The sequence below is a fragment of the Symphalangus syndactylus genome, chromosome 7 (genome assembly GCF_028878055.3).
Source record: "Symphalangus syndactylus isolate Jambi chromosome 7, NHGRI_mSymSyn1-v2.1_pri, whole genome shotgun sequence".
Classification (NCBI taxonomy): domain Eukaryota; kingdom Metazoa; phylum Chordata; class Mammalia; order Primates; family Hylobatidae; genus Symphalangus; species Symphalangus syndactylus.
In genome coordinates, this window is record NC_072429.2 from 79,832,599 (window position 1) to 79,904,687 (window position 72,089).

Consider the following 72,089-nt stretch of genomic DNA (forward strand, 5'->3'; position numbering starts at 1 on the left):
AGCTACTAGTAAGAAATGAACATAAACCCTGTTCAGAGAAAGAAGATGATGTCACCCAAGGTCTACATTTATTTATATAATTTTTATATACATTGCTAATCAAAAATAAATAGAAAAAAATATATACTTAAAAGGTAAAAGGAACAATGGACAATATGAATAGATAATTCATAGAGCAGATAATAAAAACAAAAATGATAGAAAATATCAACAAACGCAAAAGCATTTTAATGACTAGTAAGATTGATAAACTTTTAGGAAGATGGATTAAAAATAGAGAGGACAAAATTATTGAATGTAGGAATGGAAAAAAGCATATTAATATATCCTACAGATATTGAAAAGATCATAACAATATTATAAACTACTTTATGTCAATAAATTACATTTTTTAAATAAAAAAATTTAAAAGAGACAGGTTTCTTAGAAAACACAGTTTATCAAAAATGATGCAAGAAAAAGTAAAAATCCTGAATACTCCCAAATCTATTAGCATTAAATCCATATTTAAAATCCATCTCACGAAGATACCCTATGCCCCAATAGCCTTCACCAATGAATTCTTACAAATATTTGAGGAAAAAATAATACCAATGTTACACAAACTCTTCTAGAGAATAAAAAAGGTAGTAATTTCCAGCTTGCCTCCACCAAGATCTCTGCCCATGTCGTTCTCCTTTCCGGCAATACCTCCCTTCGTCTCTTTCCCTGTAATACATAATCACTCCCATATGTTTAATCCTTAATTCTCAGCTCAATCATCCTTTTGGACCTTTAGAGCAACATTCTCTTGATATTAACTCAACCATCTTTCCTAAAATTTTCTTTACCATGTATATCATCATTTAACAGTTACTGCAATGGCAATGTTTATAAATTTTGAATATAACTTGATAAATAGCTTAACTGATGTCTTGATTCCATGTGATCAGGGACAATGTGTGATTTTGCTCATGTAGTATCCCAAGTGCAAAACACCATGCATACATATGGTAGGTAATGAATAAACATTTGTTGACTGACTGAATGAAGAAAATAGAAAATTTTCTACTTACAAGGGTTTTTGTTTGCATCAAATCAGATAATAAATGTTATGAAAGCATCAAAAACTAGTGCTTATGATCAGTAGTATTATTCTTCTAAACTTCTTTCTCCCCTCTCCCGCCCATGCCTTCTCTTTTTCTTTTTCTGGAGACACAGAAAGAGCAAGACTTGGGAGATAACTAAGTGACACTCATTCCTTCATTTGGTCTTTCCTCTAGTCAGCAGTAAAAGCAGGCAATTGTTTCCATGTTCAGTATGACATAATCTTATTATGATACTAGGAAAGTGCGTGTAAGATGATTCTAAGATTCATTGTACATTATCTCACAAGCATAAATGCAGACAATTATTCAACATATATTTCTTGAACTGTGATAGTACTAGAGATAATATGATGAGTGAAATAGCAACAGCTCCTTCCCTCATGAGCCTTATACTCTAGTTAGGAAGACAGACATTAAGAAAATAATCAAGACACATGATATCCAATTATTACTTTTTGTCATTTGCAGATGGATACTGTGAAAATGACATTAAGAGCCCACTGACCCTTACAATCTAGGAAGATACCCTATGAAATTTCTTAGACACCATCATGAGACTAATGACCTGATTTATCTTCAGGAGTCAGCTACTAGAGCAGCCAGTACTTTTTCCAGACAGCTATTTAGCATAAGGTGACAATGGAACTTCAGGACTGATAATCTCCTCTTCCATGTTTCAAATAAGTGTTTTGCTCTAAGTTTAACAATGTCAAATTAAAATTGCTTTCTCAATGCAAACCATTTCATGCAACTTTCTCAGCTACCAGTGGATATTTGGTCTTTTGGTTACTATGGTGACAATTGCATTTATGCAGCCCCAAAGGTAGTTAATAGTTTTTTGTTGAATGGCAATAAAGAGACGAAAGAAGTAGTTTGTGATTCCTCTAAGCAATTCAATTAGTGGTTTTTGTTTGTTTGTTTGTTTGTTGCTAGAATCTAACACACTGCGTCCTCTTTTCCAAAGGCTAGTCTAAGACTTCACATCATTATTGCTAATAGAACACCTGAGAATTGGAGTTACTCACTCACTGGGAAGTAAACAGAAGACAAGATTTCTGCATCTGAGTTTCTTTCTCTGGTCATGATAACATAAACTGAGCTTTCCCCATTTTTCTACTCATTTGCATTTTGTCTTAGAGAAAAGGTGATATTAACATTTTCCAGATACAGGACATCCAAGTAGATTGTACTTCAGGTATTAGCACAAAGAGCTGTGGGAGACACTTTTTAGGATTTAGCCATTTGCTCCATATTGCTATAAAAAAAAGAATCCCTTAAAAATAATTCACTTGCAAAACGTAGTGAACAATGTGTGTGTATGTGCCTAGCTTGATTTCATCAGGAGAAAATACAAACTCAAAAATTCAGGGGATTTTCTAATCATGTGGTATCCAGGTAGCCTACTTTGTGTTCTGCTTTATTTCTTTGATTGTGTCTTACATTTTTTTTAAACAATTAAGATGGTATGATGGCTTGAAAGTATAACTGACATATGAACTTTTTACATCTATATATATATTTCAGACTAAGTAAAGTTAGATCAGAGAATCAATTAAATTCATGTTTAAACAGTGGTGTTTTTTTTTTTAATTCATGCCAATCCATTCTTTATTTCCTCAAATAACTGAAAACTAGTTTTTATTTTATTTTATTTTTTTAGTTAAATTCCAGCTTATAACATGTTCGTGACTGGAGATAAACTGTAAAAATGAAATCTCTTAAATTTCACACTTATTCGGAGCAATATTAGCTGCTGTAATACACTCCAGGATTTCAGTGGCTTATCCTGGAAGTTTATTTTTTGCTTGATGTCCTGTCCAGTATAAGTGCTCCTGGCCTATGGGTAGCTTTTCTCCATAAGGCAACTCAGAGGCCTTGGATCCATTTATCTTGTGCCTACACCATGACCTCAGGTTTCAGAGTCCTCTCCTACAAGCAGGCAGGCACAGATTTCCTTGACCCAGAAGTGGCACATATTACTTCTACTCATTTTCTAATGAAAAATTGTCATAAGGCCCCAGGGAGACAGGGGAGGGACTGGGCAATGCAGTGCCTGGCTGGCAGACTCTTTCTAGCAACAATGCCATAATATGAAAGCGTAACCCCAGATTCCTACTGGGTAATTAGCCATCTCTGTCACAGTGGTTTTCGAATTGTGGTACATCATGTTCTGACACTATTTCTTAATTTAGGAAGATAGAATGTGATAGTGAATGTGAATTGTGAATGTGAAATGTGAATTGGGAGTAAGTTCTCATTTAGCTTTATCACTTACTATAATAAATGGATTTCATTTGGGCTGAAGTTTTATTATCTGTAAAATATTGATTATTTTGAGGATCAAGAAAGATAACTTTTGGGAAATTGTTTTGTAACTTATGTCTTGAAAGATATTGTTTTTAATAAGCATCTACTCGTATTCAAACTCTGTTTTACAAAGTAAACTAGAATCCACATTCCCTGCTCATTTTTCTCAATTAGTTGCTCTAAGCTTACCTCTGCTGAGACCCTCTGGATCTCTGCTCGCTGTTTTAGTGCACATGCTCAACAATTACATTGTTCCTACTCTTTGCATTCTAATTTCCTTATAACCTCAGAAGGGGATCTGGAAAAAATGAGAAGACCTGAGGGATTCTCTGTGTCAGTCCTTTTTATAAGGCTTCATTTACTCTCACAACCCTGAGAAGTAGATAAGTCTCCATTTTGCAAAGGAGAAAATTTAAGTGATTAAGCAGCTCATGCTTACTCATGTAGCTGCCAATGGCAGAAGCAGTATTCCAGTCCAGGTCTGACTGGTCCTCCAACCCCATTCCATTCACTGCGTGCCTCTCTGGGTCAACAGGTGAGTTCCATTCTATGAGCAGGGCTGGTAGTTAGATGGTCAATCCCCACCTTCCTGGAAAAAGGGACACAAGGGCCTGGATACCAAACTCCAAAATGAATAGACTATATTTTTGGCCTAAATGTTCAGGATAGAAATCATAAGAGTGTATGTTTGGGGACTAGACTATGTCCTGATACTTCATCCTAATGTTTCATCTACTTTTGGTTACTATCTTTGGGATAGTCCATTCTCTTTTTATAGCCAGTGAAGAAAAGCATGTCCATTATGTTCATTGCATTTTTATGCAAAAAGTATAAAAATTAAATACTACTAAAAATGTTTAAAACAAATTAATTTTAATTTTAATAATAAATTATATTAATGACTTATTATATTAATAATACGTAACATAATATAATATATAATTAACAATATAAATGTTTATTATATTAACATATAATATAATATAATGTATAATTGTCTCTATATTATATATTAGTGTAATCATTTAATTTTTACTTAATTAAATTAATTTCTTTAATTAATTAATTTTAATAATTATTATTCAGTAATTTATTAATAGTGTTAAATAGCAAGGAAAATCTGGTGAATGATTCTTGACTCATATATTAATAATGGCATCAGTATGATTGATCTTTAAATAATTCTTTCCTACAAACTTCAGTGTGGATTTGACATACAATAATATAAATATTCAGAATAAAATATATTTATAAATTAGAGATTATAAAAATATATATAAATATTCTTAATATTATATTCTGAATTGTATTATTTTGCACACATTGAAGTCCTTTAGGAAGGAGGAGGACATGGCATGCTGGGATGACCATCATTGCCCACATCCAGCAGCTGCGTAGCCAGCACCAAGCCCATTACTTCTGGTCACAGCTGAAACCTCAGACATCTTCAGGGTTTAATGTGACAACCCTAGTTTCTTTCCTTGGCCAGGGATTCAGTTCATGTCTCAACCCCATGTTGTAGTCCTTTTGTTCATTACCCTTCAATTTCACCCTTACTAAGGTGCCAGTAACCCCCAGTTTGCCTCGAGCAGTCCCGGGTTATGCCTACTCTCCAAGTGTAATTGTTAATAGTGCCCCTTTTCAATTTTAATTTCTCGTCCAATTTGGATGACAAATTACATGGACATTCTGCTCTAGTGAATAGACATGACTCCAAGACTTAACATTTGACCAAATACTATCTATGTTTCAGTTTAAGGCACAAAATGATTATTTACAAAATTCCCCCTTTCTTTCTCCTTTTCCCACTGCTATAGGTACCCACCACATTTTAGGCTTTGTCCTTTAATTTTATCTCCATTAGGCTGTTTTACCCTAAGCCTGAGAACATCAATTTCTACCAACAGCCTTTGGTGAAACTATTAAGGGACTGTGTGCAGCTCTAACAATCACATTCTTGCTAGACATTTAGAAATTCAGGACTGGCATTTAATAAAATGTTATACGGCAAAGGCTAAGTTGTAAACAGTTGTGACAGATGCACCTGCCTGATTACTTTAAATGGATTTATGGAGAAATGAGATGACTGTTTTAAATGCTCTTTTATAGCAACTATCCATAGCGTATGACATCCAGTCTCTATTTAGTGCTATCTATCTGTCTATATCATCATCATTTAATCTATGTATCTGCTTTAAGTGGGCCACACTTCTGAAAAAATAAAAAATCAGCAATGTTGGTTTTTAGAATCTGTGCTGCCTAGGAGATCACCTGAATTTCCACATGGCTTTGATAGAATGCCTTAACCTAAACAGAGTGGGTCCTTCAGTGAGAGCTCAAGGACTGTGGAAGTCAGGTGGGCAGAGGACAGACAGGACTTTGGTGCGGTTACAATCACACCACAGGCAAGTAGCTTCTTGCCTCATCAATTCATTGGTCTGTTCCTAATCCTCATTATCAAATAGCTTCAAAACTGCACTTAATTTGATGCTTTTATTGAGCAAATTTATATTGAGACATTTTTAAAAAATCACTAGCCCTGAGGCATATCTTCTTCGAGTATCGGTTCCCTGTCAGTGAACAAATTTTCGTTGCTGTGGACCTTTCTTCACACCTTTTCGTAGATTCTGGTGCTGACAATATTATTCATTTTACATTCCTAAAAGCAAAGAGGAATCTATTAGAGTTGGTAGATAACAGGCTAAACTTGCCCTGCCCCTTTCTCCTCAGACCAAACCCTTAATACAGGATGCAAAAACGATTGAGTAACTTGAAAGGCATGTATCAAATAGCAACATATAAAGACTTCAATTTAAAGAAAACTTACCACTACCATTTTTTCATCCACAATTTTTCTTTTGATTGTTGTCTCTTTGCCGAGCCATTTTTGGACATGAATCATTGAGCCATTCTCTAATGTTATGGTGCTCTATAAATGCATAAAGAAATCAGAAGTAGCAACTCACTACCTTCTAACCTACATGAGACCACATATCTACTTTTTAATTTCTATTTTGAAATTCTTTTCTTAAAATCCTCACTTTGGTTTGTCATGATTTAGTACTATCAAACTAGAAGAAGTCTCAAGAGATGATTCAATTAATGCTCTTTCCTAGGCAAACAATGCATAAATTATTTGTGTTTAATTGTTTCTTTCTATGTGCTCTTTCATATAATGACAAAGAGATAAGAAAAAATGAAATGAAAACAATTTGAATTTTTTAGCCCAATTGTTAACCATCAAAATAATTAGCAAAAGGATTAACTTTAGAGATGTGAGACTATTAACAGAACAAGCCCAGACAGACTTGGTGATAAATCAAATTACAAAGTAAACCATGCCTAACCACCTTCTAACTTTTTCCTGATTGTTGAACACCAGGAAGAATTAGTTCTGACCTTTACTTTCCGGTTGTCAGCTGTGGTTTCATCAAATTCTTCCCCCAGCTTGAAGGAGATCTTAGTGTTCTGGAAAGAACTTTCCGTTCTTATGGTCATCATTTTCCCATCAACATTAATAGTTACTGTCGGCTTCACTAACCCTGCCATGTTCCGGGCTGCAAAATTCACTCCTATAAGACAGAGATAGCCTTGGACCTTATTAAGACATTGTTAACAATCACCTTGGAAGTCGATTTTCAAAGAATGCTTACTTTACCTATTTTGAAATTGTGGATAATGCACAGTAACTTATTTTATGTTTTCTGTGATATCTGGGTTGAGCTACATCCTCCCAGTCATAAAGTATACATGTGACATTTTGAAAAGCTAAATTCACTCTCTGAGACTATTACACTTCCTCTAAAATGTAAATTTGTATGGTGCCTTTCAAGAGATCAAATGCTTGTACTTCACCTTGTGGAATGTTACAACAACCAAGTGGGTGCGGGAGGAGTTTGACTTAGAGCCTGGCCCTGTTGTTCTGGATGGGAATTTCCCATTGTCAAACTTGACTCCTGTAGTTGGTGGGCAGAAGAGCTGACTCCTCTGTCCTGATATCAAACTCCATTTCACATTTAGATTGTGGAACTGATATGACACATCTCACTGTAGAGAAGCAGTGTTAGACATTTGCATCACAAAGAAGAGTGAGATGGTTAAAACCCAGGCTCTAACTTGGCCGCTTGCTAGCTTGGCCATATTGTTTACCTCTCCTAACCTTCAGTTTTCTCAATAGTAAAGTGTGGATAACTGTGCACTTAACCTCGCAGGTTTTTTGTTTGTTTGTTTGTTTTTTGTTTTGAGACAGTCTCACTCTGTTGCCCAGGCTGGAGTGCAGTGGCACAATCTCAGCTCACTGCAACCTCTGCCTCCCAAGTTCAAGCGATTCTCCTGCCTCAGCCCCCTGAGTAGCTGGGATTACAGGCACATGCCACCATGCCCAGCTAATTTTTGTATTTTTAGTAGAGACAGGGTTTCACCATGTTGGCCAGGCTGATCTCGAACTCCTGACCTCAGGTGATCTGCCTGCCTTGGCCTCCCAAAGTGCTGGGATTACAGGCATGAGCCACTGTATCCAGCCAGCAGATGTTTTAAAAGCCTAAATGAAAGGGATTAGCATGGTACTGGCACACAGAAACTGCTCAGCTGTTATTCTTGATTGTATTATGCCTAAACCCAGCTCCCAGTCAACACAAGTGCTATTCTGGCCATAAGGCCCAAGTTTTTTATATAACCCCCCAATTTTTATTCAAAACAAGTGAGTCTATAAATCTGTGAAGAGATAGAAAAACTTGTTTCTTATGACCCTCTGAGGAAGTTAACACTGACTACATCAGAGGAACAAATATTACATTTATAAGCACATTGACTTATTATGGGGATAAGGCATTGTTATTTTATTGTCTAGAATGAGTAAACATAATTAATAATTGTAAGCATCCATTGAGCATTTTATGCAAGTTAAAAAAAAGTAAAGATAAGAAAGTCCTTGGCTTTGTATACAGTTTACTATTGCAAGGGAGGTTTCTCTTAATTAAATATGGAAAATATGAAATAATTGCTTTTCTTCTATTAGTAAAGAACAGTTTAGCTATTATACACCCAAGTCATTATAATTAATGTGTAACTATATGACTTGAGTTAGAGATTAAAGGATAGGTAGGGTTTATAATTCTGAGGAATATCCAGTGGTGAGACATTCAATGGGTAAAAATGTTCTGTTTCTTCAGATTTGTAATTCTTCAAAATCATGTTTGTAAAATATCTCTCACATGTATGAGAACTCTAAAAATTAACCAACTAGAAATTTTGTTGGTTGATACTGCTGTTTTAAAGCTATAACTTAAAGCAAACCTTGAAACAAATTTAATTGATCAATTTAATTGTAGGTAGCAATTACTGTCTATAAATTTGAAGCTGGGAAAAATGTTATTAAATGAAATGACCAAGCTAAAATGAAATTCTATCTAGAAGTTAGGTGAAGTATTTTCAAAAAGGATAAATGGGCTTAAATATATGGATTATGACTGGACAGAGGTGTCTGTGAGCCTAGTCTTCCAAAAAGAGACAATCCTTACTAGTAATTTAAAAAAGCAAAAGTAGAAGCATAAATTATGTTAGTCTATAGGAATATACCCTAGGATCACAAAAGGAAGATAATTGTAGGAAAATTCATGGTAAAGTACAAACTCAATCACATCACAAAATGCTTTGCCAATTTCCAAATTTGTAATGGTATTTCTCACCCAGTTCTTTCATGTAATCCTCAAAGTTTTCACTGGAAACCAGCTTCCAGGTTCCCAAGAAGGGCTCAACCATCATGGAACACTTGCTGAGAAGAGCCACTCGTAATTGAAAACCAAAGAAATACAAGCATTACGGTGCTGCCAGTAGTTTAATTTAAACAGCATCTTCATCACGTGACTCTTCTGAAATGGCCAATGGGCAATGGCAGCAAGACTAAAGATTCTAGGCACCAGCATTTGACTCATTTTATTTACCTCCAAATTAAGAGACAGAAAATTAGCATGTAAAATTAAATACTGGTCAATGATTTTAGCTTCTAGCAAAAAGATTTACACCCAAGTCACCTGACAATTATTACTTGTGGAACAGAGACAATTTTCAATAGACATCAGGTTTTTGAACACTGAATACTGAGTCAACCCTGAAGGAATATCCTGACAAATTGATAAACACCTGGCTGAGATGTTTTCCTACCTAAGACAAGAAATCCTTCCTTGGTCCACCTCAGCTGTTTTTTGTTTGGGTAAGTCACAATGCTCAAACATCCTCTTCATTATAATAATATCTTCCCTTCCCTTCCTTACAGGGTTGATGGGTTGATATTAGTTAATGTAACTGAAATGCCTATAATTGCTTGGAGGGAAGTGGAGGGTATTATTAATATATTATCATTGTTGTTAATCAAATGTAATTGAGGACAGAAAAGAAAGGTGACAATTATCATTGAATAATAGTATATGATTTAAGCTCTAAAAAGGAAGCAGAGCTAATGCCTAGAAAATTCATCTTTCAGGCTTACAAAGTAAACTCTACATTAAAAGATATTTTAAAGTATAAGAAAAAATTTTGGCAAGTCTCATGTAGAAAAAGATGTTTGGAATCTGCATTCTAAAAGAAAGACAAAAGCAGCAAATAGTTTCAATCTCTGTGCAATTACTTCTGAAACCATCTTCTGCAACCCCAATAATGGAAGTGGACTTTGCAGGTACTGAGTTTAGTAAGAAGGAGTAGATTCAGTAGCTGTCGATTTACATTACGGTTTTGAACTCCAGCTAACTTTAGAAGATGTTGGAAAGTTAGTGTCAGGGACCAGAAGAAGAATATTTACATTTTTACCTGCTTTGTATGTATTTATATTTTTACCTGCTTTGTATGTATTTATATTTTTACCTGCTTTGTATGAATTATTTATTTAATTCAGAAAATATTGTTTGTGAACAAAATAAACAAGAGGTTGATATTTTGGTACTGTAAAACAGTAACTTAAGTGGAATAAAGGATTGTTTTTGATGAAAACATATAAAGAAGAAACATATAATGTGGTATCTTTATAGGTGGAACAATTATTAAATTATCTATAGTGCAAAACAGGGTAAGTGAAAATCCTGGAGTTAATTTCAGGAAACTAAGACCCAAGCTCAAAATAAGTGCCTCAGCAGTTGCAAGTGCATTCAGAGGTGATGTTCAAATACAGAGCAAGTTGTTAAACGTTTGCTTAACTGGTTCGAGATGTGTATGCACTGTCTGCTTTAAAGAAAGCAAGCATACATTGCTATGCCTGTTGGCCAGCTGGGTAGTGTAGCAAAGGTCTCCCATGAGCATAATCTTCCTTGTTGTTTTGATTCTCCTGTCACAGAATGATATTCCTGTGGTCCGTTTAGAACTCAGTTGGCCCATGAGACAAAAGCTAACATCAGATTTCTGGTTTCAATTATCCTCAGCAAACTAATGCAGGAAGAGAGAAACACCTCATGTTCTCACTTATAAGTGGGAGCTGAACAATAAGAGCACATGGACACAGGAGGAGAACAATGCACACTGGAGCCTGTTGGGGCCAGGGCTATGGGGGGAGGGAGAGCATCAGGATAAATAGCTAATGTATGTGGGGCTTAATACCTAGGTGATGGGTTGATAGGTGCAGCAAACCACCATGGCACACATTTACTTATACAACAAACCTGTACGTTCTGCACATGTATCCCAGAACTTAAAATAAAATAAAAATTCTGGCTTCTGTAAAATTCCCCACCCCTAGGAGAGAACCAAAGGGAGAGACAGTCTCTCTTTTGCCTCTACACATTTTTCTATCTCACATGATATTTACAACTGCTGCATCCATTGTGTTACCTCCTCAAAGATGGGGCCAGAACTGAGGATAGCAGAGCAGAAACATGGAAGGAACTGAAGGCCACTTTATTTCAAAAATTTATATTATGTTAGTTAATAAATTCCATTTTTACTTAAACAGTTTTGTCTCTGAGCTTTTGTTACTTGCAGAAGAAGTCCTCATAATTACTATGCCTTTGTGAGTAGCTTCACCAAATTGTGAATTTGGACCTTCACAACAACCAGTTGCGTGAATCACATAGAGCTGGCCTCATGACAGCACATACCCATCTTCCCAAACCAACTCAAACATCTCTTTCTCTGTGAGTCTGGTTCAGAGCTAGATAATCCCCATGGCGTGAAGATAGAAATAAACATTTAAGAGAAGTATATTAGACAGCTTATTTCATAGTACTGCAAATAGCTATTTCCCAGCTGTCTCCTGAGCTATTCTATATCAAAAAAAGAAAAGATTTTCCACTCACTTCTGTATCCTTAAGACAGTATCTGGCATATCATAAGTGTTCAATAAATATTTTATGGATGAGTGACCAAAGAAATAAATAGTATTTTTTTAACTGGTAATTCTCATTAGTGTTCTTTATCTCTCTAACAGTGACTAAAGACAGAGTTTTAGTATGTTATCTTCTCCTGACTTGGTCCTGTGACAGGCCTTTTATTCTGGTCATTATCAGATGGTGGAGGGATGCTCAGACTCTCTTCATCTTTCTCAGTTACATAGCACAAGTCTCCCTTCTCAACTAAGAAAGTTCTCTGCTATTTCTGTTGCTACCACCGCTAGCCTTTGGCACTTTGGTTTGATTACAAAAAAAAAAGTGAGCACCATTTCCTCAAGTAGAAAAAAAATTTTAAATTAGATTGTTCCTAATGTGAATCCTAGTAAAGGAACTAGAATACTGTAGTCTGTTATAGAATAGTCACATGTCTTGTTTTTATGACAGTTTCAAGGCTTATTTCTCCAATATGTCATTTTTCTATGATCTTTCAACATCTCATTTTCTGTATTGATTTTCTTGTGACATTTTAAGACATCAAGTAGTTTTTAATAATTTTAAATTTTGAGATGCTATGGTCACCACTGACGATGGATACTGGTAAAGTTGAACATATACTGGAAGCTACACAAGTATTCAGAAATATGTCTGATAATTTATTGCTGCACATATAGTACTTTAGCTGGATTTGATAAAGCATCTAAGATTCTTATTTCCACGTGCAGTGACACTTCTAAGTATCACATTCCTTACTGTGTTCATCATCCAATTTCAATTTTATAGACGCAATAATATAATAACTTTTCAAAGTGTACATTTAATCTAGGACTCTGAAAAGTAATTATTTAAAATTTTTCTTTTTAAGATGATATTATATTATCCAATAAGGAAAACAAGTATTTTGAAATTAACTTTGGTTAATAAATAGTCTGAATGTGATATTTATCACTGAAATAGTTCTCCATTTGCTAGTATTTTCTACACTAGAGAAATTGATGTTACAGTTTCAAGAGACTTTGCTTAACATAAATGATATATTTTTTTAAAACATCACTTTTTCCAATAATTTTTTATATATGGGGCTTTTAAGAGAATTTTTACATTGTTTTTACTCCTGGATCACTTCACTTATAATAAAAATTTTACTTAAAACAACCACACCAAATTAACTCTGAGCAAATAATTTTTTTAATATGACAACTTCCAGTTCATTTTTACTAGTTATGAAATAAGTCCATCTCTTATCTATTATTTACTGCTTAATACGTATACATAAAAACAGCAATTTCTTTTGTTTTGGTGAAGGTTATTTATTTGAAGTGCTCACTATTTAAGGGCACATGGAGGCGGCTGACCACCTTGAAAATTCACCTGTAGTAGGACTGTTCTTTTTTTTTTTTATTTTTAATTTTATGTTAAGTTCTGGGATACATGTGCAGAATGTGCAGGTTTGTTACATATGTATACATGTGCCATGGTGGTTTGCTGCACCTATCAACTGTCATCTAGGTTTTAAGCCCCTCATGCATTAGGGATTTGTCCTGATGCTATCCCTCCCCTTGGCCCCCACCCCCTGACAGGCCCCAGTGTCTGATGTTCCCCTCCCTGTGACCATGTGTTCTCATTGTTCAACTCCCACTTATGAGTGAGAACATGTGGTGTGAGGTTTTCTGTTCCTGTGTTAGTTTGCTGAGAATGATGGCTTCCAGCTTCATCCATGTCCTTGTAAAGGACATGAACTCATTCTTTTTTAAGGCTACGTAGTATTCCGTGGTGTATATGTGCCACATTGTTTTATCCAGTCTATGATTGATTGGTATTTGGGTTAGTTCCAAGTCTTCGCTAAAAAATAGCAATTTCTTTCTAAGGAGTTATGCATATCATATTTATTAACATGTAAAGAATTTTTAGGCAAATTCATTTTTTGGCAATTGGTACTTTCTCTTGTTTTATGCCACCTCCTTCCCCTAACTTTATTCTATTTGGTTGGGTTTTTTTTTTTTTTTGGTTACCTTTTAATTTTGAAATAATTACAAAAACACTTCCCTAACAACACAGAAAACTCCCATGTATACTCTTTGCCCAGATCCCACAATTGTCAACATTCCAACACTTTTGTCCCTACCTCTATCTCTCTCTCTCCCTCACTCCCTCTCTCTCTTCATAAGAAGCAAGCTGTTTGTTGCTCAGTCATTGAGAGTAAGTTGAGAAATGTTGCCCCACTCCTCTCCAAACAAGGATCTCAATCAGGAAATCAACACTGATGACAATACTGCTATCTAATCCACAGACCCCACTCAAACCTTACCAATTGTCCTGACAGTTTTTCCTTTTCCTACTAAAAACAAGGGAAAAAACCCAGCCTTTGTGACCCAGAATCCTATCCATGATCATGCGTTGCTTTCAGCCATCATGTCTCTTTAGTCTCCTTCAATCAGGAACAGATCTTTAGTCATGCCTCGTCTTTTAGTACTGGAGACACTGGGAAAAAAATCACTGTTCTAAGCAAGAGGCTGGGTCATCTGCTAAAACTGACAAGTAATTTTTACATGAAAACTGAGGTCAGTAATGCTTCAGACTTTGAAAGGAGTATATCTAAATCAGAAATTGTAGCCCTTTGATGGCTAGAGTGGGAATTAGGGAAGAGAGGATAGCTAGCTCATTACTTAACCTGATCCTGTGTTTCTAAAGAGGGAGTGACTGGCTTTTTGGACCATTCATATCTGCTTCAAGATACAGATGGACTCTATGACCACACTGTGGGTTTTGGAGAGGTACCCACTTAATCCTGCCTCTCTTCCTTTCAGAGTACAGTGTCCTCTATGCCTCTATGTATGTATTGATAGAAACAATGTCAAAAAGTGGAAAATTATATGAGCTTCACAGAGATCCCAGGCAAGATAAATGGGATAAATTGGGGAGCTGTCACTTGAAGATCTTTCTTGGATGTATCTATGGACTTAGTTTTATGGTGAAAATATAGGAACGTGAATTTGACTTATCTATCAAATTTATATTGAACTGGATCTTCTTATTCTATGATTCCACACCAATTGAAAAATAATAATTAGACTTGAAGACTACATTTTCAAAAATAACTAAATTCACAAATATACCTACATAAATGGACTTTGTAAAGGATTAGCACAGAGGCACCATTAGGGATGAGGAAGGCTCGAGAAGAAGGGAGTGGGAAAAAATGAATTATGCCCAGGAAGAAGCAGAATGTAAAGTACAAAACAAACAGAAACCTTGAGGCAAGAAAGAAGATGCATATTGGTATGATGGAAGCAAGAAATGTGAAGAGAACAGAGACATGATAAAACTGGAGAGTTCGATTTAAAAAAGGCAAGCATAAGACAGCTTCCACATGCCATGCTAACGGGATTGGACTTTTTCTGCCTACAGTGAGAGTCACTACAAGGTTTTAATCAGTGAATGTCCCAGTCAGATTTCCATTATCTAATCATTCATAAAGTCTACAGGGCTTGGGAAAGACTGGAGGTAATAGAGACCTAAAGACAGAACTCTGAAGTAATTAAAGAAAAAATTACGGTAATATTGGTGGTGGGAAGAAGAAAAGCAAACATAGTAAAGAAGTTTGAAGTTAATATAATCAATATTAAAAAAATAAATGTTATGGAGTGAGGAAGGAGGATTATTCAATAATGATTTTAAGATTTTTGAAATGAAAAATAAGATGGAACATTCTGACATTGCTGAGATGTGGAAAAGAGGGTGAGGAGCAAGTTTAAGGGAGAGGGTGGAAGGAAGCGCTCATGATAAATTTGGGTTTAGGGGCCAGGGACATCCACTTGTACACCTTTAACTCTTTTTAACTCTCCCTTCTCCTTGGTTATATAATCACCTTTTTTTGGTGGGAGAGTTATTGTGGTAAAATACACAAAATATTTACTATCTTAACCATTTTAAGCATGCATTTCAGTGGTGTTAAGTACATTCACGTTGTTGTGCAACCATCACCACCATCCATCTTCAGAACTCTTTTCATCTTGCAAAACTGAAACTCTATGCCTGTTAAATAGTAACTTTCTATTCCCCTTTTCCCACAGACCCTGGAAACCATGGTTCTATTAATACTTTCTATCTGTGATTTTGACTACTCTAGGTACCTCATGTAAGTGAAATAATATAGCATTTGCCCTTTCATCACTGGCTTATTTTACTTAGCATCATGTCCTCAAGGTTCATCTGTGTTGTAGCATATGTCAGAATTTCCTTCTTTTTAATACTGAGTAATAATAATTCATTGCGTCTATATACTACATTTTGCTTATCTATGCATCTGTTCATGGATGCTTGAGTTGCTTCTATGTTTTAGCTATTGCAAATAACCTGCTATAAACATGGGTGTACAAATATCTCTTTGAGACCCTGCTTTCAATTTGGGGATTATACATCCAGATGCAGAATTGCTGGATCACATGGTAATTCTATTTTTAATTTTTTAACGAATTGCCATACTGTTTTTTACAGTGGCTTTACATTTCTACCAAAGTGTACAAGGGTTCCAATTTCTCTACATCCTTGCTAACACTTGTTATTTTCCAATTTTTGTTAATAATCATTATTCTGATAGGTGTGAGAAGGCATCTCATTGTGGTTTTGATTTGCATTTCCCTAATAATTAGTGATTCTGAGTGGAAAAAACACAAACTATTTTTCCTCTCCTCTCATACTACAACAATCAACACTGAAAACTTCTGTGACCAAATATGTGGGGATTTCTCCCCACCAACAAGCTAGTAATAAGTTCTACAGCAGACGCCAACTGAGTGTCCTCTAATTCAATTCAATTCTGACAGAATCTCCCTGAAGGTAAGATCAATCTCACAAGACTGCCCCCAACTTCAGGCATCAGTAGCAAGTCCAGGCCGCTGGAACTTCTGACCAACAAGCTTCAAGTTGGGGTTTCCATGACCGCCTCCTGGGGTTTGATTAATTTACTAGAGCAGCTCACAGAACTCAAAGAAACACTATGTTTACTGGTTTATTATAAAGGATATTACAAAGGATACAGATGAAGAGATGCATAGGGTGAGGTATGGGGTCAGGGGCATGAAGCCTCCCCAGGTACTCCACCCTCCAGAAACCTCCTGTGTTCAGCTACTGGAAGCTCTCTGTAACCCATCTCTTCAGACTTTAAGCAGATGTCATTGGACAGTCATGACTGAAACATAGACAACAATGTAGAAATGTAATTGGACCAAAAAAGTATGATTAAAATACAAAAGACTGAGTGAGGAAACCCAGCGAGGCCTACCTGTTTAGCTCTTCTTCGGTCCCCTGGAGCAGGACCCCTTTCTTGTAGTGTCTCTGCCTGGCCTTACTATTAGGATAATGCTGGCCTAGTAGAATGAATTAAAAAGGGTTTCCTTCTCTTCAACATTTTGGAAAAACGTGAGAAGGATTGGTGTAGTTCTTTAAATGTTTGGTAAAATTCACCTGTGAAGCCAAGAGGTCCAGAGATTATCTTTGTTGTGAGATTTTTTATTATGATGACCTACAATCAGACAAGGTAAGTCAGAACATTTCTTCATGGCCAGCTCCAACACAGAGTGGTGGGGTAAGAGGAGAGTATATTTTTAGCCTTTATGACCTGCCTTGGGGAGAAAAAAATGTTCCCGGACCAAACTAAACGTTGAGCTGCCATTTCTCGTGGCCCCATAACAAGATGCAGAAGAAGTGGGGAGGAAGAAAGTTTTTACTTCTGTAACCAGTTACAGGGAGAAGGCCTGGAAATTATTGCCAGACCAACTCAAAATTACAAAGTTTTCCAGAGCTTCTATACCTTGTAAGCTATATGTCTATGTGTAAGTGTGCATTCATCTAAAGACATAAGTGAGTAACTTCTTTTAATCTGTAGCTAAGGTCTGAGTCCTGAAGACCTTCTTCTGGAGCCTCAGTTTACTGAATCTAAATGGGTCTAGGTGCTGGGGTGATTATCTTTATCTTGTCTCCCGCTAAATCATAAAGGTTTAGGGAGTTCCTTTAGACACCAATAAACTTTTTTGTGGAGGCCTGGGGAGTTTCTTCAGACCCCCAATAAAACTTGTTAAATCCTAAAAGGGTCCTATTAGTAATTCCTTCATTATCTTGTCATGCTTCAAGGCCCAGGAAAAGACTAGGCAAAAACTCTTGGTGGGCTCTTAGTTACACTCCAGCCTTTGTATAACGGCACTGGCTCAATCATCTTTTAATGTTTAACCTTGTTACTCAGTCAGTGCTGGGACAGTTGTAATGGAGGCCTGCATTAGTGAGACCTAGCCGGCCACAAAAGGAGCATATGAAAGGAGGGCAGGAAAAGGTCAGAGAGAGAGATAGAGACAGAGATTCTGTTTTCTGAGGCCTGCTTCTGAGGCCAATATTATAACAAAAGGCTGTCCTTCACGTTTATTGCTCTGACACTTTTCAGAAGTTGCTTCAGGGATCAAAGACAGAAGGTCGAATACCTAGCTACGTGAAATAAGGCTGTGGAAGTTCTCAGCCAAGAACCATGGAAAACAATAAATTTATATATATATATATATATATATATATATATATATCATATTCTTCATATAGTCACAAGGATGTTGAGCATCTTTTCATGTGTTTATTGGACATTTATATATCGTCTTTTTTTTTTTTTTGAGACAGAATCTCTCTCTGTCACTCAGGCTGGAGTACAGTGGCACAACCTCAGCTCACTGCAACATCCGCCTCCCAGGCTCAAGTGATTCTCGTGCCTCAGTCTCCTGAGCAGCAGGAACTACAAGCATGCACCACCTTGCTCAGCTAATTTTTTTGTATTTTTTGTAGAGATGGAGTTTCATTATGTTGGCCAGGCTGGACTCAAACTCATGGCCTCAAAGGATCTGCCCTCTTCAGCCTCCCAAAGTGCTGGGATTTTAGGTGTGAGCCACCACACCCTACCTTATATAACTTCACTGGAGAAATGTCTATTCAAGTTCTTGGCCCATTTTGTAAATCAGGTTGCTTGTTTCTTCTTGTTGAGTTTTAGAGGTTCTCTAGATGTTCTTTTTTTCTTTTTCTTAGTGATGGGGTCTCACTCTGTCACCCAGGCTGGAGTGCAGTGGTGGAATTATAGCTCACTGAAGCCTCAAAGTGAGTAGCTGGGATTATAGGCATGAGCCAGAGTGCCCAGCTGTTCTGGGTATTAATCCCTTTTCAGAGATATGATTCACATCTCTGTGAATCATATCATATTCACAGGTCATATCACAGATATTTTCATATCAATCATATCATATCATATCACAGATATTTTCTCCAGGTCTACAGATGGGTTACCTTTCCACACTGTTGATAGTGTCTTTTGATGTACAAAATGTTTAACTTTCAAAAAGTACAACTTGACTATTTTTTCTTTTGTTGCCTGTCCCTTTTGTGTCATATTCAGGAAATCATTGACAAATCCAATGGCATGAATATTTTGCTCTATGTTTTCTTCTTTGCTATGGTCTAAATGCTTGTGTGCCCCCAAAATTCATATGTTGAAATCTTAACCTCCAAGTTGATGGTATTAGGAGGAAAAGCCTTTTGGAGTTGATTACATATGAGAGTGAAACCCTCTTGACTGAGATTCAAGCCCTTATAAAAGAAACTCCAGAGAAGTAGCTTATCCCTTCCACCATGTGAGGACACAATGAGTAGGCAGTAAGTGGACTCTTCCCAGACATTGAATAACACTTTAATCTTAGACTTCCCAGCTTCAAGAACTGTGGTAAATACATTTCTATTATGTATAGCTACCTAGTTTGTGTTGATTTATTATAGCCTAAATGGACTAAGGTCGTCTTTGTGTCTACCTTTCTGCCAAGACTATACTGTTTTGATTATTATAGCTTTGAAATAAATTTTGACAGCAGGGAGTTTTGAGCCCTCCAAATACATTCTTTTTCAAGATTGTTTTGGCCATTTGGGGGTCCTTTGAAATGTTACGAATTTTAGTATGGATTTTTCTACTTCTGCAAAACATGTTGTTGAAATTTTGAAAAGGATTACATTAAATCTGTAGATTGCTTTGGGTAGTATTAACATCTTACCAGTATTGAGTCTTCCAATTCATAATCATAGGATGTCTTTCCATTTATTTATGTCTTAATTTATTTCAGCAAAATTTTGCAGCTTTCATTGTGCAAGTTTTTCATCACATTGAATAATTCCCAAATATTTTATTATTTTTGACGATATTATAAATGAAATTCTTTTCATAATTTCCTTTATATTGTTTATTGTTAGTGTATAGGATTACAACTGATTTTTACTTTAATTTTATACATGAAACTTTGCTGAAATTATTTATTCTTCCTAACAGTATTTTGCGCAGAATCTTCAGGGTTTTTTACACATAAGGTCAGATCATATGTGGAGACAATTTTACTTCTTTCTTTCCAATTTGGATCCCCTTTATTTTTCTTGACTAATTGCTCTAACTAGGACTTCCTAACTATGCTGAATAGAAGTGGTGAAAGCTGGCATCCTTGCCTTGATCCCGATCTGAAAGAAAAAGCCTTCAGGTATTTCACCATTATGTGTGATGTTAGCTATGGGCTTGTCATAATTGGCCTTTATTACGTTGAAGTAGTTTCCTTTTATTCCTAGTTTTTTGAGAGTTTTTTTTTTTTAATCATGAAAGGGTGTTGAATTTTGTGAAATGCTTTTTCTTCATCAATTGAAATAATTGTGTTTTTTGGTCCTTCACTGTGTTAATAGAATGTATTACATCAATCAATTGTTATATTTTGAGCCATCCTTGAATTCCAGGAATAAATCCTGCTTGGTTATGTTGCTAGTACTTTCTTGAAGATTTTGTATCAATGTTCATAAGGGATATTACTCTGTAGTTTTATTTTCTTGTAGTGTGTCTGTCTGGATATGGCATCAGGGTAATGCTGGCTTCATATAATGAGTTAGAAAGTGTCTCCTTCTCTTCAATAGTTTGAAAAAACTTTGAGAAGAATTTATATTAGTTATTCTTTAAATATTTGGCAAAATTCACCTGTGAAGACAGGAGGTTGAGGGATTTTCTTTACTGAAAGATTTTTTGATTTAATTTCCTTGCTAGCTATAGGTCTATTCAGATTTTAAAATTTATTTCTTTATAATTTAGTCTTGATAAGTTTTGTGTTTCTCAAAATCTGTCCATTTCATAAGGTTATTTCATTTGTGTACAATTTTTTTTATCATTCTTTCTTCTAATAATTTTTATTTCTGTAGAATTGGTAGTAATATACTAACTTCCATTTCTGATTTTGATAATTTGAGTTTTCCCTCTTTTTTATTCTTAGTCCATTTATCTCTGTCAATTTTTTTTTTTTTTTTTGAGATGGAGTCTCGCTGTCACACAGCCTAGAGTGCAATGGCGTAATCTTGGTTCACTACAACCTCTGCTTCCCAGGTTCGAGCGATTGTCCAGCCTTAGCCTCCCGAGTAGCTGGGATTACAGGTGTGTGCCTCCACACCTGGCTAATTTTAGTATTTTTAGTAAAGATGGCATTTCGCCATGTTGGCCAGGCTGGTTTCAAACTCCTGACATCAAGTGATCTGCCCACCTCGGCCTCCCAGGGTGCTGGGATTACATGTATGAGCCACTGCACCTGGCTCTGTCAATTTTTTTTTAATCTTTTCAAAGAACTAACTTGGTTTCATTGATTTTTTTCTATTGTTTTCTCTATCTCTCTTTTGTATATCTCTGCTCTAATTTTTATTATTTTCTGACTTCTGCTAGCTTTGAGTATATTTTGTTCTTTCTCAGTTCGTTAAGTTATAAAGTTGCATTTTTTATTTGAGATCTTTCTTGTTTGCTAATTTAAGTATTTATAGCTCTATATTTCCTCCTGAGCACTACTTTCACTGTACCCCATAAGTTTTGGTATGTTGTATTTTCATTTTTATTCAATTCTAAGTATTTTCACACTTCCCTTTTGATTAATTCTTTAATCCACTTATTAAAAGTGTGTTGCACATGGACACATATAGGGGAACAACACACACTGGGGCCTTTCAGAGGGTGGAGGGTGAGAGAAGAAAAAAGATCAGGAAAAATAACTAATGAGTACTAGGCATAATATCTAGCTAATGAAATAATCTGTTCAACAAACCCCAATAACACAAGTTTACTTGTGTAACAAACTTGAACTTGTACCCTTAAACTTAAAATAAAAGGTTTTTTAAGAGTATTGTTTAATTTACATAATTTTGTGAATTTTTTAGTTTTACTTGTTATTGACTTCATGAAGAAACTGTGCATATTATCTATCCTATAACATCTATTGAGACTTAGTTTGTGGCCTAACATATGGTCTATCTTGGAAAATGTTCCATTTACAGTTAAGAAGAATGTGCATGCTGCTGTTATTTGGTGGAATGTTCTATATATGTCTGTTGTATCTAGTTGGTTTATTTTATTGTTTAAATCCTCTATTTATTTACTTGTCTTCTGTCTGGTTTTATCCATGGGGGTTGGAGGAGGAGGGTATTATTGAAATCTCCAACTATTACTGTAGAACTGTTTGTTTTTCTGTTTGGTTTTGCTTATGTTTTTTATAGTCATTAGGTGAGTAAATGTTTATAATTGTTATACCTTCTTGATGTATTGAAACTTAATATATATTGCCCTTCTTAGTCTCTTGTGTGTAATTTTTTTTTAATTTAAAGTCTATTTCATCTGATATTAGTATACCAACCCCTGTTCTTTTTTGGTTACCATTTGCATGAAATTTATTTTTCCATTCTTTTACTATCAATCTATTTTTGTATTTGGGTCTAAAATAAGTCTCTTGTAGACAGTGTACAGTTGATCTTTTTTAAAACTTTATTCTGACAATCTCTACATTTTGATTGGAGAGTTTAATCCATTCACTTACTTCTGTCATTTGCTGTTTGTTTACTATATGCATTATAGCTTTTTGTATTTCGTCTTCTGCATTACTGTCTTGTTTTGTGTTTACTTGGTTGTTTTATAGTGAACACTTTAATTTGCTTCTTATTCCTTTTTGTGTATATTCTATAGCTATATTTTTCTGGTTACCATGGGGATTACATTTAACACCCTAAAGTTATAACACTGTAATTTGAATTTATACCAATTTAACTTCAGTAACATACAAACATTCTGCTTCTTTACAATTCTGTCCTATTTGGTTCAATTATTCATGTCACAAAAATACAATTTCATACATTGTATGTCCAAACGCAAAAACCATAATGTTAAAAATGCATCAGTTTCTTTATGTAAAAAACAAAATATAGAGTCACAAACCAAAGCTAAAATAATACTAGTTTTTAGGCTAAAAGTCTAAATATTTTTAGTTTTAGACTAAAAATATATTCATCTTTTAAATAATGTAGAAAATAAAAAGTGGAGTTACAAACTGTTGTTACTACAATACTCGATTTTAGAATTGTTCACATATTTACCTTTATTGAGATCTTTATTTCTTCATATGGCTTTAAGTTACTATGGAGCGTCCTTTCATTTCAACCTGTAGGACTTCCTTTAGCATTTGTAGGGCATCTGTTGGGTAGGTCTAAGAGTAACAAACTCCTTCAGCTTTTGTTTTTCTGGGAAAGTCTTAATTGCACCTTCACTTTGAAAGCTGGTTTTGCCTAATACAGGATTCTTGGTTAACAGGTTTCTTTTAATTTTAGTATTTTGAATATATTATCAGTCTAATGCCTTCTGACATCCAAAGTTTCCAATAAAAAATCTGCTGATAATCTTATTAAGAATCCCTTGAATATTGTGAGTTGCTTCTCTCTTGCTGCTTTCAACATTCTCTCTTTGTCTTTGACTTTTTAAGTTTGATTAAAATGTATCTCAGTATGAGTCTCTTTGAGTTCATTCTAGTTGAAATTTGTTGAGCTTCTTTGATGTTTATAGTCATGCCTTTCACCAAATTTGGGAAGTTTTTGGTCATAATCTCTTATTCTCTCTGCCTCTTTCTCTCTTTTCTCCTTCTGAGACTCTCTCAATGCATATGTTGGTTTGCTTGGTGGTGTCTCACATGTTCCTTAGGCTCTGTTCATTTTTCTTGAATTTTTTTAAATGTTCCTCAAACTCAATAATTTTCATTGCCCTATCTTCAATTGCACTGATTCTTTTTGCTATCTGCTCAAATGTGTCTGAATCCTGCTAGTGGATTTTTTTATTTCCATTGTTGTACTTTTGAGCTCTAGATTTTCCATTGGTTTCCTTTTTGGTTTTCTATTTATTTACTGATGTTCTCATTTTGTCTATTCCTCATTTTCTTGACTTTATGTCATCCTTTAATTCTTTGAGCATATTTAAGGAAGTAATTTTAAAGTCTTTGTCTAACAGGTTACCATCTGGTCTTTCTCAGGAAGAGTTTCTGTTGGTATATTAATTTATTTTTTGAATGGGTCATACTTTCCCATTTCTTTGTATGTCTTGTGTTTTTTTGTTGAAAACTGAATATCTGAGTCTAATATTGTGATAACTCTGGTAATCAGATTCTTCCCCACCAGAGGAATTGCAGTTTTTATTTTGTTTAGTTTTTTATTGTTGTAGGCTATCTACAGAGTTAGCCTAAGGAATAAACTTAAGGTCTTCTCAGGTTCTTTCTGAGCCTGTGACTTCCCTACGCATGCATACTGACTTTTTAATTTTCCTCGTACATGTGGTTGCTTGAATGTCCTAGTCTTTAATGTCTGGATCCTAAAAGAAAAAAAGAAAAAAAAAAATGATGTGAGAAGTAGGGAAGGAGCTGACTTTTTAAATATACTGGAAGCTGCTTCAGCCCAAAAGAAATGACTTACAACAATAAGGGTTGTTGTGTGTGTGTGTGTGTGTGTGTAACAATAGCTGCTGGCCAATGTGTCTGCACTTCTGTGATCAGAAGCAGCAATCATCAATCAAAACACAGATCCATAACATTTGGAAAACTTGGTTCTTATTGCCCATCCTAGTTCCTGCAAGATGACTGCAATCTGCTCCAGGAACGTGTGCACAGTGGCCTCCTATGAGGGTTGTGGGTGGGTATGAGTATCTGCAACTGGGTTAAGAGCTGAAATTGACCAAAATTAACTGCAACTTATCATCCAAGACTTCCCCTGAATATTGCAAGGATTCAATAGATTTCAGGGTTTCAAAACGGATACGTTAGACAGATTCTGCCAGTGCATTTTTTGTGTAGGTAGGAAGACATCATCCTACTCTGCCATCTTCCAGAATCCTCTTCAAATTGACTTTATCACATTTTCTGAATGAAGTTACCACTTGGACAATTATGGCTTCCAGGTCTATATTCAAGACAGGATAGCTCTCTTGAATTTCAGATTCTTATATCTATTTCTCACTTGGTTTTATGATGTTAAGCTCTGTGCCTCAATTTCTTTATCTGTAAACAGAAATCCAAATCCTCCCATCAGATTATTTTGATGACAAATGATTTAAAGCTTGCAAAGTGCCTGGCACCATCATTAGTGCTTAATAAATATTTGTTTACCAAGAATTGTCCTAATCAATGCTTATACATCTTCTATATTTAAGTTCCTCAAACCCAAAGTGAGAGTCTAACTCTATGTTTTTATAAAAAAAAGTAAATTCTTATGGTCAGGGAACTAGTCCATCTCTTCTGGCCTCTCCATATCATGGTGTTATGTATAGGATAAGTATGCAGAAAATGAAAATCTTTGGATTTATTTTTAAAGAGAGAATCACAAACAGAATTATATCAACAGCAATATACACTTTGGTAGATTTTGTCTTACTATAAAATGTAAGCATGTGATTTGTAAATTTCAGTCTATGTACAGGAAACCTCAATAATCTGGAAAGGTGCTTCATAGCTTCTACAAGAGGTGGGAAAAACATACAGACGACACACACATACACAGACATACACATTCACACACACAGTACCTTGGAAAACTCACTATCACTTTTGTGTGTTTTATAAGCTGAAATCCCTTGGATATTTTATTTGAATCAAAAGTTCCACTGGTGAGAAAAATAAAATTTTGGAGACCACGACAATAAAATTTGAATCTACTCATGTACAAGACTATCTTCACTTTTCTGAAATGAATATGATGGAATTATTTGCACTGAATTCTGGAGAGATATTCAAAATATTTTGAGAGAGAGAGAAAGAGAGATCAGGTACACATAACTTTTATTATAGTATATTGTTATAACTGTTCTGTTTTATTATTAATTATGGTGCCTAATTTAAAAATTAAACTTTATTGTAGGTATTTATGTTTAGAAAAAAACATAGTATTTATAGGATTCGGTACTATCTGTGGTTTCAGTCACCCACTGGGGGTCTTGGAATGTACCTCTGTGGATAAGGGGGAACTACTGTATATACTCCTCTCTTGCAATGCACTAAGACAGAGCAGGTATAAAACGTGAGCACTTGGGCCAGCTGGCTGTGGACAATTTCACTACATTTAAAACTACCTTAGGTTTCTGAGATACACCTACTTAACTGTAGCTATGATAAAGAAGGATTTAATATTCAGTGATGGTACATACTTGTTATCTCCTACCTAGGGAAATTCATAGATATCCCTTTTTACCTTGAATTATTATGAAATATGTTATTATTTATATCAGAACAAAGAAATAATGCAAATTTCCCATTTCTTTCATTCAATTATGACTAAGAATACGTCATAAGCACAATGAATACATCATTACATCACCTTCTAAATCTTAAAAAAAGTTTATTTAACCAACATAACCATATTGAATAAAATCAGCTTGGGAGAAAATTAGTTGCTTGCTAAATTGTGGAAAACAACGATATCTTTTTGAACAATATATCCAACAGAATGTTGTAGAGTTCAATGCAAACTTCAGTCCAGGTCAGCATCCCTTGGCTTATGCTCTCTCATAAACTCTCGTGGAAGTAATGCCTTTCATGATGCATTCCTAGACACAAAAAACAATTCTTGGTCAATCACTGGGACTAAACCATGGATTTATTTATTGTCTCTCTCAATGTTGGGAATAAAACAATATTCATTGAAAAGATATTCATTTCTGGACTCCTATATATGTACCCATATATTGTAATAAGGTAGGGAGATACAAACGCCAGGAAAATACAAGTTTTCCCCTCCAGGTACCTTAAAATCTGTATAGTGACTGAGAAACATAAGCAGAGATAGGTAATACAATGTGGTGGAGGTACCACTGGAGACAGCCTTAGGATGCCTGGAAGCAGGCAGAGAATGCTTCCTAGAAGACAGCATGCCTTTGTTGAACTCAAAAGCATGAAGGGCAAATGCCAGAGTGGAAGCATAATTCCAATAAAATCCTCTTTTTGTTTTAGATAATCAAAAGGAAAATCTTTTTCCTTAAGTAGAACAGTGATCATGAGATGACTAGCAGTAAGATCCAGAATTAAGTAGCTAGAAGATACTCACCACCACCAGTTTATCATCCTCTCGTTTTCTCTTTATGGTGGTTGATTTTCCATCCCATTTCTGCACATGTACCAGGACACCCCCATCTAAGGTTATGGTGCTCTGTAGGCATAAGAAAATGTAATGACAATGTGCATATGGAGGCAGAAAAAAATTTAAAATAGAGTGCCTTTGTTCAAAGGAATATTTTGAGATCGTTAGTAATTCTAAATGACAAGAATATATTGCAACAAGAAAAAAATGAGTCTCAAAAACAACAACATAACCACTGATAGATACGTTATGTCCAGAGTGTTATACAAATTACATAATTGGAAAAATGCTGTGAAGAAATATGAAAAAGAAATTTACATTGAGATGGTAGTAGTATGGGTGGTTTTTCTATTTCTTTCTTCCATTTTTATAAACATTCTCTTACATTGTTATAGTATTTTAATTCACTTGAAATACTCTATGTATTGTATGACTCAAATAAATTATGTTAATAATTTTTTTGTTAATATGGAGACAGGCCAGGTGTGGTGGCTCACAACTGTAATTCCAGCACTTAGGGAGGCCAAGGCAGGAGGATTGCTTGAGGCCAGGAGTTCGAGACCAGCCTGGGCAACATAGTAAAACTCTGTCTCTACAAAAAATTAAGGAATTAGCTGGGTGTGATGGCACACAGCTCTATTACCAGCTACTCAGGAGGCTGAAGTAGGAGAAACACTTGAGCCCAGGAATTTGAGGCTGTAGTGAGCTATGATTGTGCCATGTCACTGCAGCCTGTTTGACAGAGTGAGATCCTGTCTCTAAAAATAATAATACTTTTTTAACATGAGGACAACTTAATAAAATGGGGAAAAATTCACCACCTCTGTATCTAAGGAAACACAGTTTAGATGTAGGAGTTCAGGGATCTTTAGCTTATGATAGAATGGTTTCCCTCCTTTTATCATAAAATGATTTCTTATAGCAATGGCGATTTAGAAACCAGGCGTGTACTCTGTGCCACTTCCTTATTTCTCACCTTGACTTTCCTGTCATCTGCAGTGACTTCGTCAAATTCCTGGCCCAGTTTGAAGGAAATCTCAGTATTTTTAAAGGTACTTTCAGATTTAATGGTGATCACATCCCCATTCACACTGATGATCATGTTAGGTTTGGCCATGCCAGCCACTTTCCTGGTGGCAAAGCCCACTCCTACAGTTAGGAAAAGAAAAGATGTCAGGTTTACATTTTCTGTCACATACTTATCCAAGTCAGAGAATGTGTGTGCACACAGGTGCATGTGTAAGAGGAAGAAGACACAGTGAGTTTCTTAAAGGCCTAATTTAAACAGCTCCTGCAGATAAAATCAGGCTAATACTTAAAAAAAAAAAAAAAAACCCACAAAGAAAACAAAAACACAACCTCTGAGAAACAATAGGTGTAGGCCTATTCTTTAAACTTTCCTTTCTCTGGTCTGGATACAACTTCTCAGGAGACCCACTGTTTATTTTCAACAAAAATATGTATAAAGGTTAAGTCATTGGGAAGATATATATTTAAAATGTTAGCCACTATTATTTTTCTCTCTTAATAAAATACTTGAGGCTACTTGACCATTCCATCTCAGATACTCAATATTACATTTAAGAAGGCACAAAGACAGAATTTTCAACAGAATTTTGGGGGCTAATGTAGAGTTAGTTAAAGGTTCGTCTGTTTTGATGTGTGACAAAAGTCACATTTCATAGCATTTGTTGCCAAGTCTACTTTTCTGTCCTTCTTTCTCAAATTACTCCACCATGAAATGAAGATTTTCATGAATTTCTACAAAAGGCAAAATGTTTCCTACATTTATAACATTTTAGAGTGGTGATATCATTGCTAATAATTTATAGGGGATATTTAAAAAGGGACTAGTCATCAAATTGTGAAAACTTTAACATTTAAGAAATCACCATTTCTTAGTTTAGAATAGGTTAGAAGCCAATACTTTGATTTCCAATCACCTAAATTGTGAATTTTTTTCTTTCTTAAAAAGAGGAATATATTTTCTTGTGCAAGGTATGGAATGAGTAATTTACAGCCTAACATAGCAGTAACTTGCTGACACTGTGTATGTCATGCAGAGTTTATGACAGTCATAGATGTGTTGAATTTTTTAAACATGTGCATGTAAATCTAAGCTCTTTCTTTGACTAAAGGCAACCAAAGGTTAGAAATTGGGAAGAAGGCCGGGCGCGGTGGCTCAAGCCTGTAATCCCAGCACTTTGGGAGGCCGAGGTGGGCGGATCACGAGGTCAGGAGATCGAGACCATCCTGGCTAACACGGTGAAACCCCATCTCTACTAAAAATATAAAAAAAAAAAAAATTAGCCGGGCGTGTTGGCGGGCGCCTGTAGTCCCAGCTACTCGGGAGGCTGAGGCAGGAGAATGGCGTGAACCCGGGAGGCGGAGCTTGCAGTGAGCCGAGATGGCGCCACTGCACTCCAGCCTGGGCGACAGGGCAAGACTCCGTCACAAAAAAAAAAAAAAAAAAAAAAAAAAAAAAAGAAATTGGGAAGCACTGGGAGAGATATATGGTGCAAAATGAGTAATACTGAGGCTCCAATTTGGCTGTCTGTCTGAAAAATGGCCACAGGTGTGTCTTCAAGTCCTGGCTCAGTTAGAAAATATAACATTAAATGTATGGAGTGAGTCCACTTCGTGAATGGAGGCAAAACTGAGTGTGATTCTAGAATGGCTGACCTTGGGAAAAACCAGTCTCCATTTGCTTGATTTTGCTTCTATTTGACGATGAACACAATACCTGCCCACTCATCCTCAATTACAGCAGCTAATTTCATGCAGAAGGTGTTTTATTGACTTTAATTATAATCAGCCCTTTATAATTTAAAAAGTGTTATTAGAAAATATAAATATTAAAAATATAACATTTTTCTAAAAATAAATAAATGGCCCCAAATCCTGGCTTTTCTGTATCAGTGCATATTAATTAGTTTATTGAGTCACTCTAGTTTATTCTAGAAAGTCTCTTGCTGAAGTCACCAATTTCCCTATCATCTGAAAACAAGAAACATAATTACAGACAAGCAAAAAAATATATACTGTATAATTTACAGGAGGGTTAAGTGTTTTGAGATTTGATGATTACATTCTAAACCCTAAGATTGCATAAAATTCCTCCCCAGTTTGCTAACCCCAGTTCTGACTTTATTGGACTGTCACGCATGGGGTTGAGGGAGAAAGGCTTTCAAAGTAGAAGCTGCCTGAGTGAGAGGTTGTCTCTTCTGCTTTACCTCCATACTTATCTGAGAGACATTCATCCAATGACATGCTGACAAAGTTAACAGCGTCTAAAAAATTAAAAACCTCTACTGTCAAAGAAGAGGTATGTTACATACGTAACATTCTCCTTTTAAATTTGTTGATAATTCTATGGCATACTATGTCATTTCTAGTCAAAAGAAGTATTTAAGCCGTTTAAGAAACATAGTTTCTGAAATTAAAATTTTTGTCTATCATAAAACAACCACATATTTTAATAGATTAACATTGAGACAAGAAAATAATTGGCTAACATACGGTTACTGAAAAAGAACTTTGCATTAAGGGAACTAGAGTGCTTTCAGTTTGAAATGAAAATTATTGCATATTGACTTTTTTCCAAGTTATTGCTTAATTTATATGCAAAAGGGGATGAAAGAGAAACAGGCAAAGAGCTAAGCAAACCAAGGATACCCAAGTTTTGAAATTAAAGTCAAATCTTATCATTTCTAAAGACCATAAACATTTCATTTAGACACCTTTTTATATTGGTACACCTTTAGGAAGCATTAGTTGTAGCTTTGGTTCCAAATTTCTCTAGAAACAAATGATTATCACTTGCTATGTATGCAGCCTTTCTATAGAAAGCAGCATTTTCATTTCTGGTCAGGGTTCCAGACATTGCTATAAACACAGCTATAAACTCTTTTTCCCAAAAGAAAATATTATAAATCCAGTCATTCCACAACGCATTTCCTTACCTACTTCTTTCATATAATCATCAAAGTTTTCACTGGAGACAAGTTTCCAGGTACCTACAAAAGCATCACACATTTTGTGAGTTTTCTAGGATTATTCTTCAAGGTGAGAAGGAAACTGCAGTTTTCAGGAGGGTGCTGTGATCCTCTTGAGTCCAGATAACTTCCTTTTAAAGATGATCAGAACATGTGATCTTAGGAATGACCAATTGGGAATGATATCCAATCATTTCCTTCATTACCGGCCTCTGCATTTTTTTCTCTGAGTCATGTTTTTTAATAGAAGTTTCTCAACTTTGGTTCTCCCTGGCAAACAGTCATTGGACTTAGAGTACAAATTATTTTTAAACCACTAACAGGATATTTTAAACATTCTTGTTTTGACAGCTTAATGCTCAGTGCACTGAATTTCCCCCTATTATTCCTATACATATTTATCCCAGTGTAGATAGGGGAAATTATTTTGAGATAAACCTTGACCTTATTGGGGGCAGGTATTTAAATTGCAGTTACGTGGTTCTTTTGAATTAAGGAATCTAAGAACTGCCTCGGAGATTCTTATATAATTGCAAAGGCTCTTTGGGATAGTACTGTCTCAGGAATTACCTGGCAATTAAAACAAAATAAATAATGGGATTTAAAAGTAATCCAGATTTCTGATTTTGAATGTTTTATATGAATAAAAAAGTACATTCAATTCATCCACCAGTAATCTGGACTGTAGATTTCATTGAAATGATAATTTAACCTCACTCTTTCCATCTCCTAAATGAGAGAGCATAGCATTGATTTCCACAGATCCTTTGAAAAATAGGCCTCATTCTAAAATACTTTCCTCATACTGAGAAACTGCATTCAATTTCTGAACTGTATTATAAGTTCCGAATTTATTCAGATCAGAAATGGTGTGGTCGCAAGCTCCCAAAACCAATACCCTTCTTTTATACAGTGACCAATCTGTGAAACTAGTTTTCTAAAGTAATCGTGGTTTTCAATTCCCTTTGCCCCATGCAAGAATGACGGAAGTTGTTCACATGTGCTGCAAATTCCCACGAACATACCCAGATTTAGGGGAAAAAAAAGAAACTAAAATATTTCAGAGTGATGCATCGCTACACTGTGTATCCCACTGAACAGTACCTCCTGAGCATGTGATTGATTCACAAGCCTGCGTAAGTATCCTGAGGGCTTCCCAAAAATGTTTGTGGCAGGAAATTCTGTAAGCAACAGGATTTTCTGTAGGAAAGCAAGTTGCTATGAAAGCCTGATAAAGTTAGGTTTTGCATTTGTTAATGGCACAGTAATAACACTCATCTATTCTGGACTGTTGCATAGATACACAGACTGTGGTGATGTACCATCCAGGTGGGCTTGCTATTAGTGATCCACCTGTTTTCCATTGAATAAGACTATTCAGATGGAAAGTAAATAAAAGCGACAAATCTTAATAGAGGGATGTTTTTGATAATGTTTTAAGTTAATTTGCTTCAGACAGGTTTTTAAATGATTGAATTTGAATACATACTATGTTTATTGTAACACTGCAATTTGGTTTTTTAAAATTTTTGTTTCTGTAGATTTAGGACTACATGTGCATTTTTGTTACATACGTATATTGAGTTGTAATAAAGTCTGGACTTTTAGTGTAATCATCACCCAAATAGTGTATATTGTACCCAATTGGTAATTTCTTTCTTTTTTTTTTGAGATGGAGTTTTGATTTTGTTGTCCAGGCTGGAATGCAGTGGCGCAATCTTGGCTCACTGCAACCTCTGTCTCCCAGGTTCAAGCGATTCTCCTACCTCAGCCTCCCTAGTAGTGGGGATTACAGGAGCCCACCACTTGCCTGGATAATTTTTTTCCTCATATTTTTAGTAGAGACAGGGTTTCGCTATGTTGGCCAGGGTGGTCTTGAACTCCTGACCTCAGGTGACCCACTCGCCTCAGTCTCCCAAAGTGCTGGGATTACACGAGTGAGCCACTGTGCCCGGCCCTGATAGGTAATTTCTTATCCCTTGCCCCCTCCCACCTTCCCACCTTTTGGAGTCTCCAATTATCTATTATTCCACTCTGTATGTCTGTGTGTACACATTGTTTAGCTCCCACTTATAAGTGAGAATATGTGGTATTTGACTTTCTGTTTCTGATTTATTTCACTTAAGATAATGGTCTCCAGTTTCACCTATGTTGCTGCAAAAGAAATGATCTCATCCCTTTCTATGGCTGAGTGGTATTCCATGGTAAATATATATCACATTGTCTTTATCCAGTCATCCATTGATGGACACTTAGGTTGATTCCATGACTTTTTTATTGTGAATAATTGTTTTAGAGATTGACTGTCTGGTAGTGTAATCTCTGGTCACATGTGGCTCTTAGAATGTGGCTAGTATGACTGAGAAATTGAATTTTTAATTTTACTTAATTTTAATTAAAATGTAAGAAATGATCCTCAATTCAGTTATTGAAAAACTTTTAAATATGTTTGAACCAATCTGGCTATGCCAATCTACTTTTTCAATTGTAAATTTTATGAAATCTAAATGTTGGACGAGTATTTCAAAAGAAAATTTAGAATCTGAATTGAGATGAACTGTTAGTGTAAAATATATACCAGATTTTGAAGATAATATAAAAATATATCCTATATTATTCATTTTCTTACATTGATTACATGTTGAAATGACAACATTTTAGATATGTTAGGTTAAATAGAATGTATTATGAAAATTAATTTAACCTATTTCTTTTTTATTTTCCTAATGTGGCTACTAGAAAATTTTAGATGATATATGTGGCTTAGATTATATTTCTCTTGGGCAGTGCAGTTTTAGAGTAAGATAGTAACAGCAAGCTTCGCGTATTTACTCAACATGTGATCAGGCACTGTGCTAACCAATGCGGATTCAACAGTGAGCCAGCCAGGGCAGGCATTTGCTTGCTCTCATGGAGCTTATATTCTAGTACTGGAGAAGGTCATATACAAAGAGACCTTGTGTATGAAATATGAAATAAATAAGCCAATCACAGGTAGTGCTGTGTTTTAGAGCAGACAGAATGGGGTACTCTGATGTAATGACCACTGTGAGGGTTGGAGCACTAGATGGGGCAATCCGGGAAAGTCTGTCAAAGAAGGTAGATAATTGAGCTGTTAGCTGAATGATGAGAAGAAGACAGCCACAGGAAGATCAGGAAAGAGACTGCTTCCGGCACAGGAAACTGCAGGAGCTGCTGGTTCCATTACCTTTCAGAACAATTTCACCCAAACACAGCCATCCTGACATATACAGACATATGTTCCCTGTGAGCAAAGTCCAAGGTCCATTAAGGAAGGGACTTTTGTTCAGATTAATTCATTGTTAGATACAAAGTAATTACATATTCAATAAAATGCCTGAAGGAAATCCTTCTTCGATGGGTTAGTGAGAGTCCACCAGCACGCCTATAAAAAACAACAAAAAAAACCTTGAAGAATATATTTGTAGGCCAGTAGCATCATCTTCTATACCAGCATATTCAGTGCCCAATCATCATTGGAGAAATGGCGTAGTTGAGATTTTCTAGAAACAACCATTGGCTCTTTTAGAGTTCATATAAACAAGAATAGTAGTAACTTATAGTAAGGGATCTTGGTAACTTAAACAGCAATGAGAGAGGTAAGATGTGAGAAGGTAGTTGAGTCCACAGGAAGACCTTTCATATGATCACTTGTTAAGAGTAACAAGGCTTGGCAGAGTTTCTTACCTGAGAGATATTGCCCTTAAAAGCAGCTCAATGTATATCCTAAACACATGAAACATGTTGTGGAATACTAATATTCTTACTATGCAAAGGTCCGCTAGGTTTTGTCTCGTGTAGGATAGAGAACTCTTTCTGGATGATAAGCTGTCCAGAAATTGAATGCAGAGGCTGAAAACTCCTGCTCTGCAGTATAAACAGGAATGTAAACAACTGTTCAGCTCCTAAAGAAATTATTTTTATCTTAATACCTAAGAGTTATTCTTGTTGACATGGAGAAAATCGAATGTTCGCTCATCAAATTACTATCATCTTTCATCACAATGTTGATGGATTGCTATGTGAATGAAGCAATACAAAATAAGGAGAATCACATGAAAAAACTAATTCAATATTATACGACCTTGGCCTCAATGCTCTGTGAAGGAAATCATCGCTAAGCATTAATGAAGAGAATCTGGACTTCATCAAAATTTTGGTGGTCATCCTTTCTTGAAAACTAGTAGAAATTATACTATTGGCATTTTCAAACATAGTTTCATTGTATAAAGTTTATGCTGGCAAATAATTTACAAAAAATCTCTTTTTTTGCAAGCCTGTTATGCTTAAGGCACTGTACTACATAGGGGTAAGGGAATATAATAATAAATAAGACATAATTTATGTCTCTCTTTTGTAATCTATGTTCTCATTCTAGTTACCAGCCTGGGACCAAAATAACGTACAAAGCATTTTAAAAGGTGGTTTGTTTTGATAGTCTTCTTGATATTAGCATATTTTGTACAGAAGGCACTTGTAGCTCTTCCAATTTTTTTTACACTTTTATCACCTTTCATTAGCATGTAATGTATACAAGATGAGAGATACATTCACCGCATTCCCGATCTATCCTCATTCCTGACTTCCTTTCTCCTTCCCGGACTTTATCCCATGCATGACTTAAAGTTCCTGGCACCTGGTTCCTCACCAAATACTTGAATTAATCAATTAATTAACAAAAGGAATAAGATATGGATTTAAACTACATATTCATGCTTAATGCTTGTGTATGTGTTTAAAACCCCCCATGGGCTCCTATTTCAGTTTTAGAACAATGAATACAGTGGCCCTAGGCAGAGTGGATTATAAAGGATAGAGTGAGCAGATGTAAATCTGCTCAGAAGGCAAGAGTTAAGAGATGATGGGGGCTGAGCAAGGGCAATGAAATGAGACAATGGGGTAGCAGTGAAAGATACTGAGAAACAATATGGAAAGTATATAGGACACTCCTTCCCTTTTGGAGGGGCTTAGTACTCAGAAACAAGGTGCATAGCAGACAATTTGCCTTTGACTATGAAAAGAATTCCCACAGAGGTGACTATACTTTTATTCACACGTACCCCAGTACAGCAGAGACATGCACACACCAGGTCAGAATGTTTCCTTAGGGCTGTGGAAGGGGTCTTCAGTAGCCAGAGTTTTGCTTTTCTTTGAGGATGTGGAGACTGCGGACATAGCCCCAGACCCTCAGTGCTTAATAGCCCTGGCTCAGGCCGTCCGCCTTGCACTTTGCTCTCCTATGGACAGCTTCCATGGAATGCGTCCCTCTGACCTTTGCCTGTGTTTATTTCTTTTGGAGGAAATGAGAGTATTTTTTCTGACAATTTTTAAGTTGAAGAGGAAACATACCCTCTCTCTGGATGATGAGGAGTAGGGACAAAGCCCTGATGAGAGGGAGTGTTTTCACAGCATGTATGTCATAGGTTAAGGAAAGGTTCATGCCAAGGCTCTCCTTTTATTTGAAACAAAGTTCCTTTCTTACTGCGTTATTATTACCAATGTTTTGGGATTTGTTAGAGTTTTAAGACGAAACCCTGACAGGAAAATCAAGCATGTTTTATTTGATTCTCTCTCCCCATGGACTAGTGGGAACATTTAAGATGAGAATTGCTTTACATTTCTTATCCTGGGTTTAAGAGGCAAAGTAAAGGTAGCTCTGTACAAGTTTGTGTGTCATTTACTGCACAGTAAGCGGTCACTGACTCTTGACTCTAACTTCAAAATGGTGACAGTTTTGGAAAGAGTGAGTAAGCCATAGGCTATGGATCAGTTCAAGGCTAATTATAGACTTAGGTTGTGCCTTGAAGTGTTGCCCAGCACTTCACTTGCCCTCTCACTCATTAAAGGGACTCTTCATACATAGTGTAGTGGGTACAAGAAGGAGCTAACAAAAGAGCTGGCAAAGCGCATTGAGTGTAAAGTAGTATGCCCTACTTTGGCTTTATATAATAAAGCAAGCTTCATTATGAACTGACTGTGGGCTAAAGAGAACAAATCCCTAGAAAATGTCCAAGGGGACAGACAGAAACACACACACACACACGCGCGCGCGCGCGCGCGCGTAAACATTTTACGTTTGTTCTCTTCTTTGTATTTATGTAACATTAAGTTATTTCCCTTCTAATTCCCAGGTGTGAGCTCTTTGGGGATAAGGGATATGTCTTACGCATCCTTGTATCCCCAAGGCTTATGTCTGACGTGGTAGTTCTGTCTAGTTCATTGTTGAAATAGCAGAAAATCAATCCGGTTAATTTAAATCGAATTGAGGTATAAATGGCAGATATAAGTATTTGCATTTAAATCCTGATTGACCCCCTCCCCAATGTTGTTTGTGACAGAGTCAAGGGAAAAATTCCAGGTGTGGCCCTCCGAAGCTGTGATAGTATGTAAACTGCTACTTGTTTTTATAAGAATTGTTTTCAATCCACAAGGAAGGAACATACACTGTCTCTTCCAAACTTCTGTTCATAGCCTCACTTTTGCCCAATCTCAGTCCATTTACATTTTATCTGCTTTTTAAAATAACATACATGTTCTGTAATTTAAATTACACAAGTAGAGCTAAATGCAAAGAAGACATTCAGCCATGTACTCACTAAATGCCTAGTAAGTGCCAGTCACTGTGCTTGATGTTGTGGTCCAAGGATAGATAAAACAAGTGGGGAAAGGCACACAAGGACCACTATGAGGTCAAAGGATTATAAGTTAAAAAAAAAAAAAAAAAATGCTGGGCGCGGTGGCTCACGCCTTTAATCCTAGCACTTTGGAAGGCCGAGGCAGGCGGATCAGGAGGTCAGGAGATCGAGACCATCCTGGCTAACACGGTGAAACCCCGTCTCTACTAAAAATACAAAAATTAGCCAGGCGTGGTGGCGGGCACCTGTAGTCCCAGCTACTTGGGAGGCTGAAGCAGGAAAATGACTTGAGCCTGGGAGACGGAGCTTGCAGTGAGCCGAGATCGTGCCACTGCACTCCAGCCTGGGTGACAGAGCAAGACTCCATCTCAAAAAAACAAAACAAACAAAAAAACCCCACAGGATGCTATGGGAGTGAAATAGTACCTCATGCAGCCTTGATCAGGGTGGAGGGGATCAGCAATGACTTCCCAAAGCCCTGACATCCAAAATAAGGCCGAAGGATGGCTCAGAGTGTGCTGGGAAGAGCGGGGCCGAGAGGTACTGTTCTACACAGAGAGAACAGTTTATGGGGGCACCTAATGGGAGTCTGGGAGCATGAGGGAGGCTCTGCCTTATGGCAAATGGAAAAATGCTGAGTGGCAAGAGTGTGTATGAGGGGCAGTAGAGAATTAGTGTTTAGAGCAAGGAAGGCCTCACAAGCTAGGTTGAACATTGTAGATTTAGCTAAAGAGCAGTATAGAATAACTGAGGAAATTTAGTGAGGTAGTAACATGGTCAGATTTAAGTTTTTGCAAGAATATCTTGGATGAAGAGTAGAAAATGGATTGGAGTGGCAGAAATTTGAAAATAAAATTTACTAATAAATACTCATCCAGAAATTATCACTGAACATTTCGATATACATTCCCCAGACTTTTTGTATATATTAATATACAATTTTCTAAATGGCATTATAGTCCACACTGCTTTAGAATTGACTTTTTCACTTAAAGAATATTCATAAAATGTGTTTAAAATCTACTATGTGTCAAGCAGTATTCTAGGTACTGAGAATACAACCATGTACTCTAAATATGATTATGTGTCCATAAGTATACTGGTACCATACCATTTTTAATGACTCCAAAGTATTCACTGATAGAATGTATACTGTATTATATGCCACATATAATCAATATTTTACAATAAAACGTCTTGTTTGTTTCCAGGGCTTTTTTGCTGCAATAGGGAATACTGTACCCTGGTGACCATCACTATGCAAATATCAAAACAGATATTTCCAATGATATCCATTGGATACTTTCTTGGAAATTAAAATGTTGGGTCAAATAAATAGATATTTTAAGGCTTTAAAAATGTACTGTCAAATTTCTCTCCAAAATGTTTGTACCAATTGGCCATCTTATTTCATGTGGATATATGTCCTAAAAACATTCAGACCCTTTAGAATTCAAGATATTTCAAAATATTATAGGTAGAAGATATTTTATACATATATAGTGAAGTTAGTTTTTTATGAGAAAATGGACCAAGGTTAGACAAACAATAGTGGCAGAGTTGCCCTAGTAACCAGGTTTTCTTCTTCTCTTTTTTTTTGTAAACAGGGTCTCACTCTAATTGCCTGGGCTGATCTCAGCTCACTGCAGCCTTGATTTTCCAGGCTCAGGTGGTTCTCCCATCTCAGCCTCCCTGAATAGCTGGGACAGCAGGCACGTGTCACCATGCCTGATTAATTTTTTGTATCTTTAGTAGATGCATGGGTTTCATCATGTTGTCCAAGCTGGTCTTGAACTCTTGGACTCAAGGTATCCAGGTTTTCTAAGTCCATTACTCTTTCCATTAATCTGTGCTTGTCCTTCCAGAAAGCCTGGAACTCCTTAATCAATAAGCAAAACAGTTTCTAATCACATCATAAACTTTATAAGAGTGTAACGTGCAAATGGATTTAAGGAACATGAGATTTTAGTTCAATTTCTCTCAAAAGCCATAATTCTTCTATGATCTCATAGCACTTTGCACATCATAACCGTATGTGGTTATGTTTCTGACCTCCAGACTGTGAGCTTCTTGTTTTTTTTTTTTGGTTTTTTTTTGTTTTTTTTTTTTGTTTTTGACAGTCTTGCTCTGTTGCCCAGCTGGAATGCAATGGCACAATCTCAGCTCACTGCAACCTTTGCCTCACGGGTTCAGGCAATTCTTGTGCCTCAGCCTCCCAAGTAGCTGGGATTACAGGTGTGCACCACCACGCCTGGCTCATTTTTGTATTTTTAGTGGAGATGGGGTTTCACCATGTTGGCCAGGCTGGTCTGGAGCTCCTGACCTAAAGTGATCCACCCACCTTGGCCTCCCAAAGTGCTGGGATTACAGGCGTGAGCCATCGCGTCCAGCCTCAGACTGTGAGCTTTTTGAAGGGGGAACTGTACATCCAGAGCATTTCTGGCAAACAGTAGGCAGAGTTTCTTGTTCATAGTAGACACTTGGGAAATAATGTTTCAGAGAGAGAAAAATGGGGAAGAGGTTAGAGAGGAGGAGAAAGAGAAAAATAAGGAGAAAAAAAGTAAAGAGGAATGAGAGGGGAAGGGGAAAAGTGAGAGATAGCACATTGGGATGAAGATACAGGTACCTTAAGGTTGCAGACAAAGTGAGAACCATGTGCTAGAATGAAAACACCAGATAGCAGCAGATGCCATGATAGGCACTAACTGTGATGAGATGCTGATAAGGAGACAGAACAGGAGCAGTTCATCCAGGAACAATTTTGATTACAAGGAAACACTGAGTATTCTTTCTGGGAGGCACTTTTGCTGTGAGACTTCCCCCAGTGAACTCTGATCGAGTAAGAAACCACAAACATCAGGCATCTGTGAAATACATTTGCCATCTGGGTGTTAACTTCCCTCTTGACGAAAATCCTCTCTCACTGGGTGAAATGTGTATTCCTGCATTTATTCTGTGGCTTGCCAAGATTCTCCACATCTAGATGTTATTCCTTCTGCTGCAAGATTCTTGATGGCAATTCTGTGCTGTGAAGAGACTATCATTCTTTACAACTTTGTCATTGTATTAAAGCTTATATTCAATGGACATGAACATACCTGTGACATTTTCTTGGTTGTCTTATAAACTGTGTTATGGAATAAAAAGACCATGAGCTCTGGTATTAAGACATGTTGAAATTTGATTGCCACTATTCACCAGCTTGTGACCCTTGGCAAGCTAGTTAATTTCTATGACACTCAGCTTTCTCATCTGTAAAATTGAAAAACTATGCTTTACGGCTATTGTTTAGATTAGCAATCTTAAATGCCAAGTATTTTGCATGTTGCTAGCATATACTTGCATATGTTCCTTAACATATACCTTACTCAGCAGGTGGCAGCTCATATTAATAATAGTAGTAGTAATAATAATATAGTCCTAGAAGACAAACCACAAAGTTGGGGTTGTGTGTCCTGGGCTGGGAAAAATTAGAAAATTTTCTCTGATGCAGGATAGCCTTTCTGAGCATCATCTTTGGTCTCCAAACTCTCAAAACACTGAGCTTTCTTTAGCAATAATTCTGGAGTGAAAGTTTAATTTTGAGACTGATCTCAGCTATAGAAATTCATAAAATTCAAAATGAGTTGTTGATGTCCATGACTCAGAACAAGATTTTTTTTTCTTAAGAGATAATACCATGTTAACACTCTCCTCTTTTCATAGTGGAAAATTTTCTTCTCCAGATGAGAATATTTTTGATGTTTTAAAGATTAATATATATTTGATACAAAAATTCAAACTATATAGAAGAGAAAGTAATTGTCTCATTCTTCAGTGATCATAAGTTTTAACAATTCCATGAATACACTTTTCAGTCTTTTTCAATACATATGCAAACATACACCTGGAATATGAGTTTTATTAAAGACATTGGATAATATCGTGAACCCCAAAAATCTGAGACAGCTCTCAGTTAGTTTAGAAAGTTTATTTTGACAAGGTTGAGGGCACGCCCCTGTGACACAGCCTCAGGAGGTTTTTTTTTTTTTTTTGAGACGGAGTCTCTCTCTGTCGCCCAGGCTGGAGTGCAGTGGCGCGATCTCAGCTCACTGCAAGCTCCGCTTCCCGGGTTCACGCCATTCTTCTGCCTCAGCCTCCCGTGTAGCTGGGATTACAGACGCCTGCCACCACACCCGGCTAATTTTTTGTATTTTTAGTAGAGACGGGGTTTCACCATGTTAGCCAGGTGATCCGCCTGACCTCGTGATCCGCCTGCCTCGGCCTCCCAAAGTGCTGGGATTACAGGCTTGAGCCACCGTGCCTGGCCTAGGAGGTCTTGATGACATGTGCCCAAGGTGGCCAGAGCACAGTTTGGTTTTATACATTTTAGGGATACATGAGACATTCATCAATATATATGTAAGATGAACATAGGTTTGGTCCAGAAAGGTGGGACATCTCGAAACAAACATGCAGGACAACTCTAAGCAGGGAGGGGGCTTCCAGGTCATAGGTAGATAAAAGACAAGTGGTTGCATTCTTTTGAGTTTCTATTAGCCTCTCCAAAGGAGGCAATCAGATACCCATTTATCTCAGTGAACAGAGGGGTGTCTTTGAATAGAATGATAGGCAGGTTTGCCCCGAGCCATTCCCAACTTGACTTTTCCCTTTAGCTTAGTGACTTGGGGACCGCAGGATTTATTTTTCTTTCACAATATCAAGACTATGTATGTATACACTCTTCCATAACCTTCATCTCCACTTAGTAATACACTGTGGTCATCTTTTCATGTCAGTGGATATAGATATGTCTCATTTTTAAAAAAACGACTGCCAAGTATTCCATTTACATGTGTGCCATGTTTTAACCAATACTCTGGCTTTTCGTTATTAAAAATTGTTTTCATAAACATTCTCGTACATATATACCTTTGTTTAGCTGTGTAAATATTTTGCTATAATTCATGCTAGAGGTAGAATTGATGGACCAATGGTTATATACATTTAAACGTTGATATATATTTAAAGTTTTGAAGTGCCCTCCAAAGAGATAATGTTCTTTAAACTCCTACCAATAGATGACCTATTTCCTCTCAGAGGAACTGGCTTAAAATGGGGCTTGCTTTCAATGGGACTTATCACTTGAAATAGCCAAAATGGGCACAAAGCAAGTAGATTTAAAAAACACAAACTTGAGTCCTAGACCAAGAGCCAGAAGCTTGCACAGACCCTGGTTCACAGTAGTCAACTGTCAGTCGACACATATTTGGTCACAGACTGAGTATCTGGCTATCTATCATCAAGGACCCAGCTTGGGAAAGGGCAAATAATTGAATGAGAAATTAAGTAACATTATATGTAAACATTAGTATTCATGGTCTTCTGCTAAAAGTAAAAGTGTGTGAGTGAAGAGTTTGAAGCAACTTCTCTTGAAAAGACTTAGAGCAGATGATGGGATCTTTTCGAATGTCAATCGGAGAGGTGAAGTCTACAACCTTCAATTGTGTATTTTCATCAGCTTCTGAAATAATGAGGCATATAAATTGCTGGGACTGTATCTAAGTCATAACTACTTTCTCAAGACCACTCAAGACCTTACAGCAGGGCATGGTGGCTCACACCTGTAATCTCAGCTTCTCGGGAGTTTGATCAGGAGGATCACTTGAGCCCAGGAGTTTGAGACCAGCCTAGCCAACACAGCAAGACCCCATCTCAGAAAAAAAAAAAAAAAAAAAACAGACCTTACAATGTGTGCTTGGGAATTTGCATAGCTCTCAAGGCAGGTGATTTTTTTCTCATAGTAGGTATAGGAAATCGTTTTAAAATATTAAATTTTTTTCTGAGATAAAAAGACCTTGTGATTTTAATTCTCTTTTAATGCTGATTCTCTGAAGCGCATTTTATAGATAGTCTCCTACATGTACTAAAGATATGTTGTACAAACAGGTTTATCAGTCAGGGAACTAGGTAGCCTAATCAAATTAAGAGCTAATTTGCAATAAATACACAACAATTAAAGGCATATTTAAATAGTACAGTACTTCCTTAAACATGGAAATCAACCGAGAAAAACCAGCAAACAAACTGATTTAACCTTCAGGAAACTGTTGATTGTGTTTCCTAACATTATGATTTCCATGACGAAGAGTATACCTTTGGGACCATCTGTCCTTTTCATAACCCTCCCATAGCTGTGTGCATCATGAAGCGGCCTCCAATCATTAGTATTGCAGAGAGCAAGGAATTCCACCAAGAATTTTAATTTGGTTTGCCCAAACAAAAATATCAGTCATTCTTCAGAGGTATATCGATGAATACAAATGCTTAAAAATTTCTTTTAAAATCTCTGTTAATAATTGCTACTAGTGTTAAATAATAATGAATGAAAATTCTAGGTAGCAACAGTTTCATCTAGTGCAAATAAAGAGAACCCCTTGATTATTTGAGTAGATTAACATTGTGTGTGTGTGTAAAGAATCATGCATTACTTTGACAGAATTGATTTTTTTCAAGGATTTCTCTTATGTCCTTTTTTTCTGGGGAAATCATTTAATGTTTTGGCAAAAAAATTGTGGCGGTTGTAAGTTCGTTTGTACATTGAAGCCTGTGCTTTTTCATGTAATCATTGAAGTTTATCTCTACATTTTTAATATTTGTGTTGCAGCTCCAAGATATTCCCTGGAATATACTTATATTCTTTAAAATTGTCTTATTTATTTCTTAAATTCCGAAAGGAAGGAGTTCTGGCGTAGGGAAAACATCTAATTGGAAATGCTTTTTTCTTTGCCTTAACATGTCCAAGTTTTTAAGACTGTGTTTCTTTTCCTTTTCTGATTTAGCCAAAGGAAAGAATTAGAATCCTTTTAATAAGATTATCAGGCAAGACTATGAGCTTAAACATTCCCAGTAATTCCAAAGTGAAATTACCCTTTATCCAGGTCCCTCTGGGGTTTTGATTTCTGATTGCCCTGGAACTTGGAAGCAGTTATTCCAGCTCTTGCTCTTTTTCCTAGTTGTCTTGCTAAACTCTGCAAATGTAATTCTTACTTTCTCACAAACCAGAGCAAGGGACATTGTCCTCACTTCTTTCTGGATGGCTTTTACTCCCCCTTGCCCTTTGACATACTTCTGAGTTCCTCTGAACTCCAGAACATGGACTATTTTAAATCAAGTCCGTGACACACTCTCAGCCCATATTCATGTTTTTTTACTTAAGTAAGCGTATTGCCTTTATTTTAAAATAACTCTTACCACAGAAATAGTAATCAAGAGTATAACACAATTATTTCATAGCTGCAGAAATATCTGGAACATAAAACCTCAGTGAACATATCTTTTTAAAAGTACATTATTTATTTTAATTGTTAGAAACTTGTCTAATAATATGATTTGGAAGTGCAAATGAAAAAATTTAAATATATAGAAGAAGGTATATGATAATTTTACACATAGTATTTAGGCTTTACTTTTTGATATTTTTAAGTTAATTTTTCCAAAGTGTTATTTTTCTTTCACAAAGTATAAAGTATATTGTTGTTTATAAATGTACTACTTTTTACTCTTCCCCTAGATTCTTTTAATTACTCAGATTTTATAACGACATTAAGAAAATAATTTTAAAAATCATGGAATTATGCTGCTGTTATTGACCTCCAATGAATTTTCTTTATTTTATGGATGAGAAAATAGGGTCCCAGTATGTTATATGGCTTGTTCAAAGTCACACAGATACTGAGTCAAACAGCTTCAAAACAGAGTTAACTTTTTATGTTCTCTTCCACATGAAACCTTATTTTCTTAGTGTCTTTCTATTTTTCCTAAATTATAGTCTGATGTATACTTTGTTGGCAGTTATAATATTCACCCTCTGTACTGGACACATTTAAGCATCTACTTAGATTTTCTTGTTGTTGTTTCTTGGGCCTTCGGCTATTTCCTCTGCCCCAGCCTCCACAGCAGCCAAGATGGTAAATCATAAATAATACTGCATTCCTAAAAGGATTGTATTGGCATCACCATCAAAGACTTTAAGAATGCAGAGATTGTGGTCCTTATCCTATTCCTATTCCATTTACCTGTCTAGCCCCTGAAAAAACCTAAATAGGTCATGGCAGATAGTGACAAACTACCATCAACTTAACCAGATGAACTTGCTAATCTAAGCTGATGTGCAACATGTGGTACCTTTACTAGAGTGCCAAGCACATTCGGAGAGCCAGGTGAGCAGGCACTGTTGGGTGGGCCTCTTATGCAGTAGCAGGATCTCTAGGATAAGGCACACTTGGGACTTGACCAGGAGTCTGATTAACAACATGAGGCCAGCCACTGGGGTAAGACAGCAATTTCACCCTGGATCTATTACACAAAATAGCCACCGGCTCCCCAAAACAAGAAGAAAGCCCAATTACCAGAAGCGGGACATTAATGCCTTGGAGCCTGGGCTGCAAGATCAGAGGGCGAGATGATGCTGTCTCTGAACAAGGACTCAGTCAAACTTGGGCTTCCCCAGGACAGGGCTTGTTCCAGAAGTGGAGGCAAGGCTAAGACTCCAGAAAGGATGGAGTGGCCTCAGCCATGGGGAGGGGGACACTGAGTGACCAGGGCATAAACAGGTCAAAATACCGTGCACAGTCCTGCCCTCCCTCCACTGACTTAACTTCTAAGGTCATTTTTTTCCTGTTTATTTCTTCACACATGAATTTTATTTCAATATCTATCTTCTAGTTTTCTTTGTGAGCCTCATTGTTGAAGAAGCAATTTTCAGACAGAAAAAAAATAAACAACTTTTTGTACCTCTTTTTGCTCTCTCTGCTAATAAAAATACTGCCCAAGAACCCCCTGCAGGTCATTTGCTAGTAGCAACAGCCATAACATTTTACTTAACAACCCTTCTGAAAACTTGGCATCATTTATTCATTCATTTATTTATATACCAGTAATTTATTCATTCAACAAATATTTACTAAGAGTCTACTGAATACAAAGTGCCTACTCTGAAGTCAGACCTTTTGTCTAACATTAACTGGCTGTTTTTTATGGGTGGAACCTATTTCTTAACATGGCAAAAGGATTAAGTGACATAATTCACATAACTCATAAAGCATAGAAGCTTGCCACAGTAATTAGCAATCATTGAATAGCTACTATTATTACTTTTATTCTTATTAATATTAATAAGTATTAATATTAATGTGAATAAACATTAGGATAAAATTATATTGAAACATGTTTGCAGTCTTTTGTGCAGAATAGACTTTAAAATAAATAAATATAATATCGAGTAATAGGAGCTATGGCATATGTATGTACAAGATTCAAAAAGAAAAGTAATTCTCCTCGGACAGGTCATAGACGCTTTCACATGATGAATCATGCTTTAGTTTAAGGTTGAAAGTTGAAGAGTCTCCCAAACAGTCATGCAAAGCACGTTGCAGGCAGAGGCATTTGTTCGTGCTATTTGAATCAGCACAGAAGGTAAAGCTGGAAATGTACAAGAGGCCAAATGACAAACGGCCTGAAATCCTTTGCAGAGGAGTCTGGATTTGGTAGGGAAAAATTATTGTATATGCTTGAAGAGTGTTAAGTCCTAGAGAAACAAAAGTTCCCTTTTATAAAAATAATTCTAGTAGCAATATAAAAGTTGGAGCTGAAATCAAACTGGGGAAAGGGAGGGATGCAAGCCAGGAAGACATTGCAGGTAACGCTGGGGAGGAGCTGTTACAGCAGATGAGGCAGGTGGGCGTGAATGTCTGCCTGGTTCTGAGCCTTTAAACAGCAAGATACACCAGGAAGAGCCCAGCCCTGTCCCCATAGTAGTCTTCCCCATCCTCATTCTCTCTCTGGCACTGGTGTGTCTAGACGCAAGTAGATGCAATGTTTGGAGGACTGCTTTGCAACTGGCCTTGGAGAGACAACTGCTGAGCCTCATAAATGTGTCATATTCTTTCCCCCGTGCCCGCCTTTGGCCAAACCCTGAATGGAGCAGTGTCCCCTAAAGTGAAATACACTGGCCACCTGTTTCAAAAGCACCTGGACCGCTTGTTAAAAATGCCTATTTCTAGACACCACCCAGCAATGAGAATCTCTCGGAGTTGGACATGAAATCTGCACTTTTTACAGCCTCTCAAGGGGAGACTGATGTTAAGAAGCCCTGCAAGAGGGCACTAGACAAGTCTTTCTGAAACAGAACTAATCATGTAACCGGCAAGGGTAACTTTTAAAAAATAGCCTTTAAGATCCCATCCCTTTAGAGATCTGGAGGCCTAGGGTCGAGCAGGGAGTCCTGACACAGCAGGAACACACCTGGAGTCGGATGCTTAGTCAGATTTAGGAACAATTGCCCAGTGTTGTCATCCTGATAAATTACCCTTCTGCTGCTTGAATACATGAAATAATTAGTTCACAAACCTTTCCTGGTGTAATTACAAAGGGATAGCTGAGTTGTAATTTTATTGAATTGCCACAGAAAGATTTGAAAAACAAAGAGGCTAAGATGAAAGGTCTTAATTAGCTGTGAGACGGTCCATCTCACAATTTATTGCTATTAGGAGGTGGCCTTCAGGAGGAACAGCTACAGATGGCCACAGCACTTATTAACTTTGTGCACTGCTAGGTGTGCATTATGGGGAACAGCACCTGACATGGGACAAAGAATTCCCTTTGATCTAATCACTTGCATCAGGCACTTTTCCAGCTCCTCTCTCATTTGCCTCAGAAGTCAAGGGGGAACTCCCTTTAACCATGTTATGCCTGTGTTTCCAGTTCAGAAAGCAAGGATCATCACTTTTGCATTGCTCACTTGCTAGGGAATGTGGAGTTTATTGAGCCTAAAAAGGATCTAATACAATCATGGACCTGCTTGGTAGGTAGACGTAGGAGTTCAGGCAGAGGAAGAATGGATGAAGCTGCTCTTACACAGATGAGAGTTATCAATTCCATGCTCATGTTTCCCAAACCTGGTGCCACATCAACCACTTAGCATAAAACCACAGCAACAAAGCAGGTTACTGGGCCTCATGTATGGTATTAGAATCTAATGACTGCAATAGAGATTAAAATAAGATTAAGGAGTTGAGGTGGAAAATCCTGCAAAAACAGAGCATTATACCACTTAAAGTCGATCTGGCTCCACTATCTATTTTTTCCTGGTTTCATGACTCCTCCATGATTGTGCCTATTCAAGCTCTTTGCTCAATAAGAAACTCTGTTAAATGTATTCAAGGGAGATTTTACTGGTTTGTGAGCTGGGATGATGAAGGAACTGTCTTGAAATATCTTTCAAATGAGTAATGGTATCAGCCCAACGTTTTTGCTTTAATTCACCATGGTGGGAAAAATAGGTAGGCTTCCAGCAAGAAATCTTTCAGAACTTGAAGCAGGAAAGATGATCATCATCTGTAGTGAAATGTGAGCCTTCCCATTTATACACATTCATGGAAAGAGAATAGCACAAAAATATAACTGATGATCCGTTCTACCTCCAATGAGAACAAGAGGAGAATTACCTTTGAGGCCCACACCTGCCAGTAATAGTGTTTCTCACCCATTTGGCTGGGAAATTCCAGGAGGGTCTTCAAAAGATAAATGCCACTGCAACCTAGACGTACGTAGTCCAGAATTATTAGGGAAGGGCCAACTCCATCCAGAGAGTAGGAAAGACTTCCCTGAGAAAGTGTCACTGAGCTAAATGTAGAACGATGAATATATACAAGCTTGCCAAGTGGAGGAGGAGAGAAAGGGCATTGTAGGGACCGAGCAGAAGGAAAAGAAGTGTAAGGAGGCTGGCAAGGAGGCGGGGCGAGAACATGGGCAGAAATAAGAAAAAAACAACCTAGTGCGGAAAGTGTGCGGAAGGGTGGAGATCAGGGCGTGAGGTGTCAGTCTTTGGGGACAGGCGATCTTGTAACTGTAGGTCATGCTAAGGAGTTTGTCCCTCAGCAACAGGGAAGTCATCACATATTGCCAGTGGGAAAATTTGTTCAGAAATCTGGTTAAAGTTTTTTTGTTCTTGTTGTTTTTTGAGATAGACTATTGCTGTGTCACCCAGGCTCGAGTGCAGTGGCAGGATCTCGGCTCACTGCAGCCTCCACCTCCTAGGTTCGAACAATTCTCCTGCTTTAGCCTCCCTGAGTAGCTGGGAGTACAGGCACCCACCACCACGCCCAGCTAATTTTTGTATTTTTGTTGAGCGGGGGTTTCACCATGTTGGCCAGGCTGGTCTCAAACTCCTGACCTCAGATGATCCGCCCTCCTGGGCCTCCCAAAGTGCTGGGATCACAGACGTGAGCTACTGTGCCTGGCCTCGTTAAAGTTTTAACAAGGTAATTGCTAGTTGCAGAGTGGTTTAGTTTAAGGAGCAACTGGCAATTGTGACTAGGAGACCAAATTAGAAGGCTACTGAAATCATCTTAAAAAAAAAAAAAAGAGAGAGAGAGTTTTGTTCAGTGGCAGAACATAGCCAATGAGGTTTATCTGAGGTGTAATTATTGCTAATTGAAAAAAACAAAAATGAAGACAGGGAGAATTAGGATGGGGATGAAGCAGGCACCAGAAGTTAAAGCAAGTTGACTATGATCACACAGAGAGGCTTCTTGACTTGCAATCCTGTGATTTTTTTTCATACTCTCCTCTCTTTATTACTGCATCATAATTTGCTATCATTTGCTGTTTTCAAATAATATATGTCCTCTTATCTCCCACACCCACATGACTGATAGCAGTCTCCCTTCTCTGAAATACCACTGCCCTCATCACATTCTAACTTGCAACATTTGTAAGCTAGTTTGAGATAGGATTTGCTTCCCTGCTTTGAATCCATCTTTGGATGTAGCTGCCTATCTCTCTGCATAGGATCCAAAAAAAAAACGCATTAAGTGGGATGCTAAAGCGAAATACATTCTTCCTGGACTCAAATATTTGCAGAACTTTTCAAATTCCTGAGCAATGATGGCAAGCTTCCATTTTTCAGCTGCGAAAGAAATTTTGAAAACTAGGAAAACAGGTAACAAATACCAGTGATGAGATAAATATTTGTCAATTTATCAGGATTATTCTTAACATAGGAATATGGCACAGGATGTTGCCTCGTTATCTGTAATATCGAAGCACCATTTTCCAAATGAAATTCCCACACTTGGTGACCATATGAGGGTCTTATAAAAAATGGAAATCCCAGGCCCTAGCCCACCTACTGAGTCAGACTCCTGAGGGTTTTAGCTCAAAATCTACATGTTTAAAAATCTCTGTAGGTGATTCCTATGCAGTAAACTTATTTTTAAAAATCACTGAACTAAAGACTTAGTCACCTAATTTAATCTCTCCAGATGGTTTGTCCTTAAAATATATTTTTATTTGCAAAATGAGATAATAAAACCTTACCTCCTTAGAATCAAAGGCTAGATCTGGTGATCTCTTTCCGTACCCCAAGGTTCTAAAACCTGCCATTCAAATATTTATTTTTCACATCAGTCATTACCGATGATTCATTTCTGTTTCTGTGTTTACACCATCCCCTTCACCCAAATTCCACTGTAAAATCTCTTCTTTCATGTAGGATCCACCCCCTCTGTGAAATTGTCCTCAAGTGAGTTTACTGAGAGAATAAACTCTCTCCTCCAAACCTTGAAGCATTTTTGGTCCCAACACTGCTTTGGCCCAATGCAGCAATTGCTTTGTGGTGACAATCTTTGTTAAGTCCCTGTTATGACTGCCATCGTGAGAGCAAGGACTGTCTTTGTTGATGACCGTGATGTTGACCATACTAGGTAAACTATCATTGCAAACAATTTTGTGATCATTTTAATGTGCATGGTCAATGAATGTGAATCAGATCCTCTGAAAAGCCTAATAGGTGAAGACTTCAAGCTTAGTTTCTGATAGGAGTTTGGCTTTCATTAGCTAAATGCAGTTTAATCTCCTGTGTCTAGCTCTCTACACTCTTTAATTAAAAAAAAAAAAAAAGTATAGGCCAGGTGTAGTGGCTCATGCCTGTAATCCCAGCAGTTTGGGAGGCCAAGGCAGGCAGATCATTTGAGGTCAGGAGTTCAAGACCAGCCTGGCTAACATGACGAAACCCTGTCTGTATTAAAAATACAAAAAAAAAAAAAATTAGCCAGGTATGGTGGTGCATGCCTACAATCCCAGCTACTCAGGAGGCTGAGGTACAAGAATCGCTTGAACTCAGGAGGCAGAAGTCGTAGTGAGCCGAGATCAGACACTGAACTCCAGCCTGGGGGACAGAGTGAGACTGTCCCAAAAAAAAAAAAAAGTATAAATTATTTCCTGGTTACAAAGAAATTTTAATTAAACTAAAAAAATACTAAGTTGAAATAACCAGTCTTTGCTTACTAGGGAAATAAGTATGTTTGCCAGCAAGACAGACCTTCTCAAGGTGCCCTGAAAATGGATGAGAACGGAGTAGATTTTATTTTTGACATGGAAACAGGCAGCATTCAATTTACTCCCAAAACAACACCTCTATTTACATCAGGGCTATTCATTAAACTATACTGGGAGTCTCTGGTCATGAGTTCCCTTGATGTAGGATTGCAAGAAACAGCCCTTAGTCTTAACAAAGTTGGTATGAGAAGATGCCTAAATATTATCTAATTGTCAGCTTTAATGTCTCTGTGTTTTTTTTTTTAAGTAATCTGTTGTTCTCTTATTTTAAACTCAAACTCTTGAAACTTGAGGCATTAAGATTTATAACTGGAAGAAGAAAAGTAATCTCCTGAATAGATAATTACATAGAGAAATCCACTGGAGAATTTGAGTGATGTCAAGGGGTTGCCCAGATTGGAGGATCAGCATTTTCAGAGTGAGCTCTGGTGTTTCTCTGGAAGTTCTCTATGCATTCAGGGAAAACAAATGTGGCAAACAGAAATCCCATAAATCTTTCTCAAGGTTAATTGCTTTGCAGTGGTCCACCATTACCTTAACTTGACCCTTTTCCATAATTGCTCAAATGGCTGAATATTAATTAAATTTGAATCATTATTTTTAATATTAATTAGTAATTTAATATTATTAATTAATTATTAATAATTATTAATTATTATTTTAATATAATCAATAATTTAATAATTAAATATTATTAAATACAAATTATTATTTGATCCCATAATAGGTTTTCTTGATCAGTTACCTGATACTATTTGGGTATTCTAGAGTGTGCTCTGTAGGAAAGGAAAGCAGGAAAGTGTGGGGACTAGGGAACAAATAAGGAGCTAAGAAAGCAAGTGATATGAAAAATATTCTATTGGCTACGATTTAACAAATAACTAGAAAACAATCAAAAGGTTATATGCAACAGCATTGTTCTCCTAGGGAGATTACTAGAATTCACCGTCATAAAAGTGTTGAAACCAAAAGCGTGGTGATGGTTAATCCATCAAACAATAGCAAATATATTTAAAGATAATGAATCAATGCAGGGCAACACATGACTTTCATGGACACTTGCAATTTTTGCCTTCATAGGTCCTTCCCACCATAATAATATCAATATTAAAAATTATTTTGTATATAACTTTAAATATTTAAAATCTTGTTTCTCTGTTAAACTTGTGTGGGCCCTAAAACATTGTACTTCTCAGTATGAGAAAAAATTAAAACATTATTTGACCCTAAAAGTTTATTTTTTTCTTTTGGTTTTGAAATTAAGTAAGATTCTCATGGGTTCCTAAAAGTATCACCGGCCATGTGCACTGTACTACTGTGCCTAGTGGATAAGTTGGTCCTGCATCAATGAAGTGGAGATCATAATTGGTTTGAGGTAAAATAAGTCTTTTCCATTCTGAACTCTTATTTTGTCAGATATTACCTGGTACCAAAACCCCCTCCAGGCTAGATGCTCAGTGGTACAGTTAAAATCAAGAGAAATTTGGAATAATATCTTCTCTATAAACCTGCTTCTCTTACAGGATTAGTCTTCCTAACTGACAGAAAATCCCAGATTTATTTTTTGGCTTTCAAGTAATGACCTGAACTGGGAAATTGTATTTACAGCACTAGGCTAAGACTGTTTTTCAATGTCTTCTGACTCAGCTAGTTTGTGTGATGTTCTTGTGATATTTGACCAGTAATTACCTATTACTCACTGGTATTAGAGACCTGTTAACATTTTCAAAGATTGTCATTAACTGGTCAAATTTAGTGACTAAAGTAAGGATTGATTGATGGTGATGATGATGATGACCACAGTGCAGACTATAATCATTGTGATTTTTAAAATACATGTTTATTCATTCAAGAAAAGAATACAAGTATGTGAATTTTAGTTCTTTTCTCCTCCAGATCAACATACCTAACTGGTTCTGCTTGTTGTTTAATAGTGTTATTTCTATCACCCAAAGAAAGAAAAATAAAATAATTTTTTAAAATTTCAAAATACTTTACATTGACTTAACAATAATAAAATTGAATTAAGATGGCAAGAAGAATATGATATAAAGAGCACTGGAAATCTAGAGGTTTTGGCCTTTCTTCTGCCACTTAAACTGTATTTGGGAAACTGACATACTTTTTCTGGATTAAGGAAATTGAGAAGGATGGGAGAATTCTGAAGACCTCTTCCAATGCTAAAATTGTGTAAAAAAAGAAAGGCTTATCCATAATTAATAAAAGTAATTATTTCAAAATTGCACTTATACATATCTCTCTGGATTGCAAACTCTTTTGAAAATTCTGGTCCCTAGGCTGTAATCCATGCCTTCAGAGGTTCTGATTTTTCAACAGGCACCCTAGAGTGGGAAAACACTAAATACTAGAAAATTTATAAATGTTTCTATTTTGCAATAATTCTGGACTGTGTTTTAATTAACAAAGATTATGTTGAAGGAATTAGTTGCCTTACAAGGCCAGGAAGAAAGCAAGGTACTTAACTATAGCAACAATGCAAAGGGCTAAAGGCATGAATAAAGTGAAACAATAAAGTCACAGTACCTGGGCATAAAACCACTTTTCAGAAATAGAATATAAATGCTAACGCCAAGTATAGATAAACAGAGTCAGAAATAAGAAGATTTCTGAAAAAATATTAAATCTTTCCTGTATCAAAATTGTCTTTAAAAATTAATTTTGAGATAGGAAAGATGTTAATTTCATCAAATGGTTTGAGTTTGGAATATCTAATTCACTATACCTCTGTACCTCTTGTATTTTCTTTAGTGTTGAGAGGCAATGTTTTTGACATTGTACCACCATAATAATAATTATAAGTAATACTTAAATCATGCTTACTATGTACCAGGGAATTCACTAAGAGCTTTGTGTAGACTAAACAATTTAATCCTCACAACAACCTCATGAAGTAGGCACAATCATTATCCCAGTTTTACAGCAGGACAGACTACGGCACAGAAATGTTTGGTAGATTGATCAAAGTGACAAAGGTGGTATAGCACCAGAGTCTTTACACATAAGCCCAAGTTAAGTACAGACCAAGTCATTGAGTATTTCCACTGAGGGTTACATAATAATATCAGCATTGAATTATTCTTTCCCCTACTCTGAATACTTGCTAAACTCTATCAAAATCTTAATTATCATCGTGCTAACTTCAAAATGCTATGTAATTCGTTTTATTTATTTATTTATTTTTAATTATTTATTTATTTTTTTGAGATGGAGTCTCGCTCTTTTGCCCAGGCTAGAGTGCAGTGGCGCGATCTCGGCTCACTGCAGGCTCCGCCTCGTGGGTTCACACCATTCTCCTGCCTCAGCATCCCGAGTAGCTGAGACTACAGGCACCCGCCACCACGCCCAGCTAATTTTTTGTATTTTTAGTAGAGACGGGGTTTCACCATGTTAGCCAGGATGGTCTCAATCTCCTGACCTTGTGATCCGCCTGCCTCGGCCTCCCAAAGTGCTGGGATTACAGGCTTGAGCCACTGTGCCCAGCCGATGTAATTCATTTTAAATAGCTTTTTGGTATAATCCTACCATCACCATCATGTGCCAGGCATCAAGAAAAGCGAGAAGGTGAGGAAGGGGGATAACAAATACACATTAAGATATGTTATCTGCTAATGCAGTAAGACAAGAAAAGGAATAAAAGGTATACAGATTGGGAAGGAAGAAATAAAACTGTTTCTGTTTGCTGATGATACAATCACCTATGTAAAAAATTTAAAAGAATTAACAAAAAAAACTTCTGGAACTAAAAAGTAATTATAGAAGGGTTGCAGGATACAAGGTTAATACACAAAAGTCAATTGCTTTCCTATTTACCAACAATTAACAAGTGGAGTCTAAATTAGTCTCCACAATACCATTTATATCACCACCCCTAAAAATGAAACACTTAGATAGAAATCTAACAAAATATCTATAAGAACTATATGAGGGGATCTATAAAACTGATGAAAGAAATCAAGGGAAAACTGAATAAATAAAGAGATATTTCATGCTCATAATAGGAAGACTCAATATTGTCAAGATGTCAGTTCATCCCATCTTGATTTATAGATTCAATGCAATTTCAATCAAAATGCCAGCAAGTAATTTTGTAAATATTGACAACCTGATTCTAAAGTTTATATGGTGATACAAAAGACCCAGAATATCCAACACAATATTGAAGGAGAAAAAGTTGTATTGATTTCAAGACATACTATATTGACATCAAGTCTTGACATCAAGACATACTATAAAGTACAATAATCAAAGCAGTGCAGTACTGGTGAAAGAAAGGGTAAATAGATCATTGGAACAGAACAGAAAGCTCAGAAATAGACCCACATAAATATAGTCAGCTGACCTTTGACAAAGGAGCAAAGGCAACACAATAAAACAAAGAGTCTTTTCAGCAAATGGTGCTGAAACAACTGGACATCTACACGCAAAAAACGAATCTAGATACAACTTCATGCCCTTCACAAAAGTTAAGTCAAAGTGGATTACAGACCTAAATGTAAAATGCAAAATCTATGAAACTCCTAGAAGAAAACATAGGAGAAAAATCTAGCTGATCTTTGGTATGGTGATGACTTTTTAGATATGACTCCAAAGGCACAATCCATGAAAGAAATAATTGATAAGCTGGACTTCATTAAAATTAAAAAATGCCTGCTTTGCAGAAGACACTATCCAGAGAATAAGAAGACAAGCCACAGACTGGGAGAAAATATTTGCAAACAATGTATCTGATAAAACACTGTTACTCAAAATGTACAAATAAAACTGAACAATGGGAAGATGAATAACTTGATTTAAAAATGGGCAAAACATCTGAACAGATACCTCACGAAAGAAGATAAACAGGTGACAAATAAGCATATAAAAAGATGCTCCACATCATATGTCATCAGCGAATTTCAAATAAAACAACGAGATACCACTACACGCCTATTAGAATGAACAACATTCAGAACACTGCAACACCAAATGCTAGTGAGGATGTGGATCAATAGGAACTCTCATTTATTGCCAGTGGTTACAAAATGGTACAGCCACTTTGGAAGACAGTTTTGCAGCTTACTTCAAAACTAAACTTACTCTCCCCATCATCACCATACCAAGCAACTGCACTCCTTGGTATTTACCCAAAAGAATTGAAAACGTATGTCCACACAAAAACCTGCATATAGATGTTTTAGCAGCTTCATTAATAATTTTGCTCTAACTTGGAAGCAACCAAGATGTCCTTTAGTAGGTAAATGGATAACCCGTGGTACATGCAGACAATGGAATATTATTCAGTGATAAAAAGAAATGTGTTATCTAGCTATGAAAAATCACAGAGGAAACTTAAATGCATTACTAAGTAAAAGAAATCAATATGAAAGGCTACCTACTGCACAATTCCAACTATGTAATATCCTGGAACAAATGAAAAAGATCAGTGGTTGCCAGGAGTTAGGGGGAAGATAGGAATGAATAGGCTGAGCACAGAGGATGTTTAGGGCAGTGAAACGATTCTGTATGATACTATAATGGCAGATAGTTGTCATTATACATTTGTCCAAACCCATATAATGTACAACACCAACAGTGAACTCTAACATAAACCAGGGACTTTGCATGATAACGATGTGTCAGTGTAGGTTGTTCAGTTGTAACAACTGCATCACTGTGGTGGGGGATGTTGATAATGGGAGAGGCTATGCATGTGTAGAGACGGGGTAGATGAGAAATCACTGTATCTTCAACCCAATTTTGCTGTGAACTTAAAGCTGCTTTAAAAATAAAGTTTATTTTAAAAGTAAATAAATAATTATTTAGAAAATTTACTACAGTTGACTCATGCTGCCCCATTAATACATATATCACAGTTCCCAGTGCAAATACCATCATTGCTTCTAAAGGATGAAAATACTGATGTGTGGGTTGACCAACTGGTATGTTGATCCATGGGAGGCTGCACAGAAAACCCTGTGGCCAGGAAAAGCATTTTCAATGGCATGTCTCTTTCTGAGCTCTGCCCATTCGTTCTAGGTGAGGGTTATGTATACTGCTCTTATCTCATAGCCCTACCAACATCCCTGTGGCTTCTGTCACAAGATGCCTTGCCCAGTGGCTCTCTCAAGGCCAAATGAAGCCTATAGTTTTGGAGACTAAAAATCCCTTATTCACATTTGCTTTTATTCCTCTAATAGACTATGCTGCCTTTGTTCCATAGAGATGATTTTATTAGCATTTCATTTGTGTATGTACTGTATTTTATTTGTGTATCTCCTGAATCTGAATTTGTGTATCTCCTGAATTTGAATATCAGCCAAAAAGAAAACATAAGAACAATCTGGAAAAAAAAGTTTTCTGAGGAATCAATTAAAGATGCTTTTTTTTAATAAAAAAGAGAGATATTATCTGTGCTCATAGAGTTAACAAATATTGACATATTTGCTATGATAAATTTGTTTTATATTTGCATTCACCTGTGCTTAGATTGTTAATTTTTCATGAACAATGTGAAAGAATGCACAAAATCTATGGTAAAACAGAGTATCTGCAGCAGTGGAACGGGCATAGCACATTTTAGCTCCACAGAGCTCAGACAGGTATTTGCATTTATGAGTAGCCTGAAATCTTCAGAGTTTTGTAGGAGGGCAAAGAGGAGAGATACTGCCCTGATAGTGCAGCTACATCAATAGCCTGTAGACCGTAAGGCTACTTGCCCATAAGACCTTGCAAAACTTAAACTCATCCGGTGTTAGGTGACAACTGGGCCTAAGGTAGTCCTTTTCCTTTAAGTAGTATTTGGTTTCAAAAGGGAACTCTTGAAGATAGAAACATTTTGAAGAGCCAAAGGGAAAATGTGTCATTAGAGTTGTCCTGATAGGCGATCTCAGAGGAGAAGGGGAATGAAGAAAAGGTTTCATGATATCTCTCAAATTATTCCTCCTGGACCTATACTAGTTTCTCCTATATGCGAGGCTAATACTTAATACATGGACCTTATTGTCTCTAGAGTCAATTTTTTTGAGAATAGCCCACCATAATTTTACTCCCCCAATTACTTAAAAGTCATTGTCTTCATTCATACATTTCACCTTTATGTCTAATAATTAGGGTGAGTATATATAAGATTTCATAGAACTTATGAAAATCTGGAAATGTATCTAAACATAAAAAAATTATAATAAAAAGAGGACAGTCACTACTATACACATGTTAGAATAGCTAAAATGAAAGAGTGACCCAAATGTTGGCAAGGATGTGAAGAAACTGAAACTTTCATACACTGCTGGTGAGAATGTTAAATGGTATATCTACTTTGAAATATTGGTTGAAAATTTCTTTAAAATTAAGCATGCACTTACCATATGATCTAGCCATTCCATCCCTAGGTATTTATCCAAGAGAAATAAGTGTCCAGGGAAAGGTCTATGCATGAATGTTTATAGCTGCTTTATTTGCAATAGACAGAAACATAAAATAACCCTAAAATATACCAATAAGTGAATAAACAACTTATGGTATCTATACAAAGAAATACTACACAGAAATAAAAAGAAACGAAGATGGATACATGTAATTATGATGAGTTTAAAAACCCAGAAAAAAAAAAAAGAGTGTATGATTCCATTTACATGAAACTCTAGAAAATGAAAACTAATCTATAGTGAATGGGAGGTGATCATCAGTGATTGCCTTCAGATGGGGTGGGGCAAAGACGGGGGAGTGGCATGGAGAGGGACACCAAGGGGCAGGAGGAAACTTTTGGGAGTAATAGATGTGCTCATTATCTTAATTGTGGTGATTGTTTCACAGGTGTATGCATAGATCACAATATATCAAAGTGTATAATTTAAATATATGTAGTTTGTTCTATATCAAATACATCTCAATAAAGTTATTTAACAAAGAAACTGGTCAGTTTAAAATTCGCCTGAGAAAAATACTGGACAATAGAAAAAACATCTAGAAAAAAGAAGAGACAGAGAAATGAAAACTTGAACATTAAATGTATGAAAACCTTTAGATAAATCTTTAGATAAATCTTTCTATAATAAATGATAGAGATAGTAGTTAGAAATAAAGCAGTAGATGTAATATATTTCAGGAAGTGTTCAAAGGCAAGTCTACTTGTACAACTAGGTAGAGATAAACAAGGGGAGGAAAAGGCAAGAAAACCAATGCCTCTGACAATCTGGTAAGCCTCTGCCTACAAAGAATGTAAATCTAAAAAATTGGAAAATCAGAGAGATGGGAAGATTTAAAAATTACATAATAAAAAAATATTGAAGCTATATTAGGAGAAAAAAATCAGTTTTAAAGGTGGCCCTTAAACTGTACTACACAGCACCACCTTGAGGAAAACAATCGAAAATACTATTTCATGTTTAACAGAGCCTAATTGATTCACTGATTTATTCATTCAGTATTTATTAATACTTAGCAGTTCTAGGTATGCCAGACACTGTTGGGACAACAGCAAAGCATAAATGAAAGCAACAACCAAAAATCCCTGCCCTCTTAGAGCTTACTTGTCAAGAAAAGCAGCTTTGTTTTTAAATAATTTATGGTTGTCTGTAAATTCATTTTACAAACTTTTTAAAAAAAGCAGTAAGAATTTAAAGGAAGCCCTTTGTATCAAAAACAAAAAAGACTATTGTGATTTTTCTTTTTAAATAAGTTTTCATAGAAGAGATTTGCATAAATCAGAGTTTATTTGTAACACTCCATAGTCAATTCCAAGATTTCTCAAAAAGGCAAAAACAAACAAACAAAAACAATGTAGTGGATGCTGCCTTGTACTCGTTTATCCCATGTCCAAGATGAGGCACACATAAGCCCAGCTGCCAGGAGCGCACGCTTCATAAGGCTGACAGCTGTGCCCACATCCTGGAATGATTATACCCTCATATCAGACAGCCACTGGGTCATGGCTGCCCCTCCCTCTGGGAATGTATTTAAACTTGGGCAAGGGAGCTCTTCTTAGCCAAAGGATTTCTCAGTCTTCATTTCTGTCTGTGCTTCAGCCTGGATAGATTCTATTGCTGCATTTTCAAGTTCACTAATCTTTTATTCTCTAGTTTCTAATCTGTTCTTAATCCTATCCAGCAAATGTTCATTTCAGTTATAGTATTTTTTTATTTCTAGGACTTTTATCTTTCATTTGTCTTTTCATTATGCTCAAATTCATCAAATCCCTGAGCATTTGAGCATATTTATATGTTTTAATTTGTGTCTGCTAATTCCATCATCTCTGTCATTTCTGGGTCTGTTTCTATTAAGAGATTTTATTTCTGATTATAGATTTCATTTTCCTGCTTCTTGTCCTGTATAATAATTTTTGACTGGATGCCTGGACATTGTGACTGTAATATTATTGAATGCCCGAATTTTGTTGTCTTCCTTTAAATAGCATTGGTCTTTGTGCTGACAGGAATTTACGTTACTTGCAGATAAGCTTCTCTTTCCAATGCTTGTTTTTAAGCTTTGTTGAGGTGGGTCTAGTGTAGCCTTTACTCAAGGATAGTTCAGCCCTAGTAGCAAGACAATACCTTTCTGAGGTCTCTTCTGAATGCCCCAGTTGAGTACCGACCATCTCCCCTCTGGCCACAGATTCAACAACTCTCTGCCCTGTATAAGCCCTGGGAATTGTTGACAGCCCTCTGGTCATTCTTTCCATAGCTTCATTGAAGTTTTACTCTCTGCAGGCACAGCTAGGGATTTTGCCAAGAGTAAAGAAGACTCTCCATACTTATTTCTAGAGGTCTTTATTCCACAGATTTTATCTTCCTCTCCAGAATCTCTTCCTTTCAATATCTCTCCTCACCTCAGTGAGGCCACTGCACTCTTCTTGTAACCCTGCTCCCTGCATGGCCATTGCGGATAAGCCCCAAGGCAGAAAGCTGGGAGGATGGTGGAGGTTCACCTCCAATGTTACACTTTCCTAAGGCGTCATGATCCTCCTGCATCTCCTGTTCTCCAATATCTGAAAATAGCTTCTTCATATATTTTGTTCAGTATTGTAGCCACTTAGGGGATGAGAGTAAATCGAACCCTTGTGACTGTATCACGGTTAGAATCCAGTCCCAACATTCTTCTTTATCTCATCTATGCATGCAGTGTAGCATTAATACAAGCTCACTTCAGTAATGCATATCTTCCATTTTTATAACGTTGTTTAAGAAAATGTCTTTGAGGTTCTAATGTGAGGAGGTGGTGAAGAACAGAGCTTTTTCCCCCTGTCAGTCCTGGAGTAGTGGGAAAGGAAGCAGGTGCTGGAATAGAGAATTGAAAAGGGGTATGTCTCTAACCCTCAATGCCACAATATGCCAACTCTCTACATTTTAATATTTGTATAGGATTTGGGAATCTCATGTCAGTAACCGTCTAGCAGAAAAAACAACAACAAAAACAAAACAGAGCAGTATCATAAGGGAAGAAAGTAGCTAGAATCTAGACTCAAAATGATGCAGACTTGAACTGTTCTAAGTTACCCAAATGTTTCCAAGTAGTGGCCTTCTAGGACTTTATTATTTTGAAACACTTTTTAGACTCCCCTCAAGAGAATAGACAAACGTTGCCAAGTATTAGATCTAGTACCTTGCATGTAAGAACTCCTGTGTTCCACATTTGATAAACTTGCACTTGGTGTTCAAAGGTCACCAAACTACCACTACCAAAAATCAAGCAAAAAACGATTAGTAATACTTCATTGTAGGCATTGGAATAATATTATTTATAAAATTCTTGAGGCCAGCTTATCTTTTATCCCTTCCCCAGCCTTCAATATCTACCAGAGGTAAATGATTAGGAAGTTACCAAAATAGAGTAGATCATCCAATCATGGAGGAGATTGCTACCAGTGCTTAGCTTTGGAATGCATTTTTATAAGAAGAGTTGCTTTCTAGTTACAAAGTCATTCAAATGAAATTTTTAAAGCAAATAGAAATAATCCTGGCTTTAGCCATAACCCTAGAAGTAATGCCAAAAGCCTCACTTTTTTTTTTTCCGAAGCCCTTTGTGCAGCTACAGTGTTCCTTAGTGATAGGGAGCACTTACAGTGAGATGAAGCCTTTACAGTGAAATGGACTGCAATCCTGGAAGTACTATAAGCGTCATTTTTAACTTCTCTGAGACACAAATTTCTTAATTATGAAATAAGCATGGTTTTTATCTACCAAATTGTGTTTTACTAAAAATTTTTAAGATAGTGTAAGTGACTTAGTACATTGTTTGACACATCGTAGACATTTTATACCAGTCAGAAAAGTAAAAATCACACATCAGAGATTTTAAAACAAGGAAGTGTCGAAGCTGGTATTGGAGAACTAAAAAAATAACACAGAGGTAACACGGAGTAATAGCAGGACTCAGCTACTATTCATACGGCTGCAGGAGCAAAAGAAAGGGACGGAGTTTTAGAATGTAAAAGCTTGGAGGAGGGGTCCTATGAAGCAGGGACTAAGACTTCAGGGGAAGAGCAGGTGGCTGAGCTGGTGCTGGTACTCCTAAAGGTATACTAAGAGGCTGGGGCAATGAGCTGATTTCATTTGTTTTTCTTCTCTCTGGAATCACTGTTCTTTTTGGGTGATATCCTTTGTCTTGAAACCAATTTTCATATAATTTGTCCATTTTTTGTTGTTTCAGGTGGAAGGATAAATCTGGCCCCTTTTACTCCATCTTGGCTAGAAAGGGAAGTCTCTAATGTTTTCTAAGCAAACAGGTTAGCCACTTTTTAAAGATGAGTTTAATAGGTTCTGTCTCATGTTGTTTAGTTTTTCAGTGTACTTATAAAATCAGGCAACTGTTTTGGCATAGTTAAGATATAATGCCCTTCAATGACATGCAGCTTTCAAGGATCTAAGACCAAAAACTTTTAAATCACTCTTAACTCTCTCCTGCTTTCAAATCCAATCCATCAATACATTCTGTAGCTCTAACTTAGAAACTCTTACTACTTCTCATTCTCCCCACTCTCATCCCCACTGTAAGCACAAACCATCTGGAACTTTCTCCCTCTTCTCATACATCTCAGACCCAACCCAATGGGGCCCCATAGGAGCACTGCCTCCTCTGAGGTCTAAATTTCAGCTCTTACTGGTCACAGTGGCTTGTGCCTGTAATCCCAGCACTTTGGGAGGCTGAGGTGGGAAGATCATTTGAAAGCCCGGTGATCAAGAACAGCCTGGGCAATGTAGAGAGACCCAGTCTCCACACACACACACACACACACACACACACACATATACACACACATTCTTAAGTGTCACCTGCTTTCTGAAGGTGCTACTTGTGTGAAACCTTAGTGTTCTTTTTATGCCATTTAAGCTTTTTATACCTGTTAACAAATCTTCACATTAAATTCTCCCTAGTATTACATAATATAACTAGTATGGTTTCTAAGTCCTGACTGAACCCAGAGCGATATAGAAAGTAGTACTAGGAGTAAGTTTTTAAAGACAATGTCTGAGTGCATTCTCTGTTACTTATAACGAAACACTTGAAACTGGGTAATTTGTAAGGAAAAGGAATTTTTGTTTTCATTTTTTTTAATTGATACATAACTGTACGTATTTATGAGGTACATGTGATATTTTGATCCATGCATATATATAATGTGTAATGATCAAATCAAGGTATTTAGGATATCTGTCACCTCAAATACTTACCATGCCTTTGTGTTGATAACATTCAAAATCTTCTTTTCTACCTATTTTGAAATATACGATAAATGATTGTTAACTATTGTCACTCTACAGTGCTATCAAACACTAGAAGTTATTTCTTCTGTCTAACTGTATTTTTATACCCATTAACCAACCTCTCTTCATCACCCCTACCCTCTTCTCGGCCTCTAGTAAACTATCATTCTATGCTCCACCTCCATGAGATAAACGTTTTTATCTCCCACATATGAGAACATGTGATATTTGTCTTTCTGTGCCTGCCTTATTTCAACCTACATAATGACCTCCAGTTCCATCCATGTTGCTGCAAATGACCAGATTTTATTTTTTATATGGCTGAATAGTATTCCAATGTGCATCTATACCACATTTCCTTTATCCATTCATCCATTGATGGACACTTAGGCTGATTCCATATCTTGACTATTTTGAATAGTGCTGCAATAAACATGAGCATCCAGATATCTTTTTGATATACTGACTTCTTTTTTATTGAATATATACCCAGCAGTGAGATTGCTGAAATATATAGTAGATCTATTTTTAGATCTAATTTTTTAGGAGCCTCCATATTATTTTTCACTATTGCTGTACTAATTTCCATTCCCACCAGCAGTGCATTAGCATTCCCCTTTCTCTACATCCTCACCAGCACCTGTTATTTTTTTGTCTTTTTGATAACATACATTTTAACTGGGGTAAAATGATATCTCCTTGTGGTTCTGATTTGCATTCCATAATAATTAGTGAGGCAGAGCATTTTTGCATGTGCCTGTTTCCCATTTGGATGTCTTCTTTTGAGAGATGTCTATTCAGATCGTTTGCCCATTTTTAATCAGTTTATTTACTTTTTTGCTGTTGAGCTGTTTGAATTCCATAGATACGTTTTTTATTAATCCCTTGATGGGTGAACAGTTTGCAAATATTTTCTCCTACTCTGTATGTTGTCTTTTCACTCTGTTGATTGCTTCCTTTGTTACTCAGAAGCTTTTTGGCTTGATGTGATTCCATTTGTCCAATTATGCATTTGTTGCCTGTGCTTTTACGGTCTTACCCAAAAAATCTTGCCCAGGCCAATTCATTTCTCCAGTACTTTCTTCTAGTAGTTGTATAGTGTCAGGTCTTACATGTAACGCTTTAATCCATGTTGGTTTGATTTTTGTATTTGGTGAAAGAAAAGGGTCTGGTTTTTTATTTCTACATGTGGATATATAGTTTTCTCAGCACCATTTATTGAAAGTACTATCCTTTCCCCACTGAATATTCTTGATGCCATTATCAAAAGTCAGTTGGCTATAAATACATGGATTTATTTCTGGGTTCTCCATTCTGTTCCATTGGTTTATGTGTCTGTTTTTGAGTTACTATAACCTTGTAGCATATTTTGAAGTCAAATAATGTTATGACTCTAGCTTTGTCCTTTTCTTTTTGCTCAAGATTGCTTTGGCTATTCAGGGTCTTCTATGGTTCTTACAGTTATGGAGGCTGGGAAGTCCAAGGTTATGGGATCACATATGGCAAGAGCCTTCTTGCTGGTGGGTACTCTCTGCAGAGTTCTGAGGCAGTGCAGGGCATCACATTGTGAGGGGACTGAGCATGCTAACTCAGGTCTCTCATACTCTTCTTACAAAGCCACCATGATTCACTGATTCATTAATTCATTGATCCACGAATGATCTAATCTATTCTTGAGGGCAGAACACTCATGACCTAATCTTCTCTTAAATGTCCCACCTCTCAATACTGCCACATTGGGGATTAAGTTTTAACATGAGTGTTAGTGGGTACAAACTTTCAAACCATAGCAGATGAGATTTATGGTTTAAGTTGGTTGCATCCTTGGTCTTCAAAGTAGGTTTGAGCTCCTTGATAATAGAAAATGAAGTGGTAATGGTATCAGAGTTAGCCTAATTATTATCTGTATTGATTATGATGAAGTGTGTATTCTGATGACTGTAGCACTTGTCCATGAAGGCAAGAATGGAGTGGAATGACTTCTTTTGAATACTGTGGAGCTCTTATCCAAAGAAAATGACAAACTCATATCACTATACTCTCAGTTTAAGTTATGTTCAGAGAACTAGAAACCATCTGCAAGAACCTAAAATTAATATTTTTATAATGGCAGAGCTGACTTTGCTGACAATGAGATGCAAAATTTAGTTGTGTGGGGTAGAGTTACAATGTAAGTTGAATTCACATCTTCACTAAGTTTCTCACTTGAAAACTAGGGCATTCATTGGGAAAGAGTGAAATAATGACACTTGGAATGGGAACACCTGGGTGATCATAGAAGAAGCTGAAAATTTGGAGCTCTAGACTCACTCTGAGCCTCTCTTGACAGTAGAAGAAAACTGCCTTTCAGTGTCTGAAAAGACTAACTCTTTTTGCTTGATGGCCTTACCTGGAGCAGCTGCCTTGCAAGAAGGTGCCTTTCTCCCTAGGACTCACTGCAACCATACATGGTTGCCACTACAACCAAAATTAGATAAGATCTCCCCATGTTCTAGGAGCACAAGGGTGGGGTCTGACCCTGGAGGAAACATTATACTCTAAAAGAATTTAAAGATGTTCATTTATATTGACAGAGATCTGGGTAATACACATTGGAGTGGATTCTAAGGATATTAAACCAAGGAGAATGAACTACAACACTTGATCAGTCCAACTTTATTCATATGACTTCATTTACCAGAGACTCTTCATTTAATTGTTAGCTTATGCAGCTAGCAATTTATTCTAACAATTTATCTCTAACAATTTACTTGGTTAATTGACTTGGTTAGTTGAAACTTGGGCTCAACAGCAGACTGATATTTAATGAGACAGCTTCTAGAATTTCCTTGGTCTGACATAGAGAAGGAATCCAAATCTTAAGGAAATTAGAATTTGGGAATAGTCTGTCATATGCTAGGCCCAGAAGATACTTCCTTCACTAAAGTATGAGAAATAAGTGACAGGAGCATGAGTGTCCTTAAAGAGCTCTGTGGTAACTGTTGTGTAGACGGGATACCATGGTGGGAGGTGCCACCACAACACAATTAATCAACATTTGGTTGTTTTCTGCTTCTGTTTCTTCTTCTTCTTCCTTTTTTTTATGTGAGACAGAGTTTTGCTTTTGTCACCCAGGCTGGAGTGCAATGGTGCAATCTCGGCTCACTGTATCCTCCACCTCCCAGGTTCAAGCAATTCTCTTGCCTCAGCCTCCCAAGTAGTTAGGATTACAGGTGTGTGCCACCATGCCCGGCTAATTTTTGTATTCTCAGCAGACATGGAGTTTCACCATGTTGGTCAGCCTGGTGTCAAACTCCTGACCTCCAATGATCTGCCCACCTTGGCCTCCCAAAGTGCTGGGATTACAGGCGTGAGCCACTGCACCCGGCTGTTTTCTGCTTCTTAAATCTTCAGCTCCAAAAAGTAATCTTTCTGATCAGTTCAGGGCATGAGAGTTCATGTAAGGTGGATTTCTCAGGCTTTACAAGTTCAGGTTAGTGGTTTTAACAATGCATTCATTTATCATATTCATTATTATATAAAAAGACTATAAAAGAAACACTAATAATTATTTGCTTGATTTCTGGAGATGCATTATGGCATGCTTCTCCAGAAATTGAGACCTATTTTGAAGTCTGGCCTTGGTATTGATTAGCTGAGGAACTTTAATGAAACCATTTAACCTATCTGAGTCTCAGTTTAATCTCAAAGAGAAAATGAATTTATGCATAGAGAGTTTAAACACAGCGCCTGGCACTTAGCAAGACTCAACAACAGTTGTTATCATTGTTATTATTTCATTTTCCACCTCAGGTTGTCAATTGACTTATTCAAATAAAACATGATTTTCCCAAACTTATAGACAGGAAATATTCAACATTAATTCTACTGCTTAAATAAACCTAAATGCCTTCTCTTTCTTTTTTTTATGCTTTATTTTTTATTTATTTATTTTTTTGGTACCAAATTTCTTTATCTGAAGGAATGGTACAAATCAAAGAACTTAAGTGGATGTTTTGGTACAACTTATAGAAAAGGTAAAGGAAACCCCAACACGCATGCACTGCCTTGGTGACCAGGGAAGTCACCCCACAGCTATGGGGAAATTAGCCGGAGACTTAGCCTTCATTATCACTGTCTCCTAGGGTGTGCTTGTCAAAGAGATATTCTGCCAAGCCAGATTCAGGTGCTCCCATCTTATGCAAATTGGTCACGTGGTCACCAAATTCTTTGATGGCTTTCACCTGCTCATTCAGGTAATGTGTCTCAATGAAGTCACACAAATGGGGGTCATTTTTGTCAGTGGCCAGTTTGTGCAGTTCCAGTAGTGACTGATTCCCATTTTTTTTCCAAATGTAATGCACACTCCATCTCATTCAGCCCGCTCTCCCAGTCATCACAGTCTGGTTTCTTGATACCTTGAAGGAAGATTCGGCCACCTTGTTGGTTCTGCAGCTTCATCAGTTTCTCAGCATGTTCCCTCTCCTCGTGAGATTGGTGAAGAAAGTATTTGGCAAAGTTCTTCAAAGCCACATCATCGCGGTCAAAGTAGTAAGACATGGACAGGTAAACGCAGGAGGCGTAAAGCTCCAGGTTGATCTGGCGGTTGATGGCGGCCTCCGAGTCCTGGTTGTAGTTCTGGCGCACCTGCGAGGTGGACGCGGTCATCATGGCGGCGACTAAGGAGAGGCTGCAGGAGCGGCGGCCGGGGCCTTGAGGCCGTCCGAGGGCGCAGTGAAGACATGACGGAGGGCTGGCTATGGGCGGCCGGCCGGGGTGGGGAACAAGCACCGGGTTGCGTCCAAGCTGTTGAAGCAGGAAACCCCGAGGACTCTTGGCGAAGAACGTCTCCGCCTTCTCTTGCTTTAGTCGGTGTTTTTAAAATTTCTGTTCTAGCAATATTTTGGCTACATCTGAATCAAATAATATGATTTTGTTTAAAACCCCAAACTTTTCCCAGCTTAAAAAGAACAGGTTATGCCTCACTAGGAATAACTCCATATTCCTTAAATATCTTGACTGATGATTACTGACTTGAGCTGAATTAATGCAAACTGCACTGAGACTGTGGCCCAGAAAGAGAGATGTCATGAAAAGGAGTGATAGGAGTCCATTAATGCTGATATGTCTGCCGCTCTATTGCTAGTTGTCTTCCATCCTGGGCAAGGCAATTATTCACCAAGAAAGTGGATTTAGGTCTTTCTCTCCAAGTAGAAACGTTTGTTTTATGGCCGGGCGTGTGGCTCACACCTATAATCCCAGCACTTTGGGAGGCCGAGGTGGGTGGATCAGTTAAGGTCCGGAGTTCCAGAACAGCCTGGCCAACATGGCGAAATCCTGTCTCTACTAAAAATAGCCGGGCATGGTGGTGTGTACCTGTAATCCCAGCTACTAGGGAGGCTGAGGCAGGAGAATCGCTTTAACCTGGGAGGCAGAGGTTGCAGTAAGACAAGATTGCAGCACTGCACTCCAACCTGGACAACAGAGCAAGATTCCACCTAAAAAGAAAAAAGAAAAGAAACATTTGTTTTATAATCTGTTGCTTATACATTCCTGGAGATTAGTACACCCATGTGATGTCTTTCCAATATATCACTTCTCTATGGAGTTGATCAAGAGCAGCAAGCATGACTTCATTCTCCTTCTATCCCCAGCTCTCATGCAGTGCCTGGTGCACAGCAGATGTGCAGCAAATCCTGAATTACAACATCACTCTGGAGCTGTGGTATGTCTTGTTTGATTTGGTTTATTTAGATCAGTTTCCCAACCATCCCTGAGAGATATGCACTTCGATCAACCACAGTGAATGACTTTCTACTTTAATGATTCTCAACTGCATAAATGAGAAGACAGGAGGCATCCATCTCTCCTGGAAATGTGCAGTTGCTGTTGTTGTATTTTTTGGGTTGTTTTTTCAATTGAGTACTCAAACATCCCTAGATTTTATCAGATTGTTGACAAATTAAATCATATTAACATCTACATCCAATGTCATGCTCCTGTTCATGAAAAACTCTAGCCCTTGAAAGTCCATCCTTCTCCCAGCCCCTGGCCCGCAGGTGTTCCTGAGAGTCATCAGGGATGTCTTTCCTGGGTTCTCCTGGTATCTGCTAACTATCCCTTCCGTGCAAGGCTTCCTGCATTGGTTCTTATTGCCTACGAGAGTATCTTCATGACCACAGCAGGCAAGACACCATAATGCCAAAGCCAGGAGCACTATTTTTCAAAGTTCCCATAGCTACTGACTGTGGAGGTGTCAGAGCAGTGCTGGGCTCCTTTCCAATAGGGGGACTGCTTCTCCTCTGTCTTTGTAGCAAGCTGTTACCTGGGCCTGTAGTAGAGCTGCTCACATCCACGGCCATGCATAGGGCCTCAGGAAAACAGCTCCTTCAGCATCTGCCTCGAATCCTCTCTCTGTCCAGTCCAAGTAGCTCAGGGTACAGATATCTTTCTATGCCTTCCATTGTCCTCTTTTTCATTTCAGTACACCAAAAAATAAACAAGCACTTCTCCCACATCTACCAGATGACCGAGATCCCCCATATGTCAATTCAGACAAATAAGCAATGACAGGCCTCAGGTTCAAATGGTAAAATTCTATATCCTCATCTGGACTCAGCTATGGCATCCTGCTACACATTTTAAGACAAATAGAAGCTTGTTTATTCATTAGTATAATGTAGTATTACACTTGGTTCATAATTGTACACCATGAACCTCTTTCTACCTAACTGTTCCAATCTAAGTTCACTTTGTTATGGTTGTAAGGTTAATAACTGGGCAACATGGATTCTGGTTCTAATTCTTCCTGAAACCATCTGAGTGATAGTAAAGTGTACAGTTAACTGACTTGGGCCTGTTCCCCCATCCACAAAATAAGGTGTTCAGTCCACACAGTTTCTAAAATCCCTCCTAAGCCTAATAGTGCATGAGATTTTGTGCTAATAGAATATTCTTTGCGGTGGCTTTCAGTGATGTTAGTAGTGGATATGGTGTTCTCTGTCATAACAGTTTGGTATTACATTAGAATGTCAATTACTGCCTTAGTTCTAGACATGTTTCTCATCTTTTCATGTATAACTGAGGTGTACCTGCGAGGTGCACTGTATTCTATTTATTTAAAAATATTATTTTCCCAATAAAGTGCAGATTATGTTGAATTTAGAGGGTGGACATAAAATGCATAATAAGAAAAAAACCAACATGAAGTGCCCCTCTGAAA

At 36.9% G+C, this 72,089-nt stretch overlaps 2 protein-coding genes and 1 pseudogene across 4 annotated transcripts; all 3 read right to left on the reverse strand.

Moving 5' to 3' along the window:
• Positions 1-5,873: 5,873 nt before the first annotated feature.
• FABP9 (fatty acid binding protein 9) lies at positions 5,874-9,205 on the reverse strand. Its single transcript, XM_055286612.1, has 4 exons — positions 9,083-9,205; positions 6,795-6,967; positions 6,223-6,324; positions 5,874-6,054 (listed from the first exon to the last, which is right to left on the reverse strand). The coding sequence occupies exons 1-4, from the start codon at positions 9,156-9,158 to the stop codon at positions 6,004-6,006; spliced, it is 402 nt and encodes a 133-aa protein (XP_055142587.1). The 5' UTR covers positions 9,159-9,205; the 3' UTR covers positions 5,874-6,003.
• Positions 9,206-26,132: 16,927 nt separating this feature from the next.
• FABP4 (fatty acid binding protein 4) lies at positions 26,133-34,829 on the reverse strand. 3 transcript variants are annotated; one of them, XM_055286616.1, is made up of 5 exons: positions 34,813-34,829; positions 34,364-34,561; positions 28,137-28,309; positions 27,128-27,229; positions 26,445-26,630 (listed from the first exon to the last, which is right to left on the reverse strand). In XM_055286616.1, the coding sequence occupies exons 2-5, from the start codon at positions 34,401-34,403 to the stop codon at positions 26,580-26,582; spliced, it is 366 nt and encodes a 121-aa protein (XP_055142591.1). In that variant the 5' UTR covers positions 34,404-34,561; positions 34,813-34,829; the 3' UTR covers positions 26,445-26,579. The 3 variants fall into 3 exon arrangements, with proteins under 3 accessions (XP_055142589.1, XP_055142591.1, XP_055142590.1); XM_055286614.1 differs by lacking the exons at positions 34,364-34,561; positions 34,813-34,829 and adding an exon at positions 31,123-31,261 and having other exon boundaries at positions 26,133-26,630; XM_055286615.1 differs by lacking the exon at positions 34,813-34,829 and having other exon boundaries at positions 34,364-34,793.
• A 33,949-nt stretch (positions 34,830-68,778) lies between these two features.
• Positions 68,779-69,701, reverse strand: LOC129486545 (ferritin heavy chain-like; annotated as a pseudogene).
• Between the last annotated feature and the right edge of the window lie 2,388 nt (positions 69,702-72,089).

Coding starts and splice junctions, on each gene's coding strand:
- FABP9 (XM_055286612.1), bottom strand. CDS start 9,158: ATGATGGTTGAGCCCTTCTTGGGAACCTGGAAGCTGGTTTCCAGTGAA. Junction 6,325..6,794: donor CTGACAACCGGAAAGTAAAG/GTCAGAACTAAT, acceptor ATGCATTTATAG/AGCACCATAACATTAGAGAA. Junction 6,055..6,222: donor TGGATGAAAAAATGGTAGTG/GTAAGTTTTCTT, acceptor CTTTGCTTTTAG/GAATGTAAAATGAATAATAT.
- FABP4 (XM_055286614.1), bottom strand. CDS start 31,195: ATGTGTGATGCTTTTGTAGGTACCTGGAAACTTGTCTCCAGTGAAAAC. Junction 28,310..31,122: donor TGATTATATGAAAGAAGTAG/GTAAGGAAATGC, acceptor TCCTAACTGTAG/GAGTGGGCTTTGCCACCAGG. Junction 27,230..28,136: donor CAGATGACAGGAAAGTCAAG/GTGAGAAATAAG, acceptor TTATGCCTACAG/AGCACCATAACCTTAGATGG.